The 71,721-nt window shown below is 47.1% G+C and overlaps 1 protein-coding gene and 1 non-coding gene across 2 annotated transcripts; both read right to left on the reverse strand.

Annotated features, from left to right (window-relative positions):
• Positions 1 to 3,096: 3,096 nt before the first annotated feature.
• Positions 3,097 to 56,846, reverse strand: NGFR (nerve growth factor receptor). Its single transcript, XM_053363434.1, has 7 exons — positions 56,589 to 56,846; positions 36,692 to 36,830; positions 16,463 to 16,822; positions 13,112 to 13,189; positions 11,335 to 11,551; positions 7,180 to 7,340; positions 3,097 to 3,674 (listed from the first exon to the last, which is right to left on the reverse strand). The coding sequence occupies exons 1-7, from the start codon at positions 56,646 to 56,648 to the stop codon at positions 3,373 to 3,375; spliced, it is 1,317 nt and encodes a 438-aa protein (XP_053219409.1). The 5' UTR covers positions 56,649 to 56,846; the 3' UTR covers positions 3,097 to 3,372.
• On the reverse strand, positions 24,609 to 24,741 carry LOC128401094 (U6atac minor spliceosomal RNA). Its single transcript, XR_008327441.1, has one exon. It is a non-coding gene; the product is annotated as a U6atac minor spliceosomal RNA (small nuclear RNA).
• Positions 56,847 to 71,721: the final 14,875 nt, after the last annotated feature.

Consider the following 71,721-nt stretch of genomic DNA (forward strand, 5'->3'; position numbering starts at 1 on the left):
ACAGATGGCCATCCAGCCTCTGCTTAAAAACCTCCGAGGAAGAAGAGTCCACTACCTTTCAAGGGACAAAATATTTCCAATGAAGCTTTCTGGAATTGGCAGCCCATGGTTCCGCCATCTCTATTTTAAAGAGTTTGACATCAAAGCTGTTAGTTTAGTTTGAATATATGGCACTATGCTCTCACCAACAGTGGTCAAACATTCTCTGTTGTTCTGTTCATAGATAGTAGCTACTACAGAGCTATGCATACACTCTGGCTAGGAGTTACCACCACCAGTTTTGTCCCACCAGTGTTAGAACTACTATCAAAGTAGGTGGGGGGGGGAGTGAGATTGAAATTATTATTTTTATTATTATTTTTTGCATGCAAAAATAGACCCACCAAAATGGGGGAGGGGGTAATTCTACACATGATTGTCCGCAATGATCCAAATTTCACCAGTGCTTTTATCTTGCCTCTCTTCTCTAAGCATGAAGATAGGATGGTGCCCCCACAAAAAAATAAAAAATAAGGGGCATGCTTGGCTGCAGTGTGCCTCAAGGGGACAGAATGGCTCAACAGTCATGGATGGTCAAGAAGAGTCAGATCGTTTTGCATTATCTTCTTGCTTCTCTTGGGTAGCCCCTGAAATATAGGGCGCATTTCTCCAACAGAAGGAGAAGAAATGGTGTGAGGGGGAAGATCATGTTGGTTGATGGTTGAAGGACCACCCTAGAGACCTTCTGACCAAGGTTAAGATGGGGGTGGGCTATAGCTCAGTGGTAGAGCCTTGTATGTAGAACAGCCCAATTCCTGATGTCTCTACCCATAAAAAAAAAAATCTGGTAGACCTCTGTCTGACCTCTAGCTGCAACCTGCCAGAGTGGACAATACTGAGATGGATAGGCCAATGGGTTGTCTAAGGATATGGCAGTTTCATGCTTTTCTTGTGTAGTCCATTCTGTTGGGAATTCCATTCCTCCATGCTGCAGATGTGTGATTGTTGTTGTCACGCGTCTGCATTTACATTCCACAGTGTTGGATGTCATGGGACGGGAAGTTCAGATACGCTGTTTCCGTGATATTGCTTTTGCTCTTCTCTTCTCTTGCCGATGAAGAAAGTAAGAGGAGCCATGTTTTCCTTTGTCCTGTAAATAATAAACGTAGTGCTTCATATCTACGCCTCAAGCCTCACTTTCACTGTCTGCTGATATCTGCTGATACTGTGTGCAGGTGTTTACAGATACCTGTCACACCAGTGGCTCGGGAGGAAGATTAATCACCCGAGTGGCACTTTGAAGGGAGTAACACACCATCTGTGGTGTTGATTTCCCAATACATTCTACCACTCAGGACTTGCATACTGGTTCGCCACATCTTCTGGATTTTTGTCCACCTCTTACTTAGAGATTCTGGCCATCTGATGCCAACAGCTTGTAAAGGAAGTGGTAGTCCCAGTTGTCTGATAAGAGAGAGGTTTAAAAAAATAAAAATTAATAATAAACCCTAGATAGAACTGCCACTCAGTTTTGCCTAGAGCAAATTTTCAAGGCAAATTGAGATGTTCCGGTTTAGGCAAAACACTGGAGAAATTATTGACGGAAGCAAAATGTGTTTTAACCAGAAAAGCAACCTTTCTCGGAGGGCTGCCATATACTCCTCATCACACCCAAGTGTGGGGCTGGAAAATTCTCTTGCATTCCATCCCAGCTTTCTTATGTATTGGTTTCCAACTCTTCCTAAAGCCCTTATATACTTCTGTGGGTGAAGAGGATCCCTTTTCTGCATAATTCCAGTCCAGAGAGACAACAGGAGCAGTGCGATGATCTCCTTTGGCAGGCTCCGCAGTGGTTCAAAATGCTGCAAACTTTCAAACATCACAAGTTCTCCACCAGGTCTACACAAATCTTGTAATATATATCAAGGGGGAAGTGATGATCCCAGTTCACTTTAGTTGGCCCAATGACTTCAGGTGGATCCTCTTAACTTATGGAGACCGTCACCGTCCCCCAATCCTTTATGTTACTTTTCGGGACCCTCTAATATTTATGAAAATGGGTGGGGATAGGGGAACACCAGCAAACCATAGAGGTTTAACACCCGACCCAAATCTAGCTCTGAGTCTTTAGCGTAGAACCAACAGCCCTCCTCTCTCCACCTTATGTCTTAAGGCCACCCAGGGGGACTTTTGCTCACCCCCTTTTTAATGCAACAGAGGTAATGGCTTTAATAACCCACAGTGATTGGTTCACTAGTCTGAGGAAGAATGCAGAGCATCGCTTTTAATTATGTCTCACGAACACAACATCTGGGATAACGTCGGAGGCCAGGTTTATAGGATCACAGTGATTAATACAATTCCCACTCATTAACGACAATGTTTGCACTGTTAGTTTGTTTGCCTTGGCCAGCTCTGCTCTCTCAAGTATGGCTTATAACCCCTTTTTAAACTAGCGCTGTCCCATTTGGGGACTGGCTAGCTTTGATCAAACCCAGCAAGGGAGCTATGGGACGAGGTTCAACACAGCTTCACTGAACTACGAGGAATGCATCTTGAGCAAGAAAAAGAGAGATCAGGGACCAAAGGCATTCTTGATGTTGCCACCAACGCATGGATGGAAACATGGATGGGGGTCTCCTCCTAAGCCTCCGTCCATATACTTCGAGGTTTGATCTTCACAGTGTCAGTTTTGACAAGCCAGAAATCACATCCTCCCTCCCCTCCCAGAGACGCTCCCTGAAGATAGAGTCTCCATCGTGTCCTCTTAACATCCTCATGCTCCAGATCCATATATTCATCCTCTGTCAGCCTCCTTCAAGTCCGTCGGCCACGCAACACATTCAAGCCAGGCTGCCTTTTGTATTTCTTGGCTTAGGGGAACACAGTGCCTAAAAAGGAAGAGTCAGTGGCTGAAGATTGACAAGTACGAGTGAGGAAAGAAGATCCACAGAGAGGCACATAAGATGGCCATTCAGAGGCACCTGGAAGAGTGAGACCAAACTAGCAGCATCGACTGGGTGCAAGTTCTGCAGGACCAGCAAAATGCTGTCAATCCATTTTTTCTTGAAACACACACACACAAGCAATAACATTCGTTCCAGTTACCTTCCTCTGTTTCTTTCTCCTTTGTTTAGCATCTTACTGTCTGCTACAGGTAAGAGGTATTGGGTGAAAATACTGGGGAGGAGGAAGAAAACAACCCACAACCGACGCAGTGCATTACAGGGTTGCTCCAGTGCTCCCCAGAAACGATGGTGGCCATGGGGAGACTAAGCTCCATTTTGTTTTCCTTCATGTGTCTTCACCCCGAGAGGCATTGGTGAGGGAAAAAGCAGGGTGGGGAATCACAGAGGGGCTGGCCTGTAGGACCTCTGCCCCGCCTCCCCTGCTTCAGACTGGTGAACTGGCAGTGGACTCGCTGTAGAGGCTTTCCACAATGTCCCCCCGCTGGATTTTGCGCAAGGCAGTATAAAGGGCGTCCATCGTGGCGCTGTCTTTGCTGGACCAGTCGGAGAGGAGGGCGCGGACGGGGTACTCCTCCTGAGTGAAGGAGTCTATGTGGTCCTCCTTGTAGCCCAGCTCCCCAGCCAAGTGGCGCCAAGTCTCCTCGGTGGAACCGTTCAGCAGCTTCTCAACCTCCTCCCGTTTGTTGACAGGAAGGTTGGTGTAAAGGTTCCCGTCTCCTTTAAGGCCTGGAGTGGGGGGAACAGGGGTGGGGAGCACAAAAGGGGTTACACAGGTACGAAGTCAACATCCAGTCCACCTCAGAAGCCAAGAAGGCCTGGATCTGTCCATGGGAAAGCAGGCCTGCACCTGACCATCACTGCCCCACTAGGAACTGAGGAAGCTGTCAGGCCATTGTCCCGCCCAGCTCAGAGTTGTCTACACCAAGGGCAGGGAACCTTTTTGAGCCAGAAGACCAGATCTTTATCTCCCCAACCCACTGCAGGCCAAAGCTGCCTGGTGGTTGGAGTCAGTCACTTGTCAATCACCTGATGTCAGAGTGACATCAGGTTTTGCTTTTCCAATCAGGGATGGATTTTGGTAATATGGCAACCTGAGCAAGGACAAGAATTGGTGCCCCCTAACTTTGAATAGGTATTATTGTTATTATTATTATTATTATTATTATTATTATTATTATTATTACTAACTTTAAAAGATATCTGAAGGCAGCCCTGTACAGTGGTACCTCAGGTTACATACGCTTCAGGTTACAGACTCCGCTAACCCAGAAATAGTGCTTCAGGTTAAGAACTTTGCTTCAGGATGAGAACAGAAATCATGCTCCAGCGGCGCAGTGGCAGCAGCAGGAGGCTCCATTAGCTAAAGTTGTGCTTCAGGTTAAGAACAGTTTCAGGTTAAGAATGGACCTCCGGAACGAATTAAGTACTTAACCCGAGGTACCACCGTATAGGGAAGCCTTTTTAATGTCTAATATTTTATTATGTTTTTATACATGTTGGACGCTGCCCAGAGTGGCTGGGGCAACCCAGTCAGATACTATTATTATTATTATTATTATTATTATTATTATTATTACTACTACTACTACTACTATGCATCCTCTCAGCTCGGCACCCAGTGCAGGGGGCTGCCTGCGCCACCCTAAATCTGGTGCTGCTCTGATTGTCAGGACTTCAAAGCAAACTGCAGGGTTTTCCAAACAGCCCTTTGTAAGCATCTTCACATGGGGATGTTTACAAATGGCTTTTCAACACCCCCCACCCTCCCGCACTTCTCCTTTAAACTTCCACGGAGGGTTGAAGCAGAAATGCGGAGGGGAAGCATTTGAAAACCTTGAGCAGGGGGTGCTCTTAGTCCCCAACAGCCGATGGGGTGAGATATCTATGTCCCCACCCCCCTCATTTCTCTTTAAACTTCCTCAGAGTTTAAAAGGAGAAATATGGAGGGAGTCTGAAGGTTTTCTGCATTTTGAAGTGCAGGCTTTTTCTCTCTCTCTGTTTCTCTGGCCACAGTGGCATAATGGTGTAAGAAGGCCCTAAGCCAAGCTGCTCTGTGAAGTGGGGTTCCCCCATCTGTAAACTTTGAGAGGGGGCTGTTTCAGAGACCACTTTAGCAAACTGCTTTGACAGCCTCCCATTTGAGCAAACAAAATGCCAACAGAGAAGAAGAAGAAGAGTTTGGATTTGATATCCCACTTTATCAAAGTGGCTAACAATCTCCTTTCCCTTACTCCCCCACAACAAACCCTCTGTGAGGTGAGTGAGGCTGAGAGACTTCAGAGAAGTGTGACTGGCCCAAGGTCACCCAGCAGCTGCATGTGGAGGAGCGGAGACGCGAACCCGGTTCCCCAGATTACAAGACTACCGCTCTTAACCAGTACACCACACTGGCTCTCAACAGAGGGGTGTTGGCGCCAGAAAAGAGTCTGTTGGGCTATGAAATGTGGGAGTAGAGAGGAGAATGGACAGTGGGCCATAAGTGATGGTGGGAGAATTACAATGGAAGGCAACGTATATCGAATACAAGTGCCCCAGTCAAAGCGAAAATCAGTCTTAACCCGGTGGGGGGTGGGAATACTTCTCTTCCAAATATAGATACAAAGATGGTGGATGGATGGATGGAGGCAAGCATCTATTTTTTAAATAAATCTGCTACGCCCACTAATTTTCAATAATAATCATAATCAGATTTACTCATATACTGAAGAACACTAAGCTGAAATGTGCCCAGCACCATACATGGATTGTATTGAATTATTGTATTATTTTTTATGCAACACAATCTATTTATAAGAAAGTGGCCGTGTGAGAGGAAAGCATACAGGATTAGTTCTGTTCTGTACTATTTTTTTTAACAACAAAAAATATTTTTTTAGTGGACCTAACAAATTTGGTAAAGAAATCATTGTATGGTTTTGTTTCAACTCTTCTTGATATTTGAATAAAAGTCTCTGCCTCCCACCAGCATCATTCCACTGATGATACATATTTGCCTAATGGTAGACAGGTCCTGTTGTCCATCCCTGAATTAATCCATCGATCTGGAGTGAAAGGTGATCTCAATTTCCAAAGGAAGACACACCCTTTTGCTTATTTGTTTTCATAGAAGTGTAGAGTCAGAAGGGACCCCGAGGGTCTTCTGGTCCAACCCCTGCAATTTAAAGCTTTGCAAACAAGAAAGGCGTTTAAAACCACCAGTTCTAAATAAAGAACATTAGGAGGGGGAACAGATTTAGGGGGGCCTATCATTTCAGTTCTGTAACCCAAAATACCTTGGTTTTAAAAAACAACCCTGCACCGAATATTTTGGACCTCTGTGCAATACACACACAGAGAGATGTATGGGTGGATATATAGAAGGATAGATGCAAATTTGCTCGGTGAATACAGTGGTACTTTGGTTCTCAAACTTATCTGTTCCGGGATTCCGTTCGACTCCTGAAACCGTTCGAAAACCAAGGCGAAGCTTCCGATTGGCTGCAGGAGCTTCCTGCACTCAAGCGGAAGCCGTAGAAGCCATGAAAGCTGCGTCGGACATTCAGCTTCCGAAAAACGTTTGCAAATTGGAACACTTACTTCTGGATTTGCAGCGTTTGGGAGTTGATTTGTTTGAGAGCCAAGCCATTCGAGTTCCAAGGTACCACTGTGCTTGTTATGCATTTTGCTTTCTGCATCAGAAGTCTGATTGCTCAAATGGCCCTGTCCTACAATGCTCCCTTTCAGTTTGAGTCTGTGGGGCGATGGAAAAAGAGGACTGACCTTCTCCCCTTGCATTTTCTCCCATTGTGTTTTGCTTAGTTCACCAGCTTCTGCCAGTTGCAACTAGAGTAGCTCAGTCCAAGGGTGCCAAGTTAAATAAAATATGGGGGGGCAGGTAATTGATCACCAGACCTGGTGCACACACCCCATTTGAATGGCAATGCCTCCTTAAATCTCTTATTGGGGGGCCAAAGGGAACTCGGCCCCTAGGAGTTGGCTCCTACAATTCAGTCGGAAGAGCATGAAGCTCTTAATCTCAGGATCGTGAGTTTGAGCCCCGCGTTGGGCGAAAGGTTCCCACATTGCAGAGGGTTGGACTGGATGATCTTCGTGGTCCCTTCCAATTCTACAGTTCTATGATTTGCAGGTGACAGCCTGAACACGCTTGGCAGCTGCTGCCCCCTATTCCCTGAAGCTGGCTGGCATCCCCTAGGCCTTCCTCCCCATTCACCCAGCAGACCATCCCTCTTGCCTTGCATGGATGCCGTCTGTGTTTGCGGCTGCTGGTCGTGGAGGCTTTGGCTGTCGACCGAGATGCCGCTATCGCTGTGGAGCTTCTCCCCTTCCGGCGAAGGCGTCTGGTTGACGGGGCGGTTGTTGGCGCCTTGCTTGTTCTGCTTGCAGCTGTTCCACCTAGAGGTGAAAAAGCAGGGAACAGCTGAGCCTCAGATGCTCACGCCTCCTTTCCCAGATCAAGGTACACCACAAACTTGGCGCCGTTGCCAACACAGTAGATTGCTCCCTGCGGATCACAATGCTTTGGGTGTGGTGAGCCCAATCTCCTCGGGGCTTGCTCAGGCAAACCTTGCGGCAGGGACTGTTTCTCCAGTCCAGGCATGAGGTTGCATTCGTCTGCACTGGCTCCTTGATTCTCGGCAACCAAAGTTTTCATGGAAGTCCACAAAGGCTCATATGGAAGGAACAGAGCCTGCATTTATCTCCCTAGGACACTTCCTGTGCTGAACCAGAAGACCATGAAGCCGCCCTCTGGATCGGGTGGGGACACACACCTTTGGCCCTCCACTTGTCACTGAACTACAACTGCCACCATCGCTGGTCATTAGCCATGCATGCTGGGGGGATAGAGTTCAGCAACATCTGCAGGGCCAAAGGTCTCCTACACTTGCTAGGGGTGAACCTTCTAAGGATGGGGTTCAACCATCAAGTAGCCCAGCAGGCTGGTTGCAACCCCACCCCAGCCATTCGGCAGCTACACTGGTGACTGGGAATGGCCACCAAGACCATATAACACTGGTCCTGAAAGACCTACATTGGCTCCCAGTACGTTTCCAAGCACAATTCAAAGTGTTGGTGCTGACCTTTAAAGCCCTAAACAGCTTTGGCCCAGTATACCTGAAGGAGCATCTCCACCCTCATCGCTCAGCCCAGACACTGAGGTCCAGCTCCGAGGGCCTTCTGGTGGTTCCCTCCTAGCGAGAAGTGAGGTTACAGGGAAGCAGGCAAAGGGCCTTCTCGGTAGTGGCAGCCGCCCTGTGGAACGCCCTCCCATCAGATGTCAAATAAGATAAACAACTACCTGACTTTTAGAAGACATCTGAAGGCAGCCCTTCAGGGTATAAATAATAAATTATTATTATCATTATTCCAGGGCTGCCTACAAATCTGAACTTTAGTGCTGGTGGCGCTGTGGGTTAAACCACAGAGCCTAGGACTTGCCGATCAGAAGGTCGGCGGTTCGAATCCCCGCCACGGGGTGAGCTCCCGTTGCTTGGTCCCTGCTCCTGCCAACCTAGCAGTTCGAAAGCACGTCAAAGTGCAAGTAGATAAATAGGTACCGCTCCGGCAGGAAGGTAAACGGTGTTTCCGTGAGGTGCTCTGGTTTGCCAGAAGCGGCTCAGTCATGCTGGCCACATGACCCGGAAGCTGTACGCCGGCTTCCTCAGCCAACAAAGCGAGATGAGCGCCGCAACCCCAGAGTTGGTCACGACTGGACCTAATGGCCAGGGGTCCCTTTACCTTTTAGCTCATCACTAGCCAGCTCTAGATTTTGGTGGGCCTAAAGGATGGGGGGAGAAAGTGCGTGTTTAAACCTGACTCTACCTAACAGGCATTTCCTGAAACAGCAAGCAAATGGAAACGAAGCCCATAAATACACTAGTGGATACACAGGCAACGGCCGGTTTGCGTAGAGGTTACGTTCCTGACCCCGTGTGCATCTCAGAGCAGCGCGCATAAGCCAATCTAGTCCAACATCCTGTTCTCACAGCAGCCAAACAGTTGCCTGTGGGAAACCAGCAAAGCAGGACCTGAGTGCCACAGTTCTTTCCCACACATAATCCCAAACAACCGGCATTAAGAGGCATACCTCCTCTGATACTGCACATAAGAAAGTCGTCATGGCTGGCGTTATCCCCCAGGTGTGTAGCTAACTCCCTCCCGAAGCTGTCCGACTCGGTTGCGTTCCCTAGATCTTGCGGTAGTGAATTCCGTTATCTTAACTATGCACTTACTACGGAATAGCCAAGCCTTGTTTACTCACTTTTTAACAAGGTATTTCAACGGCATTTTCAACAAAACATCCTGCTCCAATGTTTCCCTGTTCAGCATTTCTTCCCCTCCCCAACCCTCGGAGCATAGAAAAGCCAAGCTTTTGTTTTTTGTTTTTTTAACGCACACAATGGAACAGCTGTGCAGTATCCCCAGATGTAGGTGATACGTTGTGCAGCTGTTCAGTGCATAGATTGGCTGGTTATGGCCTGTATAGATTACTCAAGACATTTTCTTCTCTATGCTCGGTCTCTCCTGTCTACCATTCAGCTCTATTGCTTTAACCCTTGCCTTTTCAAATCTCATTGCGGACCCTCCAAGTGTACCCATTTTCCAGGGACAGTTCCGGATTTACAGAAGCCATCCCGGTTTCTGATTTGATCCCAGAATGTCCCACTTTTCCTTAGGACATCTTTAGTTTCATCAGAGAAAGGTTGGAGGGTATGGTAGGATGTCCTTATTTTATCAGAGAAATGTTGGAGGGTATGGAGTTATGCAACCCCCAAGCCAAGGAGGTAAGTTACTATATAACCTCTAGAACACCTCTGAAGGCAGCCCTGTATAGGGAAGTTGTTTAATGTTTAATGTTTAATGCTTAATTATGTTTTTATATATGTTGGAAGTTGCCCAGAGTGGCTGGGGCAACCCAGTCAGATGGGCAGGGTAGAAATAATAAAGTTGCTGCTGTTGAATAGGACATCTCTGTTTTCATCAGAGAAATGTTGGTGGGTGTGTCATTGCCTTTGTATCAATTCCTCCCCAATTCCCCAAATTGCAGTGTGTTTGGGGGATAATCATGATCAAGAGTGTAATGAGGGTAGAGTTAATAATTAACAGTTTCCCTCCACACCATGGTTCAAATGAAAATCATCCCCCTCCCCACCAACACACCCAACATTGAGAGCTGAGGAAAGGGGGGATTGCCAGCCAAACCGTAAATTGTTATTTGGATTCCAGAAGCAGAGTTGCCAGTGGAGACCATCCCATTAGGGCAAGTGGGGCACAGCCCCACCCGCTTCAGCCTGCCCTCATCCAGCTCCCAACTGCCTGTCTCCTTACTTACAACTAGAGTAAAGGGGATAGAAATACAGGAGCATAAGGTGTTGAGGCTATCAACTTCAGCATTGTCTACACTGACTGGCAGTGGCTTTTCGGGATTTTCAAATGGGAAGCACTCCTGATCCTACCTGGAGATACCAGGGATTGAACCTGAGACCTTTTACAGGCAAAGCAGATGCTTTGTCATTGAGCTACAGCCCTTCCCCAGATGTGGATGGTACTGGATCTCTGACTCTTCCTCCTTAGTCTCAGTGTAGAACTCAGCAAAAGTCTGCCAGTTACTTCCTCTGGCTCCCCCTACTGTTGGCCTCCCTTCCTGCCGCCCAACCAATCCCTACAGGCAACAGCCTACAGCAAGCGCTGCTATTCCACCTGCGGCATAAAGCAGATTGGCAACGATTGCCAAAATTTCCATGTCTGGAGGCACCACCTTGCACATTCTAATGAGGAATCGTGCACCAACCTTCAAGGGCTGGTTTCTGGGAACCCAACAACATAGAAGAAGACTCCCAGATCTAGGCAATAGTAGCTGTCTTGAAAAGATACCCACCATAGGCTTGACAATAATGGTATGTTGGCAGGCTCAGAGACTGTTTCCCTGCCATATGGGGCAAATGGAGGAGGGCGCCAAAACCCACACCAACCCACACAAGCAGCTTGAAGAGGAAGGAGAAAATGGGTGTGTATTCTGATGCTGAGCATCAAGGATGCTCGAAGACCACATTGCTTGCTCCCAAAGGGATCAAGGCATTGTGAACACTCCAAGCAGATGCTCATCAAAATGCCTTGCCTCTGCTGCTGCTGCCTCCGCCTCCTCCCTGCCCTAAGTTACCCCCATCCCTGCCACAAAACCTACTTCGGGGCATGGGAAAGCCAGAGGTGACTTAGTATGTGATGGGGCAATAGGATGAAGCGGCAATGATGGGAACAGCTTGTAATAATGGGGTGGGCTTAGGGTGTGAGTAAGATTGGGCTTTGTGAGTGACCCTAATGAACATTGATGATGTCCTTCTTCTGCACAAATAATCCTCTCATTTCTGAACCTTGGGAGCATGCTTACCTCTTGAAAGCAATGTACGCCACCAGCCCCACCACCACAGCTGCCAAAATGGAGCAGTACACAGGAATGAGGTTGTCCGCTGTGCCGCTTCGGACCACAGGCTGGGAGCTACCCATGACTGTGGTTGCTGTACCAGCCACGGTGCTACCAGAAACATCCATGGTATCTGGGCCATCTGTGACCTGAAAGGGGCCTTCAGGACTCCCAGGTGGAAAATCTGCAAGGAAGCAAAATAGCAAATGAGTCACTAGTGTGGGAAATGGGAGGCTGCATTTCAGAATCACAGCTTTCAAAATGTGTGTCACTGAAAGGGACTCCTTTTTCCATAGCATAATATACTATATAAATTTGCTCTACGAGCCCTTGCACAAGGCAATGCCCCCTTTTAACTATATGCCACTGAAGAAGGCTTTGGAAGTCAAAGCACACCAGGCACGCTTTCTGAAATGTATCTGTTATAAGCAAATTTCTCCTCAGATCATACACGGTTTTGTTCAGATTCCTCAGTAAAGTGTTGTCAGGGTTTCTTTTCTCTCTGGACTCCATCTGTGTTATTTAAGTGACTTTGCTAACAGAGAGGGGAGATTGAGAGTGGGATCAAGGAAAGAGTTACCTTGCTGACTGCTACTGGCATAAGTGGTTCTGTTGGTACTTGCAAGCACATTCTACTGAATGTATACAAACCTGAACTCATAGTCTTGACTTTTAGCTTCTTTGACCTCTGTGGTGTTCTACCTCCCCTCAGAAAACCTCAGGAATTGTAGCTTTCAGAGTGTGTCAAAAATTCTGCTTTAGTGACCTGAACTATTTCACACAGTTCATATTTCCAATGGAGTCCTTCCATGTTTGGAGTTATACCAACCAAGTAAATGAGGAACTGGTTCAACCAGGTCAGAAGAAAGGTGCAAAGAGCCATTGTGGTGTGATGGTCAGAAACTTAGACTACGCCCTGGGTGACCAAGGTTCAAATCCCCATTTGGCTGTGAAGTTCTGTAGGTGATGTTGGCCCAGTCACTCTCTCTTAGCCTAGCTTACCTTACAGGATTGTTGCAATGGTGAAATGAGAAGGAGAACCATGGAAGGCTCATTAGAAGAAAGGTGGTATATAAATATAGTGGTACCTTGGGTTACGGATGCTTCAGGTTACAGACGCTTCAGGTTACAGACTCTGCTAACCCAGAAATAGTACCGTACCTTAAGTTAAGAACTTTGCTTCAGGATGAGAACAGAAATCACACAGCAGCAAAGGCCCCATTAGCTAAAGTGGTACCTCGGGTTAAGAACAGTTTCAGGTTAAGAATAGACCTCCGGAACAAATTAAGTACTTAACCCGAGGTACCACTGTACCTCAAGGACCACCCCTGCCCATATAAACCATCCTGGACTCTGCATTCATCATCTGAGGTCCTTCCTCGTGTGCCTCCTGCATGTGAGGTCCGGAGGGTGGCAACACAAGAACAGGGCCTTTTCTGTAGTGGCTCCCCATTTGTGGAATGCTCTCCCCAGGGAAGTTCACCTGGCGCCTTCATTATATATTTTTAAGCTCCAGGCAAAAACACTCCCCTTCAACCAGGCTTTTGGCTGATATCCTACAGTCTTTTAAATGTGTCTGTGGAAATGGGGGGTATTGTTTTGCTGTTTTGTTTTACTTATTTACTTGCTTTTATCCTGTATTTTATTTTGTGAACTGCCCTGAGATCTTATGATCTAGGGCGGTATATAAATCTAATCTAAATAAATAAATAAAATGTAACAAACAAACAAACATCAAAGGTACCGTGTTGAGGAGATGTGGTTGCACCCGTGGTGTTGGACTCCAGTGTTGGTGCAGCTGTGGTAAACCGTGGGTTAATCGCTGCCAATAAAACAGAGAAGAACTTATCAGGGGAGTAAAGAAATCTTCAAGAAGGTGTGACCATCATCAAAAGTCTCATTTTTTGTTTTTGTTTTTTCCCATTTGCTTAAGCTCACTGATTCCAACAAGAGAAGGCCTGTGGGGAGGTTGGGGGGTAGCCAGGCCTGTGGAGCCATTTCACAGGAAAGACAGAAGTAGTGACTGGACCACTGAAGGGTTTAGTCTGGGTGCAGGATTGAAACCACTGCCCTGGCACAAAGATTACTTTGCGGCCTTCGACAAGTCACTGTCTCCTAGGACCAAACTGAAACTCATGCCAGAAGATCAGGGGTCTGAGCTGCTGACGTTTCATTTTTTTAAAACTGAAATGAAGTCACGGGGAACTGTCAATTTGGGACATTTCAAAAGTAAAGTTTGGATTTGCATTTCGAATGGGTTTTCCTCTTCAACATTTAAATTATTTCGGCTTGTTGACATCTCTCGGTTACTTCGATTTTTTGGCAGGCCTGGAGAAAGAAACCTGTTGATCCGTAAAGCTCTCGGGTACCATTTCAGGTTATCTATCAAAGGATGTCACCGATATCAAATATCAGTGCATGGTGCAGGTCATTCACAGGTCTGCAAAAACAACAACAACCACCACCTGTGGTCCCCCCCCCCCCAAAAAAAATGAATATTTACTGCCATCTGAGTTCTGACACATTTTGCCCACATAGCGTTATTGACAACCTTGGTACTCCAGCCCTTTAGATTTGCATTAGTTCAAGACACTGAGTCAAGCTACCCCATATAAGCAGGCGATACTCTTTCCCCTACACCTCTTCCCACTCATTTAGGGCTTCCCATCCAGCCTTGGACCTGACTCATCCCTGCTTAGCTTTACGGAATTTGGCAGTGCCTAAGGGAACAGCTGTTCTTTCTGCTCTGCAGCCTTGACTCCCGCCCCCCACACCTGAAGCCCTGTTACATCACAACAGTTGCTTACTCATCGTCAGGGGAATGCCACTTTGCTGATCGCATTAACTCCACCCCATTGTCAAGGGAATTCCTGGCAAAGGTTCATGGAGTGTCCATACATCGGTTTCAATCCCAACCATTTCCCATCTTCAAATATACACAGTGAAAAGGAACAGCTGTTTGCCATGACTTGATTTGTTCCTGTTTCCAGGGGCTCTGAGTGCTAAATTTGGTGCTGCCTTTGCTGGGAAGCCTTCTTTATAGATAATTGTTTTTATTAAGATTTTGTTGTGTTACAAAAGTACATCTTCCGGCTCTCTTTGAACCAGATGTTTCACTGCTCCCTAGATCTTGGATGAGGGAAGCGGGTGGCACTGTGGGTTAAACCACAGAGCCTAGGACTTGCCGATCAGAAGGTCAGAGGTTCAAATACCCGCAACGGGGTGAGCTCCCGTTGCTCAGTCCCTGCTCCTGCCAACCTAGCAGTTCAAAAGCACGTCAAAGTGCAAGGAGATAAATAGGTACTGCTCCGGCAGGAAGGTAAACAGCGTTTCCGTGCACTGCTCTGGTTCGCCAGAAGCGGCTTAGTCCTGCTGGCCACATGACCTGGAAGCTGTACGCCGGCTCCCTCGGCCAATAAAGTGAGATGAGCGCCACAACCCCAGAGTCGGTCACGACTGGACCTAATGGTCAGGGGTCCCTTTACCTTTACTAGATACTGAATAGAACAAGAATCCTGCATTTCTCAGATCTACAGTTCCCACTCTTCCTCATACACCTTTTATCAGGTTTTTTTTAAAGTTAATTAATAAAAGGTGTGTTTAGGTAGCACCTTTTTCTGAGCTAAATGGAAGGTATTGTGTACATTGGCCTGGCCTGGTTCAGGTTAGGGATGGACAAGAGAATGGAAGATGCCAGGAAGAGAAATAGGCACACACTCAGAGTTTCTGTTTTCTCATCTTTGGTGGTTGAAAGAAGGGGAAGATGAGACCACTGGGGAATGGAGTGCATTGCAGTGTGGGCGGTTCTCTGCTGCTCTGTCTCCACGTGCAAGTTGAAGAAGTAACATCTGTAAATGGAAAGTCTGTAATCATAGCCTCCTGCCACCCACCAGCTGTAGGGTGTTGGGCTGGGCATGGCATGGGCCACACACCTCAGAGAACAGTTATACAACTTCACAATTTGCTTTTCCCCGTGATCTGTTTATCCGATCAAAGGCTGAATAAGTAGTAGCTGGGTTGTAGGTGGGTGGCGCTGTGGGTTAAACCACAGAGCCTAGGACTTGCCCATCAGAAGGTCGGCATATTGAATCCCTGTGACAGGGTGAGCTCCCGTTGCTCAGTCCCTGTTCCTGCCAACCTAGCAGTTTGAAAGCACATCAAAGTGCAGGTAGATAAATAGGTACCGCTTCAGCAGGAAGGTAAACGGCGTTTCCCTGCGCTGCTCTGGTTCACCAGAAGCGCCTTAGTCCTGCTGGCCACATGACCCAGAAGCTGTACGTCGGCTCCCTCGGCCAATAAAGCGAGATGAGCGCCGCAACCCCAGAGTCGGTCACGACTGGACCTAATGGTCAGGGGTCCCTTTACCTTTACGTAGGGGGAGTTCAGAGCTCTGCGGAAATGCACGAGGCCTGGTTTTCAGAGCACATGTAGAGCGAATGCCCAGAGAGAAGCGGAATCAGGTGTCAGGGGTTGGACTGAGGAGGAATGGTGGGAGCTGCTACCCCCTTTTTCTGAACCTTCCCAAGGGCATGAGGACAGTATTGATTTAGAACGGTGGTTTGCAGAAGGGCATATTCTGGAGGGGAAAAGCTGGGAAGTACTGGGTGAGGAACAGCTAGAAGAGGAAACGCCAAGAGAGGGACAGCTGGCAGATTCAGTGTCCTTGGACAGCATTCCTGGCCCTCCTCCTTCACCCAAGACTAGAGGGTGTTAGAACAGGAAGTGCAACAGCAACAAGCTCAGATTACCCAATGTAGGAGTGATGTAGATTAATGGACACGGAGGGGTGAGCAACGCCATTTCTTTTAGAGATATGCATTCCTTGTCTCTCACTGCGATCATTAAAGAACTTGTCTGGTAAGAAAGCTCCTTTTGTTTAATCTGCTCATTTACTGCCACTGGGGAAGGGATCTGATTCCCCGAATCCTGACATCACCCCACTGACCCTGACCCCAGTGCCATTGCACCCCACTCACCCCGCTTTGTTACCTCCACAAACAGCAGTGAAGTTCTGGAAAGGAATGTTTATGCATTGTTAGCATGCTCTACCCTTCCTGTTCAATGCACATTTTTAGCCTGTCCCAATGACCCTTACCTCTGCACCTCGCATCTGACGTGGCGGTGCACTCCTTGACGGTGATCTCGTCCTCTTCGCACACGGTGCAAGGAAAGCAGGGGTCCACGTGGTTCGCTTCATCAGAGTACGTCCCCAGGGGGCACTTCTCACACCACGTGTTCTGATTTTCCCCGCAGGGGTACACGAGGCCATAGCCCACTTCGCAGATCCGGCACTTCCTGCAAGTGTCGCTCCTCTCGTCCCGGTAGTAGCCGTAGATGCATTTGCAGACGGTGTTGTCCGACTCCACGCAGGGTGCTAACATGCCTTCCAGGCCCACACATTCCTTGCAAGGCTTGCAGGGCTCCGTGGCGCTCACTGCGTCAGAATAGGTGACGCCTGGAAAGAATGGGAGGAAGCCACAGTCATTCATTGGGCAAGAGATGGGAGAAGTTGTGGCAGAGTAATCTAAGATTTACTGCTTGCTATACTTTAAAATAAAATTATATGAAGATGATTTATGGATTGTATTTAACACCAAGTAAGACACGGGTGGCGCTGTGGGTTAAACCACAGAGCCTAGGACTTGCTGATCAGAAGGTTGGCGGTTCAAATCCCCGCGATGGGGTGAGCGCCCATTGCTCGGTCCCATCTCCTGCCAACCTAGCAGTTCAAAAGCACGTCAAAGTGCAAGTAGATAAATAGGTACCGCTCCGGCGGGAAGGTAAGCGGCGTTTCCATGTACTGCTCTGGTTCGCCAGAAGCGGCTTAGTCATGCTGGCCACATGACCTGGAAGCTGTACGCCGGCTCCCTCGGCCAATAAAGCGAGATGAGCGCCACAACCCCAGAGTTGGCCACGACTGGACCTAATGGTCAGGGGTCCCTTTACCTTTACCTTAAGCTAGCCAAAATGTATAAAGCTAAGTCAAGTATGTGTTGGAAGTGCAAAATGACAGAAGGAACATTCTTCCCTATATGGTGGAGTTACAAAAAAAAGCTAAGGACTATTGGGAAATGATATATAATGAGATTTAAAATATGTTTTAGTTGATGATTCCCAAGAAACTCGAAGCTATTTTTTTTAGGAATTATAGATAATGATGTTCCAAAAGAGCTGGTTAGCTTATTTAGGTACACGATGACAGCAGCATGAATATTGTTTGTCCAAAGATAGAAAGGAGAATTCCCAACAAAGGAAGATTGGCTTTTGAAAATGATGGAGTACGCAGAACTGTCAAGATTAACACCAAAGATTAGACACCAAAACGATGGTAAATTCATTGAGGACTGAAAACTTTTTTATTGAGTATTTAAATAACTATTATAGGGAGATGAAAATATGAGCAGGACTTGAAATACGAGGAACAATGTGAATTATAAAAAAAAATTGGTGAAATTGAATGTATTGAATAGCATAGGTGAAATATGCAGCATTTAAGGTTAAAAGTGGAAACCATGGAAGTGGAGGAGAGGAAGTCAATTGATAATGTAATTTATGGTTTATGTTAAAATTTGTAAAGTTTTTTTTTCCTTGTGAAAAATTAATAACCAAGATTTTTAAAAGCCCAGCAGTCTCTCAATGAATAAAGAGCCCATTGACTTGGGTGTTAAAAGGGACTGGGGAGCGACTTCAGATGGCCTATCTAGCCTAGCACCCTGGCCAATGAGATGCTGGTGGAACACTTGCAAGCAGAACCTGAGAGTAACCACGCTCGACCCATCTGCGTTTCCCAACAACTGGTATTTGGAGGACATATCCGGCTTGGCTAGTAGCCACTGATAGGCTCAGCCTCCATGAATTTGCCCCATCTTCTTTGAAAACCTTCCAAGTTGGTGGCCATCACTAGTTCCATTGACTAAAATTAGCCTATGGAACTCACTGCCTCAGGATGTAGCGGTAGCTACTTGCTCAAATGGTTTTAAGAGGGTTTTAGAAAACAGGTCAATCAATGGCTATTAGCCATGAAAATGAATACAACCTCCATGTTCAGAGGTCAAATACCTTTGAATTGCCAGTCTTTTAAAGTCTCTTGACCTCCCTGGTGGCTGGAAGCAAGGTTCCTTCCAGGTCACTTCCAGGATAACAACTGAGAGCTGGGGCTTTGTTTTTTGGAACACTTAAATGCTGGATGCCTACAGTTCTTTCAACTGAAGAATGGGTGTGTCGAGTATGGGGAGAAAATTGAGATGTCAAAATTAATTTACTAAACATGTGCGATAAAAGGAAGGAAGAAAAACAAAGCAGAATTTTGGATTAGGCCGGTTGCCTTTTATTAATTTTCGTAAACAGGGCTGCAATACTGATTTGAATAAGTCCAGATGCTTTGCAGAAACTTTATATAGTTACTTTTGGAAATAGCTCGGTCCTCGTTCTTTGTGTTTTGCTTGCCTCGTGACTGTTAGGCTTTTAAAAAATCATGTTGACACTCCCCACTGAGATTTTGTTCAATTCATTTGGGTGCATCTCCCTTCCCAGAAAGGCTCGCCAGACACCTTCTCTGCTACCCTTAAGGCACCAGGCAAAAACATTCTATTCTCCCAGGCCTTTTAGGTGTTCTCCAACCAGGGCAGGCAAACCTCGAAAGCCCGAGGGCTGCATCCCATAGTATGCAGCCTTCTGAGGGCCACATGCCAGAGGTGAGCGGAGCCACAGGTGTTACTCTTGCCTTTATACAGAAGGCTACAGCCCAGTTACATAGAAGTCAGAGCTTTCTTCATGTACATCTCTCCATCCATGCAAGCAGAGATACATTTCACCAGCCAAAATAATTGGGAGAGTATGGATCAAGGCCAACATAAAGGACCCCTGGATGGTTAAGTCCAGTCAAAGGTGACTATGAGGTGTGGCGCTCATCTCGCTTTCAGGCCGAGGGAGCTGGTGTTTACCCACAGACAGCTTTACGGATCGTGTGGCCAGCATGACTAAACTGCTTCTGGTGCAACGGGACACCGTGACAGAAACCAGAGAGCACAGAAACGCCATTTACCTCCCTGCCACAGCGGCACCTATTCATCTACTTGCACTGGTGTGCTTTCGAACTGCTAGGTTGGCAGGAGCTGGGACAGAGCAATGGGAGCTCACTCTGTCACAGGGATTCGAACCGCTGACCTTCTGATCAGCAAACCCAAGAGGCTCGGTGGTTTAGACCACAGCGCCACCTGCGTCCCATGAGGGCCAATGTGACCTGGGAAGAGTCCCAGGGCTCATAGGCCTAGAGGCCAAATGCAGGTCCCCAGCCTGTGTGGTGTAGTGGTTAAGAGCGGTAGATTCATAATCTGGGGAAACGGGTTCGCGTCTCTGCTCCTCCACATGCAGCTGCTGGGTGACCTTGGGCTAGTCACACTTCTTTGAAGTGACCTTGGGCTAGTCACACTTCTCTGAAGTCTCTTAGCCCCACTCACCTCACAGAGTGTTTGTTGTGGGGGAGGAAGGGAAAGGAGAATGTTAGCTGCTTTGAGACTCCTTCGGGTAGTGATAAAGCGGGATATCAAATCCAAACTCTTCTTCTTCTTCTCTGCGTGCATAAACCCTTATACCTCAAGGAATAAGGCAGCAGGGGAGTAAGAAGCAGGAGTGGCAGGTGGTAGAGGAGGCAGCAGCAGCAGCAGCAGCAGCAGTGGCAAGCATCACATTCCTTGGAAGCAAGATCTGCCACCTGAGGCAACTGCCTCTGCTTGTCTCATAGGTGGGCCGGCCCTGACTCCCACCATCCCTGACTATTGACCAGCGCTGATGGGAGTTGGAGTCCCACCACATCCAGAGGCCACAAGTTCCCAACCCCTGACCTCGAATATAGGGATTAACAGTGTGGGTGGGTGTGCAGATTGATAAAACAAGCTCAGTCGCAACCCCAGATTCAAGCCACCTGCCAACTCTGGCTGCAGGGCCTTTGGGTGAAGCAAGCGTAGCAATATACCAACCCTCCTAATTATGGCCCTTGCTCCCCACCCTCATTTCCTCTCCAAATTAAGTGATCCCAATATGGCTCCTGAAGGATCATGGGGTGGGGGAAGCCTGTTTAGAGTTTGCATAACTGTGCCTGAAGGCAACATTCGCTCGCCGTTCATTGCTGCGTAGTTATAATTGGCTCGTAACAATAAAATTGACCCAACTTTGTTACAAAGATCGCATAGGATGAATCACACACCAGTGAGCACTATAAAGTGCACCGTGATGCCTAAAGAGGCAATATATTATGATTTAATGGGGGAGTTAAACCAGCAGAAGGAGCTATACAAACACGCTGACTTTGAGTTAAAATAGTTTATTTCTATTTAGCTCTGGCTCCAGTGGGCCTTCCTAGCTGAGGAGCCAGCACTGAAGATATCCAGTTTCACGCAAGCCAGGGAAGGGGTGCTGGCAAAGGATCAGTACCCAAATGGCAACATTGCCAAGTTCATGCCCTCAAATAGCCCCTGTACAGAAGGTATGGCATTTCCAGGGGTGGCACTTTCCCCATCGCAAACCTGCCGTAGCAAGGAAATCCATGCCTGGCAGAATTCTCCGTTCTGTGAATCATCCACTAGGAATGGGGGAGTGATTTGATTCATTCTTTTGAAAAGAATTCACAAACCGAAACATAGCCATTCTCGAAAATGCTCTGAATTTTGCAATGTGCTTCTCCAGCCACATAATGTATACAAAAATGTGTATATTAAAGCTTGGGGGGGTGCAGTGTATTAAGGGAAATTCCTTTGCAATAAAGTGTGTGTCAAGAAAAAATTGTATACGAAAATGTGCATATGAAGCCGCACAAAAATGTGGATTAATGTTTATGAGAATTTCCATTAATGTGGAAACGAGAAAAGCAGAAAAACTGAAATGGACAGATTTGCCCTTCCTTAAGACTAACACACACACACACACACACACACACACACACACACACACACACACACACATTTCCTTTCTAGTGCTATTGTCTTCCCCTTAGCACAACTGCTATGCCATACAAGGCCCAGGTTCCTTGCACAGCAGGTGATAGATGATTTTAGGACCTACACTGGGAATGAAGCGTGGGCTGCCTTGTCTTTTGCTTTAACTAGAGATTTAAGTTCATCATCATCATCATCATCATATTTATACCCCACCCATCTGGCAGGGTTTCCCCAGCCACTCTGGGCAGCTTCCAGAGGAATATAAAAACATAATAAACCGTCAAATGTTAAAAACTTCCCAATGCATCCTGTATCTGGGGGCTGTCTCACTAGACCAGAGAAGGCTTCCTTAAATCTGGATCCCAGTGGTGCTGATAAGTCATTTTAGACTCACCAGGACTCAACTGCAACTCCCACCAGCCTCAACCAACATAGCCAATGGTCGTTTCTATGCACACTTTCCTCTAATGTACACATTTTTGGTACACCTTTTTTGGTTGGAGAACCGCATTACAAAATTCAAAGAAGGATAACTTTCGAAGGCTAGATGCCCATTGCTTTTGTGTATTGTTTCTGGTACTGAGTAATTTCCCATTAAGATGCAAACCAAAACAAAATTTCTTCACAACATGTGGACGATGCTTCCCTGAAACAAATTACAGATGTTTTCAGGGAAGCAGGAATCCTCGGTAATGAGCAACTGTCACAACCACGATGTTTGCTTGGAAACAAACTCCACTAAGCATGGAATCTCCAAGCAATTTCAGGCACGCCTTGTTGACAACTTCCTCTTCCACAAGATGGAGGAAGAAATGAAGGGATTGGCTCAATCTCAGCCAATAGGGAAGAGCTGGTCTGTGAGGCTGGAGTTGTGGGAACTGCTTCATACCTGAAGGATCACCTCTTTTCCCATATAACTGCTCGGACTCTGAGATTTTCCTCAGACGTCTTTCTCCAACTGCCACTACTGACTGAGATGCGCTGAAGAGAAGGGAGACCTTGGAAGAGAGGGTCTATCCTGGAGGGAGGGGCACCTCAGCTGTGGAACGACCCCACCCCTGAAAAAAATATTCACCTAACATCTACTTTAATTTCCTTTTTTATTTCCCCAGACCTTTGAATGCATTTTGGTTTTAAGCTGTTTTTACTCTCTATGATTTGTGTTTTCAGGTATTTATATGCAGGGCCTGATTAAGATTTTTAGGAGCCCTCAGCACTTAAAAGATTTTGGTGCCCCCGTATGTACTGTATCTAATTCAAAATATAAACAATAACAAACCATAATATATTGTCTTCTGCAATTATTTTATAAAGTTCAGCCTGACTGAACCTTGTTTTTACTCTTTGTGGTGTTGTTGCACTGAACTTACGAAATAATAAAATTATTATTCCTAAACAGCCTTGGCCCAATATACCTGAAGGAGTGTCTCCACCCCCATCGTTCAGCCCAGAACCTGATATCCAGCTCCGAGGGCCTTCTGGCGCTTCCCTTCCTGCAAGAAGTGAGGTTACAGAGAACCAGGCAGGAGGCCTTCTTGGTAGTGGCACCCATCCCTTGGAACACCCTCCTGTCAGGTGTCAAACAACTATCAGACTTTTAGAAGGCATATGAAGGCAGCCCTGTACAGGGAAGTTTTTAATGTTTGAGGTTTTATTTTGTTTTTAATATTTTGTTTGGAGTTGCTCAGAGTTGCTGGGGCAACTTATTCAGATGGGTTGGTGTATAAATGATAAAATTATTATTATACACACATATTAGGGGAGCCTTTTTTGTGGAACCTGGTTCAGCTGCACCATATGGTTCGTGGTAAATCCAGCAATGGAAAATTTCTGTGGTGCTTCCCTTCCCTTGATGCCCTAAGCATGCACTTATTTTGCTTAATGGTTAATTCAGCCCTGTTGATATGCAAGTACAGTGGTACCTCGGGTTAAGAACTTAATTCATTCTGGAGGTCCATTCTTAACCTGAAACTGTTCTTAACCTGAGGTACCACTTTAGCTAATGGGGCCTTCCACTGCCGCTGCCACACAATTTCTGTTCTCATCCTGAAGCAAAGTTCTTAACCCGAGGTACTATTTCTGGGTTAGCGGAGTCTGTAACCTGAAGCGTCTGTAACCTGAAGCATCTGTAACCTGAAGGGTCTGTAACCCGGGGTACCACTGTATGTGCATAAAAGTGTGTGTGTGTGTACATGTGTACCTAGCATTGCTTGGGAATTCTAAGAAACCCAAAATATGAGTGCAGTTTTGAAACCGGTGGTTAAAATCAGTGCAGCCCGCCATCTTGATTCCAAATGGTGTCTAATTGTATCCCAACAAAGACAACCTGCTCCTTGATCTCAGGAAATCATCGTGCAAGATTTGGTTATGGTGTCTTAAAAGGTGTCCAAATGCATAGCAAACAGGTCAACCACTTTCCAAAATATATAGCCAATACATATATAAATGTATGTTTATCGCTGTCTCAATTATTATTAAGTTTTACATGACTTTATTTCCCATTGTGAGCCACCCTGAAAACTTCGCTATGGGGCAACCTATAAATACCGCAAGCGAGTAAATAAATGTTGATTTGGCAGCCATACATTGCTGCCATCTCTTCCACAGTGGGGATGCGGGGAGCAATGTTTGATCAAGCATCTGTTTTCCCGTCAATTAGCTATGGGAAAGGATTAGGATTCTGGTGTCCAATGTAAACATTGAACAACGATGCCAAAATTGCTGACTTTCCACTGACCCTGCTCTTCGTTCCTGCTTCTCTGGTTTCAGCTGCACTCTGTAGGGAATTAAATAGTGTGTGGAAATCAATCTTTCTGTGCCCTGCTTCACGTCCCAAATTTCCTGGCCTGCTTTTTTCTCTGCGGGATCACCCTCACCATCATTACCCAAAGGCGTCTAGAGAAGGAGAACTTGTTTCAGATGATGCAGGAACACACAAGTGCTGGCTATCTAAAGAAATGCCCCTTCGTGTAACCAGGTTGTACAGTGACTCTAAAAGGTAAAGGTAAAGGGACCCCTGACCATTAGGTCCAGTCGTGACCGACTCTGGGGTTGCGGCGTTCATCTCTATTGGCCGAGGGAGCCGGCGTTTGTCCGCAGACAGCTTCCGGGACATGTGGCCAGCATGACTAAGCCGCTTCTGGCGAACCAGAGCAGCACACGGAAACGCTGTTTACCTTCCTGCTGAGCGGTACCTATTTATCTACTTGCACTTTGTGCTTTCGAACTGCTAGGTTGGCAGGAGCCAGGACCGAGCAACGGGAGCTCACCCCGTCGCAGGGATTCGAACCACCGACCTTCTGATCGGCAACTCCTAGGCTCTGTGGTTTAACCCACAGCGCCACCTGCGTCCCCAACCATATGCGTGTTGTACAGGCCACAAGGACCTCTTCCATCCTTATCAAGGGGAGTGCTAACCTTCTCTCCTTTCATACAACACACAGTGACTCTAGCCAGGCTTAAATCGCTCCCCTCCCAAAACCACTCTTAATTCATTTCTTGATTTACCTTCAGGTGTGAGGTTGAGCCTAGGGCTAGGCAAATCTGCACATTTCAGTTCCTCTCGGTTTCTCATTTGCCCACTCTCAAGTCCAGCCCTCCACATTCCCACATCAATTTGCGAATGAAAAACAAAACTACAGCTCAGACTCCATCTTAAGCTAGTCTTAAGCATGCCTTTGCAACTGGATTGCCATTTTAAGCCTGCCTGAACAAACCTGCCATCTCTGTTATTCTGCAACAGGAACTCTGAGGGAGCAAATGTTATTCTTACCTTTTACAGTGGTACGTTGGGTTACATATGCTTCAGGTTACATACCCTTCAGGTTACAGACTCCACTAACCCAGAAATAGTGCTTCAGGTTAAGAACTTTGCTTCAGGATGAGAACAGAAATCGTGCTCCGGTGGCGCAGCAGTAGCAGGAGGCCCCATTAGCTAAAGTGGTGTTTCAGGTTAAGAACAGTTTCAGGTTAAGTACGGACCTCCGGAACGAATTAAGTACTTAACCCGAGGTACCACTGTACAGGACTGTTTGTGTGATTTGTGTTTCAAGGGGAAGAAAGGGGGGGGGGACCAGGAAAATCCAGTCTGCCTTAAAGCATTCTGGATTGCTTAAACTAAAAGGCTAAAACTAGCCTATCTAAGCTTCCCTTATAAGGTGCAAAGAGATGCATGCTGCTGAACTCACAAACATGAGGGAGGGAGGATAATAGCTAATAAATATATCCTCTCCTAGCATCTAGACACAGCCCTACACCCCTAATATGCACAACTCTGTGTGCTATTTTGCCCAATATTCCCATTTTCTTATGCTTTTTTCACAAATATGTTCATTTTTATGCCTGCTTTACCCCGCTACATGCATTTTTCCTACCCATTATGTGGCTGGAGATCTGCACTGCAGAATTCGCAGAAACTTGTTTCGGCTGGCAAACTGTTTCAGAAAGTGCAAAATTGGTGGGTTCGCTGATAAATGCAAACCAAAGGGGTTTTTTCATTGATTCCTTCCGCCGTGATTTTGCAGCAGTGCAGCTCCTCCGCACACACCCTCTCCCTCCCATTGCACCCTATTAATCTTTCATCAGCTGTGTGATCTCTTGAGGACATTCTTGGGAAATAGCCATTTTCCTTCTGAATGGCAGGACGCAAAAAGCCACTCTTTAGATTGAATGCCTCCATCAAAACACACCACGCTCTCATTTAAACTTGCCCTTTGCTGTCACTATCAATGAAGCAGTAGCCTTTGTCACCGGCCTCTCGGGCAAACTCCCGCCTCCCCAAATCCCCCTTGTTAACTCGGGGGGCGGGGCGGGAAGGAAGCAAAAGTAATAGATCTAAATTGCAGGAAGGAGTATTAAGGTTAAATAGCAGAAGGGATGTTTTGAAACGTTAAGAGACTTGAGCACTGAAAAAAAGAAATGTTAGCGGAGACTTCAGCCTTCTTGGGGAAGGACTGATTCCTTGGTGGTGGAGCTGAAGGCCCCAGATTCAACTCCTGATATCTTCAAGGATCAAGTAGCACAATCTGGGAAAGGCATCTGCTGGGTATTCTTGGGAGTCCACTACCCACTAGAAGAAGCAACACTGGCCTAGTGGTGCCAAGGTCTTGACCCTCTCTATGAGGCTCTTGTTGTAACCTGCCCTGGGACCACCCTCAGGTGGTGATAACTTGGAGGGATGGGATGTGGGTAGGTGAGCAGCCTGTGAGATGTAACATCACTGTAGCAGTCAAGTACAACATTTCCTGTTTGCCCAGAGTGGGCACACAGGGGGATGTTACTCCAGCCAGGAGGACTTCCTGTCACACCTGGTTTGGAGCATCCTTCCCCTGCATGTGACCAGGTAGATGGGCGAGACCCTGTGAGACCCCATAAAAGGGCTAGTCCCACAGCCACCTTCCCTTCTCTCTTGACCCTTCTTCGCTTTATACCATCTTGATGCTTTTGCTTTTGCCCATGGGCTCAATCCCCATATAGGATGAACCCACACTCCCTCCTGTAACTACAGGCGAAAGCCTACCTTCAGGATCATACCGTGAACTGAAGGTAAGTAAACTTCTTATTACATTTAAGAGAAGACCGTTGTGTCTTTATTCTTTTTTAGAAGGAACCAAGAGGGTTTATCAGGAATCCCACTCTGGACAAGCCAGACTAGATTGCTTAACTCAGGGGTCAGCAAACTTCTTCAGCAGGGGGCCGGTCCACTGTCCTTCAGACCTTGTGCGGGGCCGGACTATATTTTGAAGAAGAAAAATGAACGAATTCCTATGCCCCACAAATAACCCAGAGATGCATTTTAAATAAAAGGACACATTCTACTCATGTAAAAACACGCTGATTCCCGGACTGTCCGTGGGCCAAATTTAGATGGCAATTGGGCCGGATCCGGCCCCCAGGCCTTAGTTTGCCTACCCATAGCTTAACTCAAGAGATTCTAACGAATCTACTAACTAGCTTTCTGCAATATACAGGGGAATGTATTCTGCTACTGACTCACTAGCATGAGTGAGGAAGGATAATTTTTAATCAATATATGCTCTCCTACTATCCACAACATTCCCACACAGCCTAGGCAAACAGTCCAGGGAAGGCAAAGAGGGAACTGAAGAATGGAGATATAGGCAGGTTGGTAGCCCAGGAAGTTGCGGAGGTCTGAGGGTTGGATTTGTCAATGGCCGTCAGTTTGTCAATGGCTGGTGCTATCGTGTTGGAGGGGGCACTTGGCAAGTTCTACAATTCTCTGATTTCTGTGAAATCAGCATCCATCTCTACATGCACAGCAGGCACTGTAACTTTCCAACAGTTTGACCTCAGCCCTGAAAATGCTCTCTTCCATTGTCTCCCGAGACAGACGGATGCCAACAAAAATTACCAGTGGAGGCTAGTGCCCGGCTAACAGTCACAGGAGCAAAAGCCAGTGGCAGGCCAAGACAGAGACAGTAATAGGCAGAGCCAACTAATTCTGGCTTGGTCGTCCTCCTCCTCCCTGCTGAATTCCACAAAGGCAACACTGAGGCTGAAAAGAAGGAGGCTGATGGACAATGCCAGGGGTGCCAACTTGAATAAAATATTGGGGGGACCCAGGTAAGCCCTGCCCTGCATAATCAATCACATGACACAGTGCACACACACCATTTGAATGGCAATGTCCATCAACTTGGGGGGAGGCTCAAATATTTTATGGGGGGGCCGAAGATGCCTCGGCCCCTAGGAGTTGGCTCCTATGGCCAACACCATCCACAGGACTGGTTGTATTTAAGGAGGCAGGCAGGTGATACCTGACTGAGGGCCGACTGTGCTTGAGGGGACAGTACCTTTCAGGGATTGGACTCAAGAAGGAAAGATGGAGGAGGAATGGTGGAGATCACACACACCCCTTTCTCCTGGCGCTGCAGGAGAAGAGGGAGGCAGCACTGGTTTACAGCAGGGCTTTGAGGGGTTTGAGGGAAGTCACAGCTCAGAGTTAGACAAACAGAAGAGTTGGGAAGTGTTAGAAGGGGGGGCTGCGGCAGGGCAGCCAGATGATACATTGTCACTGGAGAGTTTTCTGACCCCCCTTCTCCCAGAAGAGTGCAGGAACAAAGTTGTCAGAGACATTTGACCACGAGTGGCCACCGTAAGGGAAGATGCTGTTGCTAGGGAGGAGGAGCCCAGTTTGGAGCAACGCCATTACAGTGGTACCTCAGATTACAGATGCTTCAGGTTACAGACTCCGCTAACCCAGAAATAGTACCTCGCGTTAAGAACTTTGCTTTACGATGAGAACAGAAATCATGCAGTGGCAGCGGGAGGCCCCATTAGCTAAAGTGGTACCTCAGGTTAAGTACAGTTTCAGGTTAAGAATGGACCTCCGGAACGAATTAAGTTCTTAACCCGAGGTACCACTGTATTAAGGCTTGTGTTGTTTTGTCTCTCGCTATTAGGATTGAATGAACTCATTAAAAAGGACTCTGCCTTGTTTTCTCCGCTCTTGCTGCAACCAGGGGAGGAATAGCTTTGCTGAAGCATTGACAGAGCCTTGACGGTGCCCCATAGCTCAATTGGTTAGAGCAAGGTGCCGATAATGCCAAGGTTTCAGGTTCCATCCCCCTATGGGACAGCTGCCTATTCCTGCACGGCAAGGGGTTGGACCAGATGATCCGCAGGGTCCCTTCCAACTCTGCAATTCCACGATTCTATGATTTTCCCCAATGGGCCAACCTCCACTTAGGCCGCTGCCTGCTGCCCCTCGCCAACGTGACGTGAGAACTTGAAGCCGCCTGCTCCAGTCTCTGGAAGAACCATGGTTTTACATCCAGCGCCAACTCAGCGGCTGGAGCAAACAGCTCCCATTAACCCAGGTGGATCCTTCCATCAGGCTGAATTATTGATGGCAACCATTAGACTGGTGCAGAGGAGGGGAGAAGACAGCAGGTTTGCGGGAGGGAGGTGGCTGGGCCAAATGGGCACTGTCTCAGCGGCGGCCTGGAGCGAGAGGGAAAGCATTCAGAAAGCAGATGGATGCCAAGAGGAGACAGCTACATATTAATAAATCCAACCGCTGCCAGCAATGGGACTTTGACGACCTGCAATGTGCGCAGAGTAGTGGTGAACTTCAACACAATTTTGTGATTTTTATTTCATTTTATTAGTTGGTTGGTTGGTTCTAATAATAATAATAATAATAATAATAATAATAATAATAATAATTTATTACTTATACCCCGCCCATCTGAATAAATTGCCCCAGCAACTCTGAGCAACTCCAAACAAAATATTAAAAACACAATAAAACCTCAAACATTAAAAACTTCCCTGTACAGGGCTGCCTTCAGATGCCTTCTAAAAGCCTGATAGTTGTTTGACATCTGGTTGGAGGGCGTTCCACAGGGCGGGTGCCACTACCAAGAAGGCCCTCTGCCTGGTTCCCTGTAACTTGGCTTCTCACAGCGAGGGAACCGCCAGAAGGCCCTCGGCGCTGGACCTTCTTACAAAGATTTTGCCTGACCATGAATTATTATTTCTTCTTCTTCTTCTTCTTCTTCTTCTTCTTCTTCTTCTTCTTCTTCTTCTTCTTCTCCTCCTCCTCCTTCTCCTCCTCCTCCTCCTCCTCCTTCTTCTCCTTCTCCTCCTCCTCCTCCTCCATCGCAGTTCCCTTTGCTCCCTCTTTTACCATGTTGATCTCACACAGGGAAAACCCGAGAATTATTTCTTCACTGAAGTTTACCATTGCCTTTTTATTTGTCTTCTTCTTTTAAGGGAAGGGGACTCTGCAGCACTGGGACCCGAGCCAAAGGCTCTGATCTTGCAACCCAACAACGGAAACAGACTGGCGGAGCAGCGCAGATGCGCAAGGGTGTCGCAAGGTCAGGCTTCTGCACGGTAACATAAAACAGGAGTGCATGTGTTTATGCCCACAAACCACCCACAGGCAGCTTAGCGGAGCTAAACACATATGCACAGTGTGGTAGTTTTCAACGAGGTAGACAAACCGTAAATCTGCCTGCTGTAAGCCTTCTTCCCTCCCGTCTCCCCAAACGGAGATCCCAGATGAGAGAGGAAATGTCTCCACTCTGCAACGTCCTGGAATATGAGGTTGGGGGTGGATAGGAAGGAATGTGTCCCCCAGAATGCAAACCAGACAGCCCCAGCAATGCCTCTGAAGCAGCGCACGTGGGTGACTCCATGCAGTCATTTCACCACCACCCAAAGGCAAGAGGCTTCTGCAAACCCACTTCAGGAAAACCCCTCCTGCAGGAGTTTGTTTCTAAGTGTACATTTCATTTGCTGGATTAGGGCATAAGGAGGCAACCTGAAGGATCATCTGCACCCTCGTTGTTAAGCCCAGGCACTGAAATCCAGCTCTGAGGGCCTTCTGGTGGTTCCCTCACTACAAGAAATGAGGTTACAGAGAACAAGGCAGAGGGCCTTCTCGGTAGTGGCACCCTCTCTGTGGAACACCCTCCCATCAGATGTCAAGGAGATAAAGAACTATACAACTTTCAGAAGACATCCGAAGGCAGCTCTGTATCAGGAAGTTTGTAATGTTTGATGTTTTCTTGTGTTTTTATACGAACTGGAAGTTTGCTTATACTGTAATAATAATTTATTACCCCGCCTATTTGACTGGGTTGCTCCAGCCTCTCTGGGCAGCTTCCAACAGAAACTAACAGAACACAGCGAAACATCAGACATTAAAAACATCCCTATACAGGGCTGCCTTCAGACTTCTTCTAAAAGTTGTGTAGTTCTTTATCTCCTTGACATCTGATGGGAGGGCATGCCACAGGGAGGGTGCTGCTGCCGAAAAAGCTTTTGGCCTGGTTCCCTGTAACTTCACTTCTTGCTTGTTGGTCTGCAAACAGGAACAGAAATCAGGCAAGCAAATGTGTCTGGTATCTGCTGCTGCCTTTTGTTCTTCACCCTAGTCCACAATTTCTTTGTCATTACAGGGGTACCTCGGAAATCCGTTCGACTTCCAAAACATTCGGAAACCAAGGCATTGCTTCCGATTGGCTGCAGGAAGCTCCTGCAGCCAATCGGAAGCTGCAGAAGTCATGTCGGACGTTCAGGTTCCAAAGAACATTTGCAAACCGGAACACTCACTTCCCGGTTTGCGGCGTTCAGGAGCCAAAACATTCGACTCGCAAGGCGTTCAGGATCCAAGGTACAACTGTATATTTTTCAGGATGCAAGCAATATGTTATTAACGATATTCCCTACCCCCATGCCCCTTGTAATGGATGGTGTAGAAGCAAGTAACGATAACCGAAGTAATTACATTATTAAATCTGGTTCAGAGAGAAAAGGGAGCCAAATAGCATTGTTCTGGGGGAAGCTGAAGTGCAGCAGAACAGAAACGGTGCTGTGTGTGGCAGAGTGGAAAATAATGTCTTTTTACATCCCTATCTGTACCAGAATCCTGCCGTCGCACATTTTTTACGCTCCAGACTTTCTTGTCGTTTGTTCTATACTGGTTTTGCTGACACCCTGTACCGTGATGTATAAAACTATTGACTTGAAGGAGGTCTTGCAGGAGACCAAGTCCAACTCCTGGCAGGAAAGCTAAAGCTAAAGAATGCCCAAGAGATGGCTGTCTGGCCTCAGCTGGAAGGTCTGCAGCAAAGAGGTTCCCGCCACCCCGCAAATAATTGATTCTAAGTTTGAACTGCTCTTACCATTAAGGCATTTCTCCTTATGTTCCGCCTAAACCCATCCTCTTGTAATTTGAAGCCTATTAGATCTACTACCTGTCACGCCCCCTTAGCTGTGATGGCGAAGGTGACATGTTTAATCAGAGAAAAATAATTGCCAACATTTACTAAAGATTGGAAAATAGGGGTGTCCTACCATACCCTCCAGGGACATGGGTGGCGCTGTGGGTTAAACCACAGAGCCTATGGCTTGCCGATCAGAAGGTCGGTGGTTCGAATCCCCGCGACGGAGTGAGCTCCCGTTGCTCGGTCCCTGCTCCTGCCAACCTAGCAGTTCGAAAGCACGTCAAAGTGCAAGTAGATAAATAGGTACCTCTCTGGCGGGAAGGTAAACGGTGTTTCTGTGCACTGCTCTGGTTCGCCAGAAGCGGCTTAGTCATGCTGGCCACATGACCCAGAAGCTGTACACCAGCTCCCTCAGCCAGTAAAGTGAGATGATCGCTGCAACCCCAGAGTTGTCTGCAACTGGACCTAATGTTCAGGGGTCCCTTTACCTTTACCATACCCTCCAAAATTTCTCTGAGGAAATAGGGACGTTCTAAGGAAAAGCAGGACATTCCAGGGTCAAATCAGAAACCAGGACGGCTTCTGTAAACCCGGGACTGTCCCTGGAAAATAGGGACACTTGGAGGGTCTGCCATGCCTGTGGTACTGAATCGGAAGGTGCGAATGAACAAACTTCTCCCCCTTTCCTAGTGGTAGTTGCAACACAGGAAAACAGGCTGGAGGTATGCCTAAGCACTCCCAAATAAATCTCAGATGCCACTGAGGGCCTAGTTTGGTGCTCGGAGGACTGACTCATCTGGAAGAAGGCTTTTTTTGTCTCTCACAGCTGTGTGCTTATTCTTCTTTATTGATTTGCCCTATCCACAGTGTCCGCTTTCAGCCGAAATCCCCCAGGGGACCTGCTGCCCTCCTGGCTTTGCATCCAATTCTGCCAGCACATGCCTGCAAATCATGTACGTATAGATGATAGATAGATGATAGATAGATATAGATAATGAATCGGGTAGCATGCAAGATGCAGGTGAACCAATCAGCCCTGGGCCAAGACTCCTCACAAGGCCCAGAGCCTTGAGAGCACCTTGGGCAGTAATGAAAGTTTGCAGGCTTGCTTCCTTTTTCTGAAAAGCAGCACAGTAGCTTTCCTTCCTTCCTTCCTTCCTTCCTTCCTTCCTTCCTTCCTTCTTGCCCTGCCAAATGCCAATGCAGCAAGTCTTCCAAGGTCAGATTATCAGCCTGGTATTTGATACCCAGCCTCTCTGCTGCCATTCTCTGCTGAGGTTAAGTAGCAGCCATTGATTTTGCATGGGAATGTTATTTTTAGTTTATTTTTAACCAGTGCTGTGTGGAGCAGAACCAGACCTTTGTGTCGCTCCCCTGCCAGGGGCACTTGGTGCTTTCGAGGGCTTAGGAGCTCCCGTCTCTCTTGTCCGGAGACACCCTAGAATCACAGCTCCTCCAAGTGTCCCCCTATTTTCCAGGGACAGTCCCAGATTTACAGAAGCCATCCCAGTTTCTGATTTGATCCTGGAATGTCCCACTTTTCCTTAGGGCGTCCCTTTTTTATCGGAGAAATGTCGGAGGGTTTGGAGTTATGTGACCCCCGAGCCAACAAGATACAACCTATATAGGCAGCACTATATAGGGAAAGTGATATTTAATATTTAATGTTTTATTGTGTTTTTATATTTATATATGTTGGAAGCTACCCAGAGTGGCTGGGGCAGCCCAATTAGATGGGCAGGGTATTATTATTATTATTATTATTATTATTATTATTATTATTATTAACAGCACATCCCTATTTTCATTGGAAAAACGTTGGAGAGTATGCAATTGGCATGCAGTGTTCGAAGAGAAGCTACTGCCAGCAGCAAAATCTCATTCTGTGAAATGCCATCTGAGCTGTTAATGTAGAAATATTTGCATCTTAAAGCTGCCGCTTGCTGCCGAGTCCCCTTTACTCTCAACCTTAAAAAAGGAAATCTGAGCAAGTGGTACAGCAGTTCAGGGCTCTAATCAAAGATATTGTTCCGTCCACAAAAGGCTGTCGACTGGCGAACAGCTGTAGCTCAATAGCAGAGCATTTGATTTGCATGCAAACGAGCCCATGTCCAATTCCCAACATCTCCGCCACTGAGGCGTACCTAGGGGTTGGTGAAACCAGCCCCCAGCGGGGTGCAGGCCTAGAGAAAGGGGACGCCCCCCTTCAAAAACACACCTATCAAACTATGGAGTGTATGACATATAAAGTGGTACCTTGGGTTACAGACGCTTCAGGTTACTGACTCCGCTAACCCAGAAATAGTACCTTGGGTTAAAAACTTTGCTTCAGGATGAGAACAGAAATCGGGTGGCGGCAGCACGGCAGCAGCAGGAGGCCCCATTAGCTAAAGTGGTACCTCAGGTTGAGAACAGTTTCAGGTTAAGAACGGACCTCCAGAACAAATTAAGTTCTTAACCAGAGGTACCACTGTGTATGTGTGGAAATGTGTCACAGTGAGGTCAAGCACAGGAGAAGCTTCCCGTTAGTGGCATAGCGTGCGTTGGCAGTGCCCGGGACAAGGATTGTGCCTCCAGACCTCCTTGTGGGCATTGCACAGGAGGCAACAGGCAGACTTCGCTGCGCCCCATGGCAGCTGCTCCTCACAGAGATTGCCTGCAGGTTGCCATGTTGACCCTCTCAGCTCGGCAAGCTCCTTGGTGGGCTTGGCAGCAGGCCTAGGAGGAGGGCAGTAGAGAGTAGGTCAAGACTCCAACTGCAGCCGATCGCCGGCCACCTCTCCTTGGCTGCGCAATGTGGGTGGGCACCAGCTGGTCCTGGCCGAGCGGGTGGTTCTCCTCTCAGTGCTCCTGCCAAACAAGGCATACCTCGCCCAAGCTCACACACCAGGAGATAGGCCCCGGAGAAGGACCGGTGCAGGCCAGGAGAATTCTGCTGGGCGGGAGTTCCACCCAGGGCCAGGCATCCCTTCACCGGCCACTAGAAGAAGGAAGCACTGCTGCAGCTCTGAAGGCCCAGCCTGGGTTCGGCTTGCCTCCCCACAGCTCAGGAAGGTGACAGCCATGTGGCCTCGCTGAGGGAACCTGTTGTGAGGGCACTGGGTTGTGAGGGCACTTTCTGTGCTCGGGGTAACAGCCCTCCTCTCCCCCGCATGCTGCACCACAGCACAAAGGAGTGTGGTAAAGTGGTCCTTTTTTTAAGGTAAAGGTAAAGGGATCTCTGATCGTTAGGTCCAGTTGCGGACGACTCTGGGGTTGCGGCACTCATCTCGCTTTATTGGCCGAGTGAGCTGGTGTACAGCTTCCGGGTCATGTGGCCAGCATGACTAAGCCACTTCTGGCGAACCAGAGCAGCACACGGAAACGCCGTTTACCTTTCCGCGGGAGCGGTACCTATTTATCTACTTGCACTTTGACGTGCTTTCGAACTGCTAGGTTGGCAGGAGCAGGGACCGAGCAACGGGAGCTCGCTCCGTCGCGGGAATTCAAACCGCCTACCTTCTGATCGGCAAGCCCTAGGCTCTGTGGTTTAACCCACAGTGACACCCGCGTCCCTTTTTTTTTAAGGTGGGGGGATGCTAATACAGCTCCTTGCCAAGTGTGCATGGGAGCCAAGTTACTCCTCTGCTCTTCCGGGTAAATCTGGGAAAGCCTGGGAAGTTACTGTCGGTCAGTGTGGACCATACTCAGCTGGGTGGACAACAAGGGAAAGCCTAAGTAGAGCCTGCTGGATCCGGCCAATAGCCCTTCTAGTCCAACATCCTGTTCTCCCAGTGGCCAACCAGATGTCTGTGGGAAACCCGTGAGCAGGATAAGTGCAGAACAGCACATGTCTGACTTGAGCTCAGGTGATAAATTCTGTGGAATACTTTACTTGGGGTGCTTTGAGATTTTGAATGTTCTTCAAATATGTGAACACAGATCCACTCTAGATGATTGGGGGGGGTGAATATCAGCATTCACCAGTGCACCTGAGTCATCTCAATTTATTTTTTTAATAAGCGAAATTTGCCTGGAACAGGTAGCACTCCCATGTACTGAATTTCATCGTTTACTGTTTAAAGCAGAGGACTGTTATTAACCGTTTCATTATTTGTCAGTCAGTATGCTTTTTATTGGGACGCAGGTGGTGCTGTGGGTTAAACCACAGCGCCTAGGACTTGTCGACCAGAAGGTCAGCAGTTCGAATCCCCACAATGGGATGAGCTCCCGTTGCTCGGTCTCTGCTCCTGCCAACCTAGCAGTTCAAAAGCACGCCAAAGTGCAAGTAGATAAATAGATACTGCTCCAGCGGGAAGGTAAACAGCATTTCCGTGCGCTGCTCTGGTTCATCAGAAGCGGCTTAGTCATGCTGGCCACATGACCTGGAAGCTCCCTTGGCCAATAAAGCGAGATGAGCGCCGCAACCCCAGTCATCCACGACTGGACCTAATGGTCAGGGGTCCCTTTACCTTTACCTTTATCCTTTTTGTTGTTTTTATTATTGGTGTTCTGTCATGTGTTTTTAATGTTGTACACAACCCTGGGATCTTTTGATAAAGGGTGGTATATAAATTGAATAAAGAAAGAAAATAATAATTCGTGGGATTTCCTGTGTCTGCCTCTTGATCGCCCTTTTGGGGCGATGATTTTAAGCAACGAGGTCATGCACACTTTTCAGGGATGGGCAAAGGATGCTCCTGTGTTACTTACTGTCCAGGCATGGTTCACAGACGGTTTGGTTCATCCCGCAGGGCTGGGCAACACCTTCCCCGACGTTACAGGCTTTGCAGCATTCTCCACTGGCAGTGTACTTCTCGGTGGGGCAGGTCTCCTTGGCCCACGCAGAGCCCTGTGGCGAGAGGCAAGCAGAAGGTGTGTGTTACTCGCTTCCTGAAATGCGATACATGAACACAGAGACAGTGTGGTGCAGTTGTTAGAGTGTCAGGCTCCAAACAGAATATTAAAAACATGATAAAATATCAAACATTAAAAGCTTCTCTAAACAGAGCTGCCTTCAGATATCTTCTAAAAGTCAGGTAGTTATTTATTTCCTTGACATCTGATGGGAGGGCATTCCACAGGCCGGGCGCCACAACCGAGAAGGCACCCTCTGCCTGGTTCCCTGTAGCTTCACTTCTTGCAGTGAGGGAACCTCCAGAAGGCCCTCGGAGCTGGACCTCAGTGTCCAGACTGAATTATGGGAGCGGAGATGCTCCTTCAGGTATATTGGGCCGAGGCCATTTAGGGCTTTAAAGATCAGCACCAACACTTTGAATTGTGCTCGGAAATGTACTGGGAGTCAATGTAGGTCTTTCAGGACTGGTGTTATATGGCAGGAAACTCCCCGCCCATTCCCCTCACAGAGCTACAGTTCTCAGAGTGCCCTTGCAAGAGCGATTGACAGCTAAACCACTCCAGGAAAACCACTTTCAGAAAAACTAAACTCGACAGATTTGGCCAGGTTTACCAACAAGTATAGAATTCAGCAAGCTTTTCTTGCCTTTGGATTTGTCAGTGATACTTAAGGATTTAGCTTTGTAAGTATCTAGACTTTTTAAAAAATAAGCATGTGAACATTTTCAAGCCTTAAATACTTCATAGAATCCTAGAGTTGGAAGGGAAGCCAAGGATCAACTAGTCCAACTCTCTACTTGATGCCTAACAAAATTATTTTAGCTGGACTTGCAAGGGATGGTCCACAAAGTCAAAAGGATTGAAACTGAATAGGCCAAGGTAAGCCTTGCAAGTCTACAGACAAGGCAGTCCTGTCTACTCTGAAGTAAGTGCTATTGAATTCAATTGGTAAGTGGAGGAGGGGGGGACTGCAGCCTAAGAGAAAGATTTATGCCCCATCTCCCAAGCAATTTGTCTCGTCATAAAGCCAGACGATGCTGCTAATAGATTTACTGACTGCAGACCTGCTTCCCCACAATTCTTCCGGAGAAGCGCATAACGTCAGAAGGGACATTATCTTCCCAGGAATCCAGAGGCCCAATAATTGAAAATGTATACTTTAAAGTGCTTTATAATCTGGTGCAGGGAGGATTTAGATGCATCTTCTGCCTCTCGGGAGTAGCAGTTAGCTTACGAATAAATATTACCCTTTTCCAAGCAAGGCAGTAATACGTCCAAGGAGCTGTGTGGTTAGGCAGGCAACCTCTAGGGTGGAGCAGAGGTAAAGTCTGCAGCAGAGCTGAGTTAATTCTTTCGGGAGAAGAGCAGGTGCTTTAAGGCTTAGTTATATATTGGCTTGCTGCCTTTTTCGGAGTGCAGCAGCTTGTCAGGCCAGGGTCTCGCTCTTAGAACTCCATAACCTCCAACATGCCATTGATCAAAATTGGGATGCTCATTTTTCCGAGCTCTTGTGGGGGGCAGCTGATTGGCGTAAAAGTTTGAGATTAAAAAAAAACCCTCTAGCATCTTTGGGTTCAGTAAAGATAAAGGTAAAGGGACCCCTGACCATTAGGTCCAGTCACGGACGACTCTGGGGTTGCGGCGCTCATCTTGCTTTACTGGCCGAGGGACCCAGCGTACAGCTTCTGGGTCATGTGGCCAGCATGACTAAGCCGCTTCTGGTGAACCAGAGCAGTGCATGGAAATGCCGTTTACCTTCCCACTGGAGCGGTACCTATTTATCTACTTGCACTTTGAGGTGCTTTCGAACTGCTAGGTTGGCAGGAGCAGGGACTGAGCAACGGGAGCTCACCCCATAGCGGGGATTCGGACCGCCGACCTTCTGATCAGCAAGCCCTAGGCTCTGTGGTTTAACCCAAAGCGCCACCTGCGTCCCTCTTGGGTTCAGTACTTGGGTGCAAACCAGCTGACTCGTGCTGGAGCGCTGGACCAAAAAAGCAGGACATCCCAGGATCCAGTCAGAAATCAGGATGGGTGTTTTGGGCTCGGGGAGGACGGGACTAAGAGTTACTTAAGTATTTCTTTTTCTGGCAGCTTGCTAAGAGGAATCTCACGGCACACCAAAGTCCCTCTGCAAGCTAACAATTTGGGGAATGGCTACAGTAAGTACTGTATCCAACTAGGCAGGTGGGAAACAGGAATTTCAGGTGGGATGGAATTAGCTAGTAATTGGCCTTGTGTTGAAACTGAGTGTTCATCCAGGCTTCCTTTTACCCTGTGCTTTGCAGACACAGATCTGTACTTTAAAGCTATGTGTTGAGGCTAGATAAACATGGAGTAGCAGTAATGGCAGACCTGTTCCCTCTTTGGTCAATAAAAGCAGGGGCACTAGGCTACAGTCCCTGCCCAGGCTCATCTCCTCTGTTGGAGCTCTCCAGTACTTCCTTTCTAAGTTTATGCCTGCTTGGAACTCATAACCTTTGACCCTGGTGTTCTGCTCCTAGGCTCAGGTGTGTTGAAATAGAAAGGTGTTTTATCCTGAGTCTGACAGTATAGCCCCAGCCCCAAGTCAGTGCCCTCTAGATATTTGGACTACAACAGCCATCAGCCCCAGACAGCACAGCTAATGGTCAGGGGGGCTGGGAGTTGTAATCCAGCAACATCAGTGGCAGGCTAGTCTACTCTGTCAAAAGCTTTCTCAAGGTTTCAGGTGGCAGTTTCTTCCAGAACTGTTACTTAAGGAAGAACCCTTGCAACTGGAAGTACTAGGGATTGAACCATAGAACTTCTGCATGCAAAGTGTGTGCTCTACCACTGACCCATGACTTCTCTTCAAAACATAAAGCCTACAAAACACAAATGGATGGTCAACTTGACCATGCTTGGTCAACTAAGGACCAGCGAGGTAAGGGGTCATTTTGTGCCCAGGGTGGTCCTGAACCAGGAATATCAGGCACCAAGGTGTGTGGGGTGGGGAGACCGGACCAGGCTGCTGTTGCTCAGCAATGAGGGAGTGAACACTCTGCACATGCTCAGCACCAACTCTGTTCTCTGTCCTTTATTTGTTTTGATCCTTTTTTGTTAATTCTATCTTGACTTCTATGAAATGATTCTGTTTGCCGACTTGGATCTCTTTATGAGAAAAGGCCAATGAGATCAAGGCTGGGGAGGCTACTGCCCTCCAGATCCTGTTGGACTACAGCTAGGGACTGGAGAGGAATTCAGTTCAGTCCACATTAAAAAGCAAACCTACTTGGTTTGCACTCTCCAAAACAATGGGCAAACCAAGACACATCCATCTTTCAAAACGCACACTTTTCCGAATTTTGCAATCCAACCGAGTAATAGCCACAGAAATGCAGATATTGAGGGGAAGCGTGCGTCAAAAGGCATATAAGTGAAAATAACATACAGACATGCATTGTTATTGTTTTAAGGAAAGACAGCTGTGCAAATGTGTCTATCAGGCAAAATTGCACACAAGCTTGTATTTTATCAGAAATTTGCCTTAAAATGCTAAAGAATTTTCACAAGGACTTAAGTGGGGGAGGATCACAAACTGACATGGAAATGTGGGGAGCTGGATTTATGACTGGAAAACATGAGAAACTGCAAGAAACCAGAAATGGTGGATTCACCCATCCCTAAGCACAACTCCCATCATCCCTGACTATTGGCCACAATGGCTGGGGCTGATGGGATCTGGAATACAACAACAATTGGATGGTACCAGTTTCTCTCTCTCTCAGATCAGGGGGAGAGAGAGAGAGAGATTTCCATCTGTCAAATAATAATAAAAATTAAAGGATTGCCTCAATGCTTTCCAGGGCTGGACTCTCACATGGAAAATAGGTTCCAGTGTTCCCCGCTGGCAGAAATTAAGTCCTGGAAGTGCAACAGGCTGTGTAAATAAAGGAAGGTCTTCTTAAGCAAGGAAGGTAAAGAGTGAGTAAGCGCTGCCTCTTCAGTCTCTCTCTCTCTCTCTCTCTCTCTCACACACACACACAAAATCCACTTCTCAACAGCGTGTAAAAAAGTGTAACATCCATTTCACCACCAGCTTTTTTGGGGAGCAGGATTGCATCCTGCGCCACATTTCAGCTTTGGGTTTTCCCTAAGAGTCCAGGACCTCCCTTCCCCACAGATTATCACTCTCGGGGGAGGACACATGTTCTGCATTAGGCCCATCCAAATGTGCTTGCTATTAACACGACTCCTGTTGACAAAGCCGTAGGTATTAACCCCATAAAGCATTCTGACAGGTGGAACAAAACGAGGAGGGAGAGGCGAGAGACACCTTCGCCAAGCTTTTAATTGCTTTCTAAGTTGGGCTCATGTTTGGACCAGTGGGGTTTCCTCCTCCTCCTCCTCCTCCTCCTCCTCCTTTGCAAAGAAATACAATGAACTGAGAAGAGAAACCTTTCATTCTACACTTGGAGGTGGTTATATGGAGGGGGGTTTTAAGCCAACAGGGCTGGCCCAAAATATTTTGCCGCCTGAGGCAGAAAAGCAGGTGGTGCCCCCGCCATCCTGCTACCTCTATATCATGGTGAAAAGTGTATCTGAGGCCAGTCTAGCTATTATGGTACCTGAGGCAGAAAACCCCCACAAAGCAGCTCCCCCCCCCCCCCGCAATAAAAAATACAATAATCTAAGTGTGAGCTCACACAGAGGAGCCCCAACCTGAATCTGTTTCCTCAAAGAGAAACCTGGTTGATTTAAAGTGCTATTGACTTCCAATAAGGTAATCATGTTTAAGAGTAGGATCTTTTCACTCCCTAACTAGTTAGTTAGTTAGTTAGTTAGTTAGTTAGTTAGTTAGTTAATTTCCTGAATTTTCTATACGGCTCAACTGTAAAACAACAACGACCCTCAACACACTTTACAAAATGAATAAAACAATTAAATGATTGGGGGTTTAAAATAAAAAAGACAAGGAATTTTTAAAAAAGGAATGGGACTTGCTTCTGAGTAAGCATGTGGTAACTCTATGGTAGATGTGGGTGGGAACTGTTATTTTGTTGGTTTTGTTTTAATTATTGATTTGTGCTTTTTACCTGTTAACCACCCTGAGATCTTGCGATGAAGGGGTGGTATAAGAATCTAACATATAAATAAAAATAAAGTAAACTGTATACTTAACTCGCCGTCTCACGCACGCACAGGTTTGTACCTAGCAAAGTTATACTCAGAGGAGACCCTATGAAATTAATGGACCAAAGTTATTCACCTACATTATCTGCAATGGGTCTACTCTGAGAAGGGCTAAGATTTAGCTGCAACCCACACCCTCCCTGTTCGGAATTTACATTTAAATGTCAAAACCCAAATCCGCTCCTGTGACTGCACTGCCGGCTATCACTCGGAGAACATAGGCAAATTTCCCCTATGAATGTTGCAGGTTAACTTCTAAATATTTCACTTTCCACCCGACGATCGAAGCAGGCCCAGGTGCCTTTTCAGCCTGTCTGAGATTATCTGTGTGGACAGAGGTAGACAGATGAAAGGGAGAGAGGAAGGCACATTTGTAGAAGGAACTGGGATGTGCACCTCCTTTGAACGGAAAATAAAAGGGAGTTGGGGAATGGAAAGGCTAGGCTGCAGTTTAAAACAAAAATGTCTACATGAAGACTCCTGTATAAGCACTTTAGTAATCCACAGCAGAGTGCATTCCTCCCCCAGAGTTTTAATGCGCATGGCAATAATACTTGGCATGTGTAGATATACTTAACAGAGTGCTAAAAGCACTTTGCAAACATTACCTGATGTAATGTGCTTTCAACGCTCGCTTACATAATTTTCTGCAGTGGTACGACAATCCTGCAGTGCGGGCCAGCCTGATCACTCGCCCATATCGCAGATGGGGAGCTGAAACTGAGAGGGAATTGATGAAGGCTGCTAGGTGTGTCTTTGACAGAGGTGAGAATCAAGTAGCAGACCACCCGATCCTTAGGTTGGGGAGCCTGCAGTCATGGCTGCTCAGAAGTAAGCCTGGCCAAGTTCAATGGGAGCTACACCCAGGGGAGGAATGGATAACCAGGGTTAGGCTGGGGTGTTGGGGGCAAATGCCTCCCTCTCTGACCCCTGAGACTGGGGGTAGGCAACCTAAGGCTTGGGGGCCGGATCAGGTCCAATCGTCTTCTCTATCTGGCCTGCTGATGGTCCGGGAATCAGCATGTTTTTACATGAGTAGAATGTGTCCTTTTATTTAAAATGCATCTCTGGGTTGTTTGTGAGGCATAGGAATTCATTCACTTTTTCCTTCAAAATATAGTCCGGCCCACCACATGGTCTGAGGGATGGTGGACCGGCCCACGACTGAAAAAGGTTGCTGACCCCTGCTTGAGACTCTCACCAGCGCACCCCTCTCTTCATCCCTGTTCCACATCTGCTTTTGCCTGGCAGGAAGTGCAATAAGATGGAAGACAGAGTCATGTGTGTGTGTTCGCGCATGTGTACACCTCTAACTCAACTGTTGCCTACTGTACGGGGCTCAGAATCACATCTGCTGCCCCGCCCACCTTTTGCCTCTGGTCCCGCCCACACCTGGGCACAGGAGGCCTTTGCGAGGTTGCTCAGTATGGAGTGTGGTCCTTGGGTTAAAACAGGTTTCCATCCCCTTGCCACAGCATGTAGAAGTGCAGCCTAAACTCCCTCTTAACATGACTTACAGTCAAACCTCAGTTGTTGAATGTAATTCATTCTGGAAGCCTGTTCGGCTTTCGAAACGTTTGACAACCGAGGCACGGTTTCCGATTGGTTGCAAGAGCTTCCTGCACTCAAGCGGAAGCCACGTCAGATGTTCGGCTTCTGAAAAACATTTGAAAATCAGAGTGTTTACTTCCGGGTCTTCGGTGTTTGGGAGCCGAATCGTTCAAAAACGGAACCATTCAGGAGCCGAGGTTTGACTGTATTTCTGAACAAATATGCTCTACGTTACACCAGCTCTCGCAGTTTCGAGGCAATTGGGAATATTTTTGAACATAAATTAAGGGGCATCACAAAACAATTGAGAGTGGAGGAGGAAGGGCTGTGTCTCATGATGACTAATCATACTGCAAGAAGCCGTTCCATAGGGACGCCTTACATAAATCCCACCCAGCAATTGTAATATCCAGGCAAGTGCTGTTTCGAGGGAAACAATCCATATTTGTAGGGGCACAAAGGGTTGGGCTTTGAATGCTCAGAAAAGGAGTTGGAACTGCAGTCTTTCAGCTGCAAGGAAGAAATAAGCCAGAGTTAGAGAACCCAGGGGGTTTCTTTCATAAATGTTGGTAGGACTGTATGTAGCCAAACTGTGCACACACAGAGAGATGTGCAACTTGGAGGCTAAATAATACACAGTCACTGCAAATTCCCATCATCACAGTTGCACCTTTTGGAAGGCCACCATGTAGATATTATTTTTATTTATTTCATTTCGCCCAAAAAAACTGAAACTCAAAGCGACTTTTTAAAAAGTTGCACAAAGTTGCCTGTTCACAAGCCACAAATATTTTTTTGCGATCCGATAAACCTCAGCGCAATAAATCCCTCCCTCCCTTCCTCTGTTTGGCCTGTGATGTGAACTATTTGACATGGAAATCAAGCCCCACCTCTTCCACGGAGTCACCATGAGGCCTTGGATAAATCACCACCTCCCAGCCTCCCTTTCCCCATCTGTAAAATGGGCAGACGTAGCAGCCTCCATCGCTGGGCAGCAGCGGGAGTGAATAATTTGTACGGCAAATTATTCAATGTTTTCTCTAAACAATAAGTACCAGTAACAGCTCCAATGTGGGGTGGCTGGCGGGGAGAAGGGCTTTGATTTTATCCCCCTACATAGGAAGTTGAGGGTGTTTCTGAGGCCCTAACTAACTCCTTGTCAATTGAGTCATCTCTTTATTTTCTTTCTGCTGCCACTTCAGTCAGATATGACAACCGACTCTGATTTCCTGCTCCCTTTCAAGATCTCTAAATCAGGGGGTGGGGAAGTGTTCATAACTTAGGTTCTGTTTTTTCCTGGACGTGCGATTTCTGACCTTAGGGTCGTTCTACTTGAGCAACAAAAATTCACAAGGACGGTTGGAAAAGAACGCCTGCAGAGTTGGAGTACATTCCCCAGTTTGATTGCATTTTTCAGGGTCGGGATAAAGATTTAGGGTGTTTGTCCTATTTGGGAAAATCTGCTACTGCATTTCTGTGTTGTGGCCATGTGTGCATGTGCCCTTTACAAAGGGCACTTCTCTCTTTGCAAGAATCCAGTTGAAAGGTCAAGAACAACGGTGGGCCCAAGATGTCGGACACAATATTTACATGAATGAGCGGGAAAGGCTGTGGAAGGAGGATATTAGATTCACTGCTTGTTACAATCTCAGAGAAAATGTAATGAAGATACCTGGGTACCTAAGCCCAGCCAAATTGGCAAAAAATGTATAAAAACAGTTCAGAGGTTTGTTGGAGGTGTAAAAATGGGGTAGGTACATTTATGCACATGTGGTGGGGATTCTAAGAGAATTTTGGGACACCATATATAAAGAACTTAAAAAGATATTCAAATTCTCATTCATCCAAAAACCCGAGGCCTTCCTATTAAGAATAATGTCCATGGAAATTAAGAAAAATCATAGACCTCTATTCATGTACACAACCACAGCAGCTAGGATTTTGATAGCAAAGAATTGGAAAAGTGATAACATCCCCACAAAAACTGACTGGCAAGCAACTCGCAAAGATGACAGGGAGATTAAGAGGAAAGTCAATACAGAAATTTAATAAAAAGTGGATAATGTTTAAAGAATATATTTAAAACTATTGTGATAACGGTAACTCCTTGCAGATCTAGAATGAATCTTGAAACATAAAGACAGCGTACAATAGAATATTCTTGATAAGAAATGGGGAAACGAAAAAACAATAATGAACTGTGTACAGGATAACAAAATGCAAAACGATACAATGAGAAGAATCAGAAGTTAGTGTCTAAGGTGTGCTTATGTTGTAATGGATGGAATGAGTGTTGTTTGTATTGTATGTACTGTCTAAGTTTTATGTAAAGTAATGTTAATTGATGTACAGTGGTACCTCGGGTTACAGACGCTTCAGGTTACAGACGCTTCAGGTTACAGACTCCGCTAACCCAGAAATAATACCTCAGGTTAAGGACTTTGCTTCAGGATGAGAACAGAAATCGTGCGGCGGCAGCAGGAGGCCCCATTAGCTAAAGTGGTACCTCAGGTTAAGAACAGTTTCAGGTTAAGAACTGACCTCCAGAACGAATTAAGTTCTTAACCTGAGGTACAACTGTATAATAAAGGTTATTTTGAAAATTTCTAAAAAGAAAAGAAAACTCAAGAACAACAGGTGTCCTTAAGTAGACTGAGCAGGCAAGCTGACGGGTCACTCAGGCTTTCTTCACTATGTTGAGATGCATTTATTTAAATGACGGTAATACTAGAGACACTGTATCAGAGAATCATAGGATTGGAAGGGACCTCAAGGATCATCTAGTCCAACCCCCTTCAATGCAGGAATATGCAGCTGTCCCATGTGGGGATCGAACCTGCAACCTTGGCGTTATCAGCACCATGCTCCAAATATCCATCTGTGCATAGCTGGTGAAGTGTAGAGGTTGGAGCAGGGGTCAGCAACCTTGTTCAGCAAGGGGCCGGTCCACCATCCCTCAGACCATGTGGTGGGCCGGACTATATTGGGAGGGGGGAATGAACGAATTCCTTTGCCCCACAAATAACCCAGAGATGCATTTTTTAAAAAAGGACACATTCTACTCATGGGGGACGCGGGTGGTGCTGTGGGTTAAAGCCTAGGACTTGCCGATCAGAAGGTCGCGGTTCGAATCCCCATGACGGGGTGAGCTCCCATTGCTCGGTCCCTGCTCCTGCCAACCTAGCAGTTCAAAAGCATGTCAAAGTACAAGTAGATAAATAGGTACCACTCCGGCGGGAAGGTAAAAGGCATTTCCGTGTGCTGCTCTGGTTCGCCAGAAGCGGCTTAGTCATGCTGGCCACATGACCCGGAAGCTGTAGGCCGGCTCCCTCGGCCAATAAAGCGAGATGAGCGCTGCAACCCCAGAGTCGGCCACGACTGGACCTAATGGTCAGGGGTCCCTTTACCTTTACCTATACTCATGAAAAAACACACTGACTCCTGGACCATCCACAGGCCAGATTGAGAAGGCAATTGGGCCAGATCCAGCCCCTGGGCCTTAGGTTAGAGAGTTGGACAAGGACCTGGCAGACCAGGGTTCAAATCCCCACTCAACCACAAAGCTCACTGGGTAACCTTGGGCCAGTTACTGTCTCTCAGCCTGATCTACCTCACAGGGTTGTTCTGAGGATCAAATTAGTAAGGATGTAATGATGGTGATGGTGATGAGGATATGTTGCCCATCTGACTGGGCAGCTTCCAACAAAATATTAAAACACATAAAAAACAAGGAAGGGGGATAGCTATGCATTCTGCCTTGAGCTCACTTGAGGAAAGATGGGGTATTAATGAAATAAAATGAAAATGCGAATTTCATGCAAATCTGTGTCCTTGCGTGCTCAGGAGAATACTTAAGTTATACTTCTGTGGCTTTTAGCACTCTGGCTAATGAGTCACACTTCTCTTTCTCTGCCTCCGCTGGGTCTCATCCCACTAATCACTTCGTCTCCCTTGCACTGCAGGCCCTGTGAATTATACATCCAGCACCCTCTCAGCCCTGTGCTTCAGATGAAGGGAAGCTTTTGCCTGTGACAGCTCTGGCCACAATACATCAATTAGCCTCGGAGGTGCCATAAATTAAACCAGAGGTGTCAGGGGGCGCCAGGAGCTGTGTCTGTTGCGGCCTCGGTGTTGTCAAACAAAGCTCGTCCTCCGTGGTCCAAAACTGAGGGAAGATGGAGCACAGCCTAGCAAGCAGATAGGCAGACTCACCTTGCATATCGGGGACACTGTCGTACAGTGGATAGAGTTTTTAAACTGCTTTTCCTTTTTAAAAAGGCAGTGCATAAATTGGCGATACCATATAACCAGTCCTGAAAGACCTACATTGGCTCTCAGTATGTTTCTGAGCACAATTCAAGGTGTTGCTGCTGACCTTTAAAGCCCTAAAAAGCCTCGGTCCAGTATACCTGAAGGAGCATCTCCACCCCCATCGTTCAGCCCGGACACAGAGGTCCAGCTCCGAGGGCCTTCTGGCAGTTCCCTCCCTGCAAGAAGTGAGGTTACAGGGAACCAGGCAGAAGGCCTTCTTGGTGGTGGCTCCTTCAGGTATACTGGGCCAAGGCCATTTAGGGCTTTAAAGGTTGGCACCAACACTTTGAATTGTGCTCAGAAACATACTGGGAGCCAATGTAGGTCTTTCAGGACCGGAGTTACATGTTCTCGGCGGCCGCTCCCAGTCAGAAGAAGAAGCGTTTGGATTTGATACCCTGCTTTATCACTACCCTAAGGAGTCTCAAAGCGGCTAACATTCTCCTTTCCCTTCCTCTCCCCACAAGAAACACTCTGTGAGTTGAGTGGGGCTGAGAGACTTCAGAGAAGTGTGACTAGCCCAAACTCACCCAGCAGCTGCATGTGGAGGAGCGGGGAAGCAAACCCGGTTCACCAGATTACAAGACTACTGCTCTTAACCACTACACTGGCACCAGTCTAGAATTGTGGAGTTGGAAGGGATATCTTGAGGGTCTTCTAGTCCAACCCCCTGCAGTGCAGGAACCTCAACTAAAGCATCCATGACAGATGGCCATCCAGCCTCTGTTTACCACCTTCCAAGGAAGGAGAGTCCACCACCTTCGGCTTGGTGTGGGTCGCAAAGCTATTTCCCCAAACCACGCCCACTTGCCCCTCACCTGATGTCATATGTGATGTCAGCAGTGGAGCAGCCAGTCCCTGCAGAAAGCAGCTTTGCCCAGCCCTATGATTGGTGCTAACCAAGCACTGGGCACACAGCTGGCAATGAGAGGGACTTTGACAGGTGGGCGGGATGACCCACCTTTCAATCATGCAGCATCACAATGACATTGGGTGATGGACAGGTGGGCAGGACCATGCACCAGTCAAAGTTGGCCCGCACCGATAAGGTTGGATAACCATCTTGCCCACTGCACCATAAATACTCACCACCCTCCCCCCCAACTTACACCCCCCCATCTGGTGCTGGAGCACACCTCTCATTCAACATTTCTTAAAACACCAGCAATAGGGGTGTTCACACATTAGATTCAACAAGTGTACAATCCCTGTACACCTGGATACCTGGGTTGATCTGCACGTTTGCAAACTTAGTTGCATGTAATGCCCAGCAAATGGGCACGCTGCTTACCTGGGTACACAATAGCTAAGCTGTACAAATAAACAAGTGTACCCTCTTTCCCACAATCACTGGTACATGGGCAGAGGCAGCTTGTGCCCATGTTCAGCAAAATAACAACAGCAACAACAACAACAACAACAACAATAATTTATTCATATCCCGCACTCCCCGGCCAAAGCTGGGCTCAGAGTGGCTAACAACAAGTAAAAATAGCACAGTGTACATAAAATCACACAGTCAATTAATTAAAATGCATTCTAAAATCAAATCAGAATCAAATTAATGGCAACCATTGGGCTAGAGTTCTATGAGGATTACAGAAGGAGTTCTATGAGGATTACAGAAGGAGAGAAGGGGTCAGACTGTGCCTTGGCCAAAGGCCTGGTGGAACAGCTGTGTCTTGCAGGCCCTGTGGAAAGATGTCAAGTCCCTCAGGGCCCTAGTCTTTTGTGACAGAGTGTTCCACCAGATCGGGGCCACGGCCAAAAAAGCCCTGGCTCTGGTCGAGGCCAGCCTAACATCCCTGCAGCCCGGAATCTCCAAGATGTATTTATTTGAAGACCGTAAGGTCCTCCATGGGACATACCAGGAGAGGCGGTCCTGTAGGTACGAGAGTCCTAGGCCATATAGGGCTTTAAAGGTTAAAACCAGCACCTTAAACCTGATCCTGTACTCCACTGGGAACCCGTGCAGCTGGTATAGGGGTGAATGTGATCCCACGGCGAGGACCCCGTAAGGAGTCTCGCAGCGGCATTCTGCAGCCGCTGGAGTTTCTGGGTTAGTCTCAAGGGCAGCCCCACATAGAGTGAGTTACGATAATCAAGCCTGGAGGTGGCCGTCGCATGGATCACAGTGGTTGGGTCAGGGCGAGAGAGGTAGGGAGCCAACTGCTTAGCTTGGCGGAGATGAAAAAATGCCGCCTTTGTTATGGTTGCAACCTGCGCCTCCATAGAAAGAGAGGTGTTGAAGATTACACCCAAACTCTTAACGGACGGCGCTAATAATAATAATAATAATAATAATAATAATAGCATTTGTGCCCTTCTTCTTCTTCTTCTTCTTCTTCTTCTTCTTCTTCTTCTTCTTCTTCTTCTTCTTCTCTGCATGCCTGCTCCAAGAAACCTAGTTTGAAGTACTTCCCCACCCCCCAAATCCTTGTTCCTTTCTTAGAAAAAGTAGGGTCATTTAAGCTGTCTCGCCTTTAATTTGGCAACTGTTGCAAACAGGACCTGTGCCTTGAAGCAGGCTCAGACTATTTCAGTCGGTTAGAGCGCGGCGCTGATAACGCCAAGGTTGCAGGTTCAATCCCCGGGTGGGACAGCTGCATATTCCTGCCTTGCAGGCGGTTGATGACCCTCAGGTCTACAATTTTGTGATTCTGTGATTTCTATTTCTCCTCCTCATCTGCTCTCCAGGGTCTCACTCCAGGGTCTTTCCCATGAGCTGCTAGATGACCCTTTTCCACTGGAGATTCCTAGGCTGGGACTCAGCCTTGGGACTGTCTATGGGAAACTGCATGTAGCCTGCCAGTGGACTGTGACCCCTCCCATAGATTCAGGGACATCCCTAGCTGCCAAATTAGTGTGGGGGAGAGGTTGTCATTAGTGTGCAATTCCTTTCTCCTTCCCCCGTCCTCCCACGATCCCTGCTAAGTGTTACAGGGCACCTCCAGATTGCTAAGATGCAAACCCACCATGCATGCAAGGATATTTAGGTTTGCACGGAGTGGACAAAAGCCGTCTGCCGCCCTAGCACAACGAACCCATTTTTAAAAAAACAAAAATTGGCTTTTTGTGGTTAGGAAGCCATAAGGAAGTGCTGTGGGAAGAGTGGGGGGGGTGGACAAAAGATGCAAAGGAAGGTTTACTCTGCAAGCAGATCAGGATGGATGCTCAGTAAGACCAGACATAGACTAACCTCCACGAGGGAGGGAGGAGAAAGTCCATGCAGCACACGTTTAAAGTTGATCCATCAAATCTGCAGTTTCTGAAACAATACGAGAATGGGGGTAGCACCATCCTTCAAAATCTGCACACATCTGAATTTTGCAGTGAAGTTCTGCAACCAAACAGTCTTTCCCAAAATGCCTATATGACGTAGAAGTGTGCATAAGGATGGAGACGTAGTGAAAACGATATACAAAAAAAAATGCATTTATTGGGAGGAATTGCACGCAAAAATGTGTATATTCGTCAAACCTGCTTTTTAAAAATGTGCTTATTGGGAGAGATTCACAATAAAACGCTGGTGTTTTTTCATCAGGATTTCTTTAATAATAATAAAAAATAGTCACAAATTACTGCAAAATGCAGAGGAGCGAATTTAAGATTGGAAAAGTAAGAAACCGAGAGAGAAGAAATGGTGAGGTCTCGCCATCCCTAATCTCTGCATAAGCCTTGTGCAAAGACCCTAGTATGGATTCTCAGTGAAACAGGGTAGTCTGGAGGACCTCATAAGACACCATCCTCTGCAGGCCTCTTCTTTTCTTTTTCATGAACAGCCTTGGGGGGGAGCATTCTGTGTAGCTCAAAAGTTTGCCCATCATTTGGGGGGGGGGAACCCTAAACTAAACACATGATCCAATAACAGCCATCCTTTCATTTTCCCTCTGATTTTCCCTTCTTCTTCTTCTTCTTCTTCTCCTCCTCCTCCTTCTTCTTCTTCCTCTTCTTCTTCTTCTTCTTCTTCGGCACATATCATCCCTAGTCCCCTCTGGCAGGAGGGCGGATCTGGAAACTAGGCATGTTAGGCTTCACCGACATCCCTTCCTCCGCCTCCTAAATTAAGCAAAGCTTACTTGCAAACAAACATGTTGTGCAACTTCCTTTCTTTTTTAATTGCATTTATTTTAAGTGCTGGGATCGTTCTCCCTGGCTTTTGCAGCCTTTTGAGCTGCAGAAGGTGTGTCTCTCAGGGCACACAGTGCCTATTCCTACTTGTAGGGGAAAGGGACGGCATCTCGGCATCTCGTAGACCCAGCACTGAAAGAAACGGATTGTACTCAGCTGTCCACAGCCTGGGGGAAGGACGAGGAGAAGCTGTGTAGACGATGCTTAACTCCTTTTTTTCAAACATCCCAGAGATTCCAGGGTTTAAGCAAAACAGGAAACTCGCACACTCTCTGCCTTTGTAACTGCCATGCCTGGGACCTTACCCATAATACCTTCAGAGCGCCACCTCCCTCTCCTCCTTCAGTTCCCTCCAGGGATAATAAACCCAAACTCCTTTCCCACAATGCCCAGGCACTAAATCTGTACCCCAAGGCTCAAAAGTGTGTGTCGAGTGCATTTCTGCATCTATGGTCCTTCCTAGACAAGCTTGCCAAGGTTGCAGGTCCGATCCCCGTATGGGGCAGCTGCATATTGCTCCCTTCCAAGCCTACAATTCTATGAGTCTACTCCTGCCTCTTCCATGCCTCCCTGCCCTCTGATCTCCTTCCACAGGTCTGTAAGCTCTTTGGGGCAGAAATCTACTGTTCAGTGCCTGTGCATTGACATCTCAGCAGTGTCTTATTCCTTCCTTCCAACCTTCTAATCATGTTCCTTGGAAGATCTTCCTGTTTAGGCCAGGATGAGATTAAGTCAGGCATAGGCAAACTCAGCCCTCCAGATGTTTTGGGACTACAATTCCCATCATCCCTGACCACTGGTCCTGTTAGCTAGGGGTGATGGGAGTTGTAGTCTCAAAACACCTGGAGGGCCGAGTTTGCCTATGCCTGGATTAAGTGGTGGCATGTATAAAGCTGCCGTTTTTTTTCACATACTCAGAGGCACTCTGGGGTGTGTTATCTCCTCAACTGCATCATTCTTAAAGTCTCGTTCATTTTGCTAATTTCACCTGCTTGGCATAATTTCTTGCATTTGTGTTTTGTTCAAAAATGGCAACTGCTGGTTTACTTTGGTGATATTCCTTGCTGGCGTTTTAATTCAGTCTGGGGATTCTAATCATCTGTATATGTTTGTGTTTTATACTCAAACTGCAAAGGTCAGGGGGTTGGTGCACATCGATTTCTATTCCAGGGCAAAATAGTGGGGGAGCCCAAGCACTGATTAAAAATGGGTTGCAGAGCTGGTTCTTGTTTCAAATTAAGCCAGTGGGTGCAGAGTCAAGAAAAATGCTATACTAGGATGCCCCCATCGTCCCTGTTTCAGCCTCTGCCGTGGTGCCAAGCCTCCTAATTTATGTCTTACAGTCCTGCCATCTGCCTCTCCCAGTCAGCCACCAACCTTAAATGTCCATCACCGCCAAAGCTCAACATGCCAAACCCACGCCCCCTAAGATATTAGTCTTTTACTGCACTAGCCGTCCACTGTCTCCTTTCCTGCTAAGGGCTAATGCGATTCAACCCTAGACAGCATTATTATTAACTGTTTCCTGTCCAGAAATGAGCAAGGCAATAAAGCAAAGATTTGCCTCTGAGCAGGGCTCCTTCTTCACTGAAGAACCTTATCTCCACCTTGCATACTCAAAGAGTTACGGGCACGGATTTGAGGTTTGTGGAAAACACGGACCTTGAGATCCCAAAGCCACGACTGTTCAGCCTCCCTCTAGCCCATTTTGCAAGCTAAACACTACAGTGGTACCTTGGGTTACATACGCTTCAGGTTACACAGGCTTCAGGTTACACACTCCGCTAACCCAGAAATAGTGCTTCAGGTTAAGAACTTTGCTTCAGGATAAGAACAGAAATCGTGCTCTGGCGGCACGGCGGCAGCAGCAGGAGGCCCCATTAGCTAAAGTGGTGCTTCAGGTTAAGATCAGTTTCAGGTTAAGAACGGACCTCCGGAACAAATGAAGTACTTAGCCCGAGGTACCACTGTATACAGTTTGAGAGGGTTGGAGCTCAGGGGTAGAACTTCAGCTCTGCATGCAGAAGATTGGGTGCCTGGCATCTCCAGATATGGGTGTGAATGTCCCCTGTCAGAAATCCTGGGGAGCTGCTGCCAGCCAGTGTCGACAGTACTAACCTAGATGGACCAATGGGTCTGACTGGGGATAAGGCAGGCAGCTTCCTAAGTCCCTGTTGCAACCAAACTGTCTAAACCAGCGAGCCTCTCCCTCCGTCTGGCTACTCATCCTGAATCTCCCCTCTGCAAAATAGTACTAATTTTAAAAACCGTCCCTCTTCTTTCTGCGACCTCTCTCCCTCCTCTCTCTCACGCCAGCTCCCTGTCGTTTGGCACATCCACACTAACCGAAGGGCTGCCGGCAGAAATGACCACTCGAAGCTTAAAAGCCGATGCGTTTTCTAATCAATGTATGTGATTTGGCTTTGAGGGGACGTCGGTAACTTAGCTTCCTTGCCTACAGGCTAACACTGGTGCAACACGGGAGATCCGGGAATAGGATCACACTTCCCATAGCTTTTTTTTTTTTAATAATAACAGGGAAGGTTGGTGGATGGGCTTGGGAGTGGAAGTTGTCATTTCCCCCGTGGAGTAAAGAATAGCAAGTATCCTGCATTTCCCACCGTGTTTAGCCTCGTGGGGCAAACAGCAGCTGGAGGGTGAGTGAGAGGATCATAGTACAGTGGTACCTCGGGTTACATACGCTTCAGGTTACATACGCTTCAGGTTACAGACTCCGCTAACCCAGAAATAGTACCTCGGGTTAAGAACTTTGCTTCAGGATGAGAACAGAAAGCGTGCTCCGGCGGCGCGGCGGCAGCGGGAGGCCCCATTAGCTAAAGTGGAGCTTCAGGTTAAGAACAGTTTCAGTTTAAGAACAGACCTCCGGAACGAATTAAGTACTTAATCCGAGGTACCACTGTATTTTAGAGATGGGTTGGGGACCTCAGAGGTCATCGAGCCCAACCCAATGTAGGGATCGTGCTTGGCAGACAGTCAGACACCCAGCCTGTGCAGAACTACACCCCAAACTGAAGGAGAGCGATTCAGGGAAACAGGACGGCGGTGGTCCCAATGTAAAATCAACCTCAGGGCTACCGTTATTATTAAAGTGTTACGAGAGGCGAATATCCTTGCGCAAGGCTTTATCTCTCAGCCTTCCCTACCTGATAAGGTTGTTGCGAGACTGAAATGACCCTGGCAGCTCTTTGGAGGGAGGGTGGGTAAGGATTTGTTATCCCCCTTGCAGTTTTGGTCCAGGGCACCTTTGTGCTTCCGGACAAAGGATGCCCATTTTTGATCGCACACAATCATCACCATCACCGAGGTTTGAGGTTACAGAAGGGTCTCCCGAGGCAGGGAAAGCGCAGCGAGATGCTTACATTTGTCGCTCTGATTTCTTGGAAGCACTTTCGAGCACGCAGACGTGCTTCCTCGTTTTATCACCCCAACTGGAATCTAGTCAGAGCTCCTTAGACGTCTCATAAAAGGCGGAACCGTGCCTCAAACTCTCTCTCTCTCTCTTTTCCCTCAGCACATCCTCGGCGCCTCTTTTTCGTTTCCCTGCCGCGCCCCCTGCGCGCACAAAACCATTCCACACGTTCCGCAGAGAATATAAAACAAGATCTATCATTCCGGACACTACATAGATCGCATCCTCGCTGCCGCCGCCCCCCTTTTGAAACGTCAAAATAGGACTTTTTAAATCCTCTTCTTCTGCCCCCCACACCCCACCCCCGCGACTCTCATAGTCGCCCCAAATGTTCTCCTCCAGCAGGCAAATCTCTGCTTGGGGGGTTTCCAACAAACCGACGTGGGGTGTGGTTAGGGTGGGGTCAGGGAGCCCGGCGCTGCCCTGCCCTGCGTATCCACCCGGATCCTCTGCACGCGTCTACGCAAAGAAAGCAACTCTCCCTGACTTCACAGCGCGATCCTCGCCGCGCCTCCACTGGAACTCCGTGCGCGCCACACACCCGGGATCGAAGCATTACTCGCGAGGAAGTGCGCAGAGGACGGCAGCCTGCTATTGGTTTGGGCGCGCGCAAAAGTTCCTTCCCAGCTGATTAGCAACCAACCCTCCCTAGGGACCGAACCGATGGGTGGGTGCCTCCCAGCAACTCCACACACCCCCAAAAGAGAAACTTAAACCCCAGTGGCTAGGGGTGCCAACTTTAATTAAACATTGGGGGGGGGGAGGTAATCATTGATCACATGACATAGTGCGCACACACTATATGGATGGCAGTATCCATCAACTGTCGGGGAGCCTGGCCCCATCAAATATTTTTTGGGGGGGGCGAAGGGACCTTGGTCCTAAGGAGTAGGCTCCTATGCCGGAGACAGAGCACCCTGGTGTCCAGCGGACCCGAAGGAGAACGGCTACCACCCGCCCCAATCTCTGCACCCCAGACTGGACACACAGACAAAAAAAGCACCCATGGGTGGCAGATCCGATCGACGCCCCCGTCTCAACCCTCGCCACGATCCTCGCGCACTGTCAACTGCGATCTTCTCCCCGTCCCTGCCCTCTAAAGACGGGAGTGAGTCTCCGAGCCTCTTCCACACCCCACCCCACCCCTGGGTTGATCCACAGGGCGAACCCACTCACCCCGGAAAGCAGCAGCAGAGATCCCAGCAGGAGCGCCAGCCTCTTCGCCTTCTTCTCCATGACCGTCAGAGCTGAAGGAAAGCGGAGCGCAGCGGGGACCAGGCGGGAGGCTTATTCCACATCACCTTCCCGGTACTCCTCGGGCGGATCGCGCGCGCGCGTCTCAGGTCGAGAGGGGGAGCGCGATGCAGATACCGCGGCAGCGGCGTCCCCTGTAGGAAGCGAGCGACTGAGCTGCAGCCCGGGCAGCACCTGCTTTCTGTAACTGGGAAGCTCCGCCCCGCTTCCCCCTCATTACTATGAAAACGAGCGGCGCGCTCAGCCCACTGGCTGGGTGGCTTTGGAAAAAAAGGCGCACGCACAACGGTGGCACCAGGGCGCCGCCCGCTTTCAGGCTCCCTGCAAGAGCTGAACTGACAGGGGAGAACATGAATTGGTTTCATTGCATTCCTGATTCCATTCCTTCATTTTATAGAGCTGGCTTTGATTTCTTCCGAAGGTGGGGAGAGATTCGCATCGGGCACGCCCTGGCAGCTTTCCCAAAGTTCCTTTGGAAGTGTGGAAGTCAGAGGGTTGCATTGGCAGCCACCTGGTACAGTGGAGAAGGGGGACCTGGGGTGGGGAATCTCCCCCCCCCCCGCTACTGCAGTACGTTGTACATGGGGCTACCTTTGAAGGTGACTCGGAAACTACAAGTAATCCAGCTGCCAGACTGGTGACTGGCAGCAGCCGCCGAGACCATATAACACCAGTCGTTAAAGACCTGCATTGGTTCCCAGTACGTTTCTGAGCACAGTTCAAAGTGTTGGTGCTGACCCTTAAAGCCCTAAACGACCTCGGTCCAGTATACCTGATGGAGCGTCTCCACCACCATCGTTCAGCCCGGACACCGCGGTCCAGCGCTGAGGGCCTTCTGGCGGATCCCTCCCTGCGAGAAGCGAGCTTGCAGGGAACCAGGCAGAGGGCCTTCTTAGTGGTGGCGCCCACCCTGTGGAACGCCCTCCCATCTGATATCAAGGAAATAAACAACTATCTGACTTTCCAAAGACATCTGAAGATGGCCCTGTATCAGGAAGTTTTCAATGTTTGATGTTTTGTTATGTTTTTATTTGTGTTGCAAACCCACCCCGGAGTAGCTGGGGCAACCCTGCCAGATTGGCAGAGTATAAATAATAAAATTATTTAAAATATTATTATTATCTGGCCTTTAAATTCTTGTCCATCTGCAATCACTCCTTAGCAACTTCCCCTCTCCCCAGGTCACATCCCTCGCTAGTTCTGCTTCGCACCCTCCTTGAATGTTTTGGGGATGTGTCTTTGAACTCTGCCCCCAATGTCCCCTGCTTTGCTGGATGGAGGATAGAGTTTGGTGTGTGAGAGTGTGCATGAAACAGGCTTGTTGTGTACAAGAAGAGCCTGCTGGATCAGGTCAGTGGTGTACCTAGTTGAGCTTCCTGTTCTCACAGTGGCCAACCAAATGCCTGCGGGAACCTGCAAGCAGGACCTGAGCACAAGAGTACTCTCCCCTCCTGTCAGGGACCCTCCCCTGATCCTGAATCTTCCCAGGAGCAGGAGGACAGTATAGATTTGGAACAGTGGTTTGCAGAGGGACATAGTTCAGAAGGCAGAAGCTGGGAAATACTGGATGGGGAACAGCTAGGAGAAGACACAGTGGAAGAGAGAGGGCTTTCACAGTCCTTGGACAGCATTCCTCCAGCACCCTCCGCAAGTTGAGAAGAGCTCAGAAAGTCTCAGAACAGAAAGCGTAGAGGGTACAAGCTCATATTACAAGACGTAGGAGTGACATAGATTAACAGGGACGGAGGGGTGTAACCCTTAATTGGGAGCACCGCCATTCTAGGTAGACGAGTTCTTTTGTCTCTCACTGTAATTATTAAAGAATCTAACTGGTAAGATGTTCCTTTCGTTTGATCTCTTCTTATTTACTGCAATGGGTGGCGCTGTGGTCTAAACCACAGAGCCTAGGGCTTGCTGATCAGAAGGTCGGCGGTTCGAATCCCCGTGATGGGGTGAGCTCCCATTGCTCGGTCCCTGCTCCTGCCAACCTAGCAGTTCGAAAGCACGTCAAAGTGCAAGTAGATAAATAGGCACCGCTCCGGCGGGAAGGTAAATGCCGTTTCCATTCACTGCTCTGGTTCACCAGAAGTGGCTTAGTCATGCTGGCCACGTGACCCAGAAGCTGTACGCCGGCTCCCTCGGCCAATAAAGCAAGATGAGCACCGCAACCCCAGAGTCGTCCGTGGCTGGACCTAATGGCCAGGGGTCCTGAACCTTTTCCAGCTCTGCAATATCCTTTTTGAGGTGAGCCCGCCAGAAGTGTACACAGTATTCCAAATGCAGTCACAACATAGATTTGTACAACAGCATCATGAGATCTGCAGTTGTATTTTCAGTTCCTTCCCTAATAATCCCTAGCATGGAATTTGCCCTTTTCACATCAGCCACACACTGGGTTGACATCTTCGTTGCACTGCCCACTATGACCTCGAGATCTCATGGTAAGCCACCACCAGTTCACCCCAAGCATATATGTGAAAATAATATTACTATTATTTGTGCTAGCATACACCACTTCCTACTTGCTTACATTCAATTGCTTTTTCCATGTGACTACCCGTTCACTTAGTTTGGTGAGGGTTTTTTAGAGTTCTTCATCATCTCTGTTTGCTTTATCAACCCCAAATCATTTAGTATCACCAGCAAACTTGGCCACCAATCCCCTTTGCATCTATATCATTTACGGTCTAGTTAAATAGTGCAGATCCCAATATCAGTTCTTGAGGGACTCATTTTCTACATCTTTCCATTTGGAGAAATGCCTTTTTATTGCTGCTTTCTGCTACTTAATCAACTCTTGATCCATGGTAGGATCTCTCCTCTTCTTCCATGACTGCTAAGCTTATTTACCTTGTCAAAGTCCAAGTATACTATGTCAACTGGATCATCTCTAGCTACATGCTTGTTGACATTCCCAAATAACTACCGTATATACTCAAGTATAAGCCAACCCGAATATAAGCTGAGGCACCTAATTTTAGCACAAAAACTGGGAAAACTTATTGACTCGAGTATAAGCCAGTTCACCACACCAGAAACCTGGTGGTGGCGGCAGCGGTGGAGGAAGAACAAACAGCCTAAAAGCGCAGTGTCTCTCCCAACCACAGCTCCTGTGCCTGCCCTTGCGAGAGGCGGGTGGCGGCTGATGGACCAGCGGCAAGAAAGGGCTCCTTTTGGGCCACTTGTCCCTCCACCGCCGCCACCCGCCTCACTCAAGTATAAGCCGGGGGGGGGGCTTTTTCCACATAAAAAATGTGCTGAAAAAGTTGGCTTATACTCAAGTATATACAGTAATCAGTTTGTGAGACAGGGCCTGCCTTTGCAGAAGCCATGCTGCCTGGCTCTGCTTGGTTATTTTAACAATACTTTCCCCCAGTTCTCCTGGGAGAGAGGTTGGTTTCCAGGGTTGCCCCTGGATCCCTTTTTTAAAAATTGGTGTTGCATTGGCAACTTTCCATGCACTCTTGGGTGGATGACCATTAGACCCAATCAATGTCTGTTTTTTATTATTTTTCTGTTAGACCTAGAACTTCATCTCTTCTCACCAGATCCTGCCTCAGATCCTCAGGCTTGCCTCCTGCAAAAGTTAGTTCAGGCCCTGGGATCTGCCCTATATTGTCCCCTGCCCGCTTCTGCCTCTGGCCCCACCCACCATGAAAGGTTGCTCAGAAGCCAATATGAAAAGTTCCTCAACCCTGTTTTAAAGAAAAGAAGAACGGGAGGGAAGGCAGGGTGAGAAACTGACCAGGTGAGCATTGCGTTCGCCAAGCAGGCAATAAATTGGAGCGTTGGAAACGTGACCTCGGAGGTCATTCTGCCTGCGCTCACATGAGCTATTGTTTTCTGTTTCAATCATGCCCTAGTCCTGGAGCGTCTCATAACGGAGCCAGCCCTCCCAGGAGATGGCATGAAGGGGCCGCTTCAGATTTTACTGGGCATTGTAGGGAGTGATATAAATAGAAAGGAATGTAAGCTCTTTTTATATGCAACAACGGCAGCAAGAATATTATTGACCCAAAAATGGAAGCAAGAAGAATTACCGACGAAAGAAGAATGGAGGACGAAACTAATGGACTATGCAGAACTGGATAAACTAACAGGAAGGAATTGAAATCGGCGGGACCAAAGATTCACAGAAGACTGGAGTAATTTTACAGATTATTTGAAAAGCATTTGTCAAGATCAGACGACGTTTGTAGGTTTGCAAGAAGTTTTGTGAGGAGTATTATTGGAATTATTGCAAAAATGGATAAGGGGGAGGATGATTAGTTAAGAAATTTAAAGGTAATATAAATTTAAAAAATGCATAAGAAGTGGTTAAAACGGTGGATCATCAGAGGTGCTGATGGAAGTCCAAAAAGATTGTATAAGTGATAACGTTTTGTGGCATGTATTATAATTTATATGTTAAAATCAATAAAAAGTATTATTAAAAAGTGGCCACTTCAGGTGGCAAATTTGGGGTTCCATTAAACCTATTGCAACTGAAGACAGACAATCAGATCATCAAAGGCTCCAAGGTGTCAGGCGTCAGAGGATCCAACCCCCTACGGTAGTTTGCCACGAAACAACAAGACAAGGAAAGTTCTCAGCACCAATGTTGTTTATTCAATATTCACAGAGAGAGGCTTAGTAATGCAGCTTCTTGGAGTAATGGTGTTGCTCCAAGTGAAACCCCACCTCCTCCCTCTCTCCTATTATGCGTCATTCCTACAGAGGCTGAGCTGTGCCTTCTGCCTCTGAGCTCTCTGCTCTCCTACTTTCAATGTCCACCGGGTTCGGGGGGTCTGGAATGCTTTCTAAAGACACTGAGTCTGTCAGCTGCCTCTCCCCTAGTCGTCTTCCTCTTCCTCCTCCTCTCCCATCATTTCCCAGCTCTCCCCCTCATCTGCCTCTGAACTATGATCTCCCTCAAACCCCTGTTGTAATTCTGAACTGTCTCCTTCTTCTCCAGAAGGGTCAGGCTGGGGAGGTGGTCTCCAACATTCCTCCTCTACCCAGTCCTTGACACAGGGTTTCACAGACTTGGGTCTCCAGCAGTTTTTGGACTACAGTTCCCATCATCCCTGACCGCTGGTCCTGCTAGCTGGGGATGATGGGATTTGTAGTAAACAAAAACAAAAAACCAGCTGCTGACCCAAGTTTGGGAAACCCTGAATTGTAAGTCATAAGGCACCGTTTCTCCTGCCCAAGCTCTGCGCAGTTCCTTTTCATCTCAAATGGCACTTTAAACCCGCTTCAGCGAGATGCTTTGTGCCCCACCCCAGTCAATTAGTGGAAGGGGAATGTCATTTCGGATTTCTGCCTCCAGCATGTTCCACAACATGCAGGAAAGATGCTATAAACGCTGCTGAAATATATCTAAGAAACGTGCAGGAAAACAGAGCGGTGTTTATGTTGTTGTTGTTTTGCATTTGATCAGAAAACATTGAACTGCAACCTCACCATGCTCACAAGTGGCGCTCCTTTATTTAAGCATAAATGCAGGATAAGGGGTCTCCTTCTGCAATATGTTGCCTGAAGCAACTGCTTCATGATGGTTCATGGCAAGACCAGCCGTGGTTGTTGGTTTTTTTAAGAAAAGAAAAAACATCTTGAAATATGTTTTCCCTTTCCCAATCTCAGACAGCTCCTTTCTGAGTCCATTGTAAGATCAATAATAACAGAAACAAGGATCTAATTGTCTGACTCGACAAAAATCGCCCCTCTTCTGTGCGCAGACTCGAACTGGATCTTGTCTGTTCTGCCTTGTCTCTTTCATTCATGAAAGGCCCGGCCTTCTGAGCTCCAATCACTCAGCCTTGAATGGCTAAATTACCCACTTGTTTAAAGACAGACATTTCAGACCGCCGTAACCCTTCCATCTCTCTCAACAAAGCATTTCTGGGGAGGAGGGATCCTGGGTGTAGTAGCAGCAGCAGCACATTGGAGCATGACTCGGCTTGAACAACCTCTCCGGTTGCTCATCAGAGCATTTTATGGCTTTTCTTGCGGCTTTAATAATGAATGCCAGTTTGAACGCTAACTCAGAAGGCGCTCTGCTTTCTTGGAAAACACTCCCTCAAAACTGGGCTTCAGCAGAGAGGAAATGAGAGAGCCGTTTTTAAAAATTGATAGGCTCCACAACATCCACCGAAAATGGCTTCTTCAGGGACGCACCTCTCACAGTTTGAATAATGTTATAGAGACTGGAGTTCCAACCTAAGCTGTATCGTCGGGAATTTCAGCTCTACATTTACTTGTGGGGTCGCCTTACCCCAGATACATCCTATTTTGTTTTTTTGTTTTTAAGATTTGTAACCCATGGAAACAATGGAGAAAAACGTTCTCCCCACAAAATTTCAATACAAAAATATTTAAAATCATTTAAAGATATTCCACAGGTCTGATACTTAACCTTTTTATGAAATACTTCAGTAGCCTGTTTAGAAGTGATGTACAGTGGTACTTCAGGTTAAGTACTTAATTCGTTCCGGAGGTCTGTACTTAACCTGAAACTGTTCTTAACCTGAAGCACCACTTTAGCTAATGGGGCCTCCTGCTGCCGATGCGCCACCGGAGCCCGATTTCTGTTCTTATCCTGAAGCAAAGTTCTTAACCTGAAGCACTATTTCTGGGTTAGCGAAGTGTGTAACCTGAAGCGTATGTAACCTGAAGCGTATGTAACCTGAGGTACCACTGTACTTCTAATTATGTTATGTTATGTAATTATGTTAACTATTGAGCAATTTGTGGAACGCTCAGTCTGGTGGAATGCTCTGTCGCAAGAGACCAGGGCCCTGCAGGATTTGACATCTTTCCGCAGGGCCTGCAAGATGGAGCTGTTCTGCCAGGCCATTCGTCCGGGTCCGGGCTGACCCCCCCCCTTTTTTTTTACAAGATCTTGCATGTAAGGGGCCCCTCTAACCCTTCTCACCGACTCATATGAGACCAGCAGAAATAGCTGGGCCTGGTGAGCACTTAATGTTGCCAACCTCATAGTTATAATTATAATTCGTGGGGGTCTAATACAAGGTGCCAGGAAATAATTAAATAAATTGATTTAAACTGCAAAATAAATTACCGGTAATCGATTTAAATTGCAAAAAGGCACGGAAAAGTCGGGGGGGAGGCAAAAATGACCAGCTGCCCATCACTATGTCCCTCTGCAAGACACCATCAGCACCTCCATCAATATAGCACCATCAGCAGCGAGTGGATCTGACCCACGGCTAAGCACTTGGGAGTACCGATCTACCTCAGATGCACAGCCAGGAACTTGGGGGTTACATGCAGGGCTGGATTTAGGTTTGATGAGGCCCTAGGCTGCTGAAGGTAATGGGGCCCTTTATATGATGGCCGGAATTAAGATTGCCAGAAGAAATATCAGCAACCTCAGATATGCAGATGACACAACCTTGATGGCAGAAAGTGAGGAGGAATTAAAGAACCTTTGAATGAGGGTGAAAGAGGAGAGCACAAAATATGGTTTGAAGCTCAACATCAAAAAAACTAAGATCATGGCCACTGGGCCCATCACCTCCTGGAAAATAGAAGGGGAAGAAATGGAGGCAGTGAGAGATTTTACTTTCTTGGGCTCCATGATCACTGCAGATGGTGACAGCAGCCACGAAATTAAAAGACGCCTGCTTCTTGGGAGAAAAGCAATGACAAACCTAGACAGCATCTTAAAAAGCAGAGACATCACCTTGCCAACAAAGGTCCGTATAGTTAAAGCTATGGTTTTCCCAGTAGTGATGTATGGAAGTGAGAGCTGGAGAAAGAAGGCTGATCGCCAAAGAATTGATGCTTTTGAATAATGGTGCTGGAGGAGACTCTTGAGAGTCCCATGGACTGCAAAAAGATCAAACCTATCCATTCTTAAGGAAATCAGCCCTGAGTGCTCACTGGAAGGACAGATCCTGAAGCTGAGACTCCAATACTTTGGCCACCTCATGAGAAGAGAAGACTCCCTGGAAAAGACCCTGATGTTGGGAAAGATGGAGGGCACAAGGAGAAGGGGACAACAGAGGACGAGATGGTTGGATGGTGTTCTCGAAGCTACCAGCATGAGTTTGACCAAACTGTGGGAGGCAGTGGAAGACAGGAGTGCCTGGCGTGCTCTGGTCCATGGGGTCACGAAGAGTTGGGCACGACTAAACAACAACAACATATGTCCGGCTGCCCTTTGTCCACAACAAATTGTTACTGTTTTTTGTGTGTGTTGAATGTATGAAATCAATCAGTGGGCATAAGACTCATACCCTTTGTCTATGCTGCCTGATCATCAGTCTACAAGCACTCTTTAATATTAGATAACAGGCACAACAGCTTGGCCTACATTCAACTATGCTGCACTGCGGTCTGCATGCTACATGTTGCCGTGCAACCAGTCCATGCAGAATGTAGGCACCCTATATATAGAAAGGAGCAAACCAGTGATATTTTAGGTAGCTGGCTAGCAGGCGGGGCCCATGACTTACATCATAAGAGCCTGCACAACACTGTTGCTGTATGTAGGTTTCACTTTATTTGTTTTTTTATCTTATATTTTGAAAATGTACATCCAGGTTTTTCTTCCCTTTTTGGGGGGGGGCCAAGAGAGGGGGGCCCTAAGCTATAGCTTGTTTAGCTTATACGTAAATCCGGCCCTGGGTTATAACCTACCCCGTCCCCGTCATTGCATCCACATCCTCCTCCTGCAATGAGGAAGACTGAGAGCTACCATTGCCATCATTCATGGCAGTCTGGGAAGTGCTGCTCTTTTTTTTAAAGGGCGTCCAGAGGTTTAAAGGGTGTTCGCAGGTTTTTTTAGATCGTGTCCCCCACTATACACGATTTCATGGATACACACGGTACCCGGAAACATAACAGCCACGTAAGTACAGGGAGATGCCTCTACTTGTTCCGCAGTGGTGTGAAATCAAACCTTTAGTGTGACAGCACCTACATGTAGATCATAGAATTGTAGAGTTGGAAAGGACTGCCAGAGTCATCTAGTCCAACCCCCTGTAAATCACACTGCTCATTCTGCCTGCACATTCACTACCTGCTTGCTTGCCTGCTGTTCTTTCACCGCCCTTCAGTTTGTGTGGCCACCTGTTGACAGCCATGTGAACTGCAGCTTGAGGGCATCCTTACATTTTCATTATATACTACCATTTATTTATTTATTTCGAAACATTGTGCCATTTAATATCACAATAAAAGCAGCTAAATGGATTACAGAAATCTTCCCACAGTTTACATATACAACTAGCCTTCTTGAGTCTGCATACTTTAATGCTATGAGTACTGTAAAAAAAAAAAGGAAAATGACAAGGAAGAAGTAAAATTAGAAATATGGAGTCTAAAAACAGACCAAAACAGCATCAAACCAAATAAAACCAGCAACAGGAGATAACAGTGATGCAAATTATTTAAAAGGCACTATAAGGCACCTGGTTAAAATCTAATTCAATTGCATAAAGGCAATAAAATGTTGTGCTGGCTCCTGTAAGCCTGTAATGTAAGAAGAACCATAGCGGATTTGGGAATGGCTGTCAGAATATTCAGATCTGGACTTAGAAGTGATGGAACTACAATATTTAACCCAAGTTCATATCCATCAACACTGGCAATGGGACACTATCCTCCATCACACCTGACAGCAACACGCTAGCTTAGGAGATGCAGAGCAGACTCCATGGCATACACAGCTCTGTCTTCCAACACTTCACTACCACACCCAAGCATCTGCCACCTGAGGCAGCCGTCTCACTCTGCCAAATGTTAGGGCCGGCCCTTCCTCTATCTTTAAACCAGACTCAGACCACACAGACCTTCAAACAGAGGACACCTTTAAATAGAAGACTCTCCTCTGTAATGCGGGATGTGTGATTCCATTACCTGACAGCAAAACTAGGGATCAGTTAGTGGAAAGTCAGGTGGCAACAGGAGAGCCAAGGGTTGACTGGAAATCCAGACAATGGTGTAGATAAACAACCCTCCAATCCCCGCTTGAGCGTTTCACAATATGTGGCTGAACTCTTCTTCTCCTTCCCAGAAGCTCTGTTCTTTGTCCTTTTTATTTCCCCCCAACCCCTTCACAAAATCAGGCCCTCCTCCCTGTGCCCTCCTCAACCTTTCTTTCATTATCTTTCCTCTCAACTCTCTCCAGCTAGCCAATATCTTCCGAGTAATGAGGTGGCCCAAACCAACTGCAGCGGCATGAAGCGTGAGTGTGTTTTTTCAGATGCCGATCGTAAAAAAACACTTTTTTATAACCCTCCTTACCGTCCGGGCCTTGCTGCCAGCAAACGGTATATAGACTCTCAGCGTTTGCTGAGGAGAAAAGGAAAGGAGCAGGAGAAAAAAACCAGAGAGGGCACAGACGGGGTGACGATCCGTGTGCAATATGTATCTCTTTTTCTGACTGCTGCACAGCAGTTGTGAAGTGGCAGCTTTTGCCTGCCTTCTCGCCAGAGTTGACATCTTTCTCTGGAATAAGGGCTTTTGTCCTATTGATTGCTTCATACGGGGTTTTCTCTGAAAAGCAGGAGCGATCGACCCGCTGAGGCTTGTGGGGTTATCGGTCTGACCGGGCAGTTGTTCTGCTGTCATTATTATATATTTTTCATAGATCTGTCCGCTCTGATTAGCAACGACAAAGGGGCTTTAATGGTAGTGCGAGAGACCAAGGGTGTTGCCTACTTCTCATTCCGCAGAGCTTTGTGGCATATTCCACAATTTCCCCTTTCGCAGTGTTAGGAGAGCTTCCAATTCGGGCTGCAGCGCTTGACTCAATTAACTGGTTATAATATTAATGAATTAAAAAAAATTTGATAGACTACAACGATGGTGCTGATTATTCCGGCTGCATAAAGTTAATTACAAAGACATCAAAGGCTAGAGGCGAGAGTACCTGAGCACCCAAGCCTGCTTCCAGTGTCAAGACTTGGTTTTGGAACATGTTAAACCAGGCATAGGCAAACTTGGCCCTCCAGATGTTTTGGGACTACAACGCCCATCATCCCTAGCTAACAGGACCGGTGGTCAGGGATGATGGGAGTTGTAGTCCCAAAACATCTGGAGGGCCGAGTTTGCCTATGCTTGTGTTAAATGATATGGCTCTTGAGCATATGCAGAGTTCATTCCCCTCGTGACCAGGAAACTGCAGTCCTTCCACCCACAGATGAAATGAATTTATTTGCAATATTTAATATCCCAAATGGTTTCCCCCAGCACTGGGCAGTCCTAACATCAGGAAGAGTATTCTTGGTTAATCCATTAATTGCATTATTATTGTATTCTTACTGCCAGGGAAGGAGGAAGGTGCTTCTGGGATTTCCTACCCGAGTTGCTAAAATAGCTTGGCTGGCTGTGGGTAACACACACTTTGACTTGCCTGGCAGTGGGATTGATCTGCTGCTCTGGCTCAGATAGCAAAATATCCTGGGCTGGTACTGCCCTCGAGGCAGGGTATTAGGAAAGTTAAAAGCAAAACGTTGCAAAAATCCAAAGAAGAACAATATAAAAACCATATTTGGGTCACATCTACTCGATACGGACCCTTTCAGCACTATACATTCAAAGGGGTATCATACCACTTTAACCAGCCATGGCTTCCCCCAAGGAATCCTGGGAAGTGTAGTTGAGAGTGCTCATGTTGAGAGTGCTTATGAGACTTTTCCATTCATGAATTGAGTCATTCATTCAAGAAGTTTATTGTGCTAGCCAAAGGCCATGACAATTACATTAAAATGCACCTAACAGATATAGTACTAGAATTTCTGGGTGCAAGGCACCCATACTTCCAAGATTTAGTAAATGTTAGAATTTAACCAATGCTTGGAGTTCTAAGAGAAGGTACCAGATGTTGGATTAACAGTGTAAAAATGCAGGATAAACTTGCTTTTCCTGTCCAGGGAATCACCTGGATATAAGCCATTAAGAAACAAAGACAGAGTCTTGACCCATCAAGCCAAGGCAGTGCCCACTTCAAATGAGGGATAGTTAGTAGGACAAACGACCAGTAGTTTTGGTTTAAGATAACAGTTTGCCTGATGTAAACAAACAGAAGAACTGTCTGTTTTGCCATCTGGAGTGGGGAGCAAGGCAGAAGACAGTTTGCCTGTTTTATGCTGCAGAGAGGGTCAGACACAATGTTTGGGGTCTCCTGGAATCTGAGGCTGCAGCAGTGGAGGGAATAGGACTCTCTTGGGATGTGAATACTCTGAACTCTCTCTGTCTAGGCTCAGGTTTTATGTATGTGTAAAGAAAGTAGGGACGCGTATAGACTGTAGGGGAGGATATAATTGTTAGATATTATTAATGTGATTTGAAATAATGTGATATGATTGGCCTGTTAATAAAAATTATGTTTTTTAAAAAAATAATTGTTAGATATTATCCTTCCTTCCTCACATCTGTGAGTTCAGCATAGTGCATCCTTTTGCAGCTTAAAGGGGAAACTTAGATAGGCTAGTTTTAGCCTTTTAGTTTAAGTAATCCAGATGTTTTAAGGCAGACTGGATTCTCCTGGTATTTACCCCTTTCTCCTCCTTAAATCAATAATCACACAAATAGTACTGTAAAAGGTAAGAGGAGCATCCACTCACTCAGTTTCTGTTGCAGAATAACAGATACAGTACAGCACCTTTTTCAGGTGGGCTTAAAATGGTAATTCAGTTACAAGGACATGCTTAAGTCTAGCTTAAGATGGAGTCTGAGCTGTAGCTCAGACTTAGTAGTCGTTCTCACATTTCTGGCTAGGTGATGAAGGTGGAAGAGTAAGAGAAGAAAGTGAAGCAAAAGAGAATGTGCCCAGGCAGCTCCCTGAAGGAACGTCCAGAAGCCACATGGGTGGGGTATATTATTATTATTACTATTAGGCTATCACCTTCCCCTGTCGGGGCACAGGGGGAGTGTCTCTCACAAAGTTCTCTCTAGCAGACTTAACAGGAACACTCTGTGAGCTTTAGCTCCTAGTATGTGCCCATCTAGCATGTACAGTGGAACCTTGGTTGTCGAACGTAATCCATTCCGGAAGACCATTCCGGAATGAGAGCCGAAATGTTGACTTCCGAAGCATTCGACAACGGAGGTTCCACTGTATCATAAGGGCTCCACTGTGCTTCATTGTCCAAAAGGGAACACAGGCTGTGGTAAGAGTTCCTTCAACCCATGGTATCTTGCACCGCTCGTGGGGATTGGGGTGGTCTGTAACCCTAGTGATAACATAACAGAAAAAAAACTAGAAGTACCATCAGTTAACTCAACATCAGATTGAAGTCTCAGAGTCTCCAAAACAATTCACCGCAATATTATCAAACTCTTTCTTTCTTTTTGCAGACAGCGCAAAGAGAGCCACTTTAAGTGTCACAAAGTCATTAGTGTCACTCAAAAGAAATTGTACTGTTTCTCACAAGGTATTCCTGCTTCCATATGTCAACAAGGGTTCCAGAAATCTCTCTCTTGGATCGCTATATAAAGGGCGGATTAATAGATAGGGAATAATGTCTTCCACCTGATATCGGCCACAAACACAGAATCTGCCTTCATCAGCCATCTTGTTATAGCAGCCGTCCTGGATTGCAGTTGGCATCACTTGAAATTGCAGCTCAATAAAAGCATTTCTTGAGGAAACAAGCATGCCTTTAGCTCTAAACTAGCTCTGAAATTCTAAAGAAAATACAGTGGGTATGATCAGCTGCCTTTCCTTATTAGAATAAAACTTCATCAATGCCCCAATAGTTTTCTGTGCCTTAGATTTCACTGCCTCGGTATGCCATTTCCACGAAAGGGATTCACTGAAAAGAACACCCCAATACCTCTGGTTAAGCACTTAATTAGTTCCGGAGGTCCGTTCTTAACCTGAAACTGTCCTTAACCTGAGGTACCACTTTAGCTAATGGGGCCTCCCGCTGGCGCCGTGCCGCCACCATGTGATTTCTGTTCTCATCCTAGTAAAGTTCTTAACCTGAGGTACTACTTCCGGGTTAGCGGAGTCTGTAACCTGAAGCGTTTGTAACCTGAAGCGTTTGTAACCCGAGGTACCACTGGATTTAAATGAATGAGTTTGTTCTATAACTTGCTGATCTAAACTCTGTTTATACCTGTCTGCCCCCTTCCAACAAATATTGGGGGGGCCGAAGACCCCCTAGCATTGGCACGCCTGCCCTCACTACATGTAGAATAATCACAAGTGGCTGCCACAAATCTGGGACTGGGGAATTGGACTTCCAACTGAGCAAATTCAGTCCACCTTTAACATATGGCACAGACCAGGATCAGCAGAAGACCTTGGGGCATCTCCTAGTCCTGTGATTCCTGAAAGCAGGTATCACTTCATCCTCCCACCTGCCCATCAACACCAAGACCCTAGTTATGGTCCTGGAAAGAATGAAAAACTCACCTAAAATGCAAGTCTTATAGCCGCTCCTAAGCTACACATACATGTGCTTCCCACATGGTGATGCTTCTTTGGAAATTGAGTTGGCTGGCTTAGATCAAGCCCCTTCTTAGGTGTGAAAGAGAAGGGTAGGGGGAGCTCAGAGACCAGCCTCCAGAGACATGCCTTAGATTCTGGCGTCCTGCAACTTACAGGACGTGGGGTTCCACCAAACTGAGGTGCTCAGAGGACCCAGCTGGGCCAAGGAAGTGCCTGAACAGACGGAGCAAGGTGAAGCTAAACTGATCTCAGACCTCTCCCCCTGCCCCCTCCCTTTCCCGCCGCGTCTGTATTTCCTGGAATGTGCAGCAAACCTCTGTGGATGTCTGTTTTGACCCCTGGGAGATTTAGGGGCTAAATGCACGCTATGCACAAAAGCACATATTAGAGCCCCAGATCCGTTATTATTTTTCAAAAAGCAGCTTGCAGGGTCGATTGAGAGCAAAGAGACTGTGAAGCACCTTAATCCTTTCTCTCCATCTCTCTCTCTCTCTCACTCTTTCTCTCACTCTCTGTCACACACACAAACACACACAAACATGCAAACACAGGACACACACACCGCCCCAATCGCAAGGTTTAAACTACATGTTTATGCATAGCTTAGTATGGAATGAAGTCCCTTCGGAGTTCGATACTTTAAAA

The sequence above is a fragment of the Podarcis raffonei genome, chromosome 13, assembly GCF_027172205.1.
Source record: "Podarcis raffonei isolate rPodRaf1 chromosome 13, rPodRaf1.pri, whole genome shotgun sequence".
In the NCBI taxonomy this organism is placed as follows: Eukaryota; Metazoa; Chordata; class Lepidosauria; order Squamata; family Lacertidae; genus Podarcis; species Podarcis raffonei.

What these genes read in the sequence shown, in the direction of transcription:
- NGFR (XM_053363434.1), bottom strand. Translation starts at nt 56,648, where the DNA reads ATGGAGAAGAAGGCGAAGAGGCTGGCGCTCCTGCTGGGATCTCTGCTG. An exon ending in CTGTGAACCATGCCTGGACA is followed by an intron (nt 16,823 to 36,691) that starts GTAAGTAACACA and finishes CATTCTTTCCAG; the next exon opens with GCGTCACCTATTCTGACGCA. An exon ending in GCGTACATTGCTTTCAAGAG is followed by an intron (nt 7,341 to 11,334) that starts GTAAGCATGCTC and finishes TTTCACCTCTAG; the next exon opens with GTGGAACAGCTGCAAGCAGA.